This window comes from Lepidochelys kempii, chromosome 11 (assembly GCF_965140265.1).
Source record: "Lepidochelys kempii isolate rLepKem1 chromosome 11, rLepKem1.hap2, whole genome shotgun sequence".
NCBI classification, from domain to species: Eukaryota; Metazoa; Chordata; order Testudines; family Cheloniidae; genus Lepidochelys; species Lepidochelys kempii.
This window is the reverse complement of record NC_133266.1, coordinates 80,311,511-80,382,109: the sequence shown is the minus strand read 5'-3', so window position 1 is coordinate 80,382,109 and position 70,599 is coordinate 80,311,511. Positions and strand designations below refer to the sequence as shown.

Genomic DNA, 70,599 nt, shown 5'->3' with positions numbered 1-70,599 from the left:
TTCAAGCATTTAATAAGGAAACAAGTATAATCTGAGAGTTTACATTGCTATCAGTTAATTAGAGAGAAAAGGGACAAAACTGAGGATACTAAATCAATGATAGATAATTAGAGAGAAAATGGAGCAACATTTTAGGGCATCTTGTGTCAGTATTTGACAATGCTCCATAATATGAAAGAAAAGCAGGAAGATTTGAGGGGATTTTATGTTGATATTCAATATTGGGAGATGTCAGGGTTCCTTCCCCACTCTGAACTCTAGGGTACAGATGTGGGGACCCGCATGAAAGACCCCCTAAGCTTATTCTTACCAGCTTAGGTTAAAAACTTCCCCAAGGTACAAACTTTGCCTTGTCCTTGAACAGTATGCTGCCACCACCAAGCCTTTTAAACAAAGAACAAAGAAAGAGACCACTTGGAGACGTCTTCCCCCAAAATATCCCCCCAAGCCCTACACACACCCTTTCCTGGGGAGGCTTGAGAATAATATCCGAACTAATTGGTTACAAAATCATCAAAGACCCAAACCCCTGGATCTTGGAACAATGGGAAAATCAGAAAACTCAGGTTCTTAAAAGAAGGGTTTTATTAAAAAAAGAAAGGTAAAAATCATCTCTGTAAAATCAGGATGGAAAATACTTTACAGGGTATTCAGATTCAAAACACAGAGCATCCCCCTCTGGGCCAAACTTTAAAGTTACAGAAAACAGGAATAAACCTCCCTCTTAACACAGGGAAAATTCACATAAAACAAAAGAGAAACCAATCCGCCTTGCCCAGCTTACCTATACTGGTTGCAATATTGGAGACTTGGATTAGGATGGGTTGGAGAAGATGGATTTCTGTCTGGCGTCTCTCAGTCCCAAGAGAGAATGAACAAATGTGAACAAAGAGCACAAAACAAGAGCTTCCTTCCCCCAAGATTTGAAAGTATCTTGTCCCCTTATTGGTCCTTTGGGTCAGGTGCCAGCCAGGTTAGCTGAGCTTCTTAACCCTTCACAGGGAAGAGGATGTTGCCTCTGGCCAGGAGGGATTTTCCAGCACTGTATACAAACAGGTGGTTACCCTTCCCCATATATTTATGACAGGAGAGAGAAGGGAAAATCCGAGGGAGTGTTAGATCAACATTCAGTACATAACTGGAACGTGCTTGTTCCCCCAGCCCTGCCATTAACATGGGCAGCAGTGAGCCCTGGGCGATGCTGTGTTAACAGGGGCTGGGGGCCGGAGGGAGGTGTGGAGCCAGGAGGTCCCATGGCAGTTGGGAGGGGGTAGAAGTGGGATGGGGCAGATGATTGGCATCGGTGATTGGGGGGCAGCTGGGCTGTAGGGAGTAGAAGTTGTGACTGGGCAAACTGGGGCTAAGCAATACATTAATGTTCAATAAATTGTATAAAATGGGGTAAAATCTGTAAAGAACTGTACATAAATATTTAATAATTCGTTGGGAATTTAATACCCGTTTCACAGGACAGCTATCCTGTTAGTCATGGGCAGGCACTGTTCCCCCAACCAAGACAAGGCTTCTGGCTTTTATTTTTATTCAGTATATTCTGGGGTGGTGGCAACAGACTGTCTTCTGACCCTCACCTGGGATAGCAACTGAGGGCAACACCAGGGAGACGTCGCCGCAGAGAAAAAGAGGGCAGGGATGCAGCTCAAAATCCTTGGCTATTTTATGTGGGCATTTGAGAAATAGCAAGAAAATTGGGCAAAATCTAAGGGGAAATAAGAGGAAAATGTTCATTAATTGGAGAGAAAAGGGCAAAGATCTGGCTGGATATCCATACTGGAGAATTTGCGTGAAGTGGGGAAGAAATGGAGATAATTTTTAGTTGATTGTTGTGATAGACGTGGCAAAATCTGAGCAGATTTAATTTCAATCCAAGAGGGAAAATGGTGAAATGTGAAGGTGGAGACTAATATGCAGCAATTTAATGTTCAGGAGACTGATCCCTTTTGGGCTTCTCTGGGGGTTCTAGCAGAGGCCTGACAGGGTCTTGGAGTTTCTCCCTCCTAAAAAGCACCTGTTCTGCTTGCTTTCTCCATCAGCAACAGATTCGCCCCAGATAAGGAGAAACTGCCCCAGTTCAAAGGGGAAAACAACTCTGAGGAGATTTCATGTCCATACTTGATAATCAGAGGGGAAAGGGCAAAGATTGGACAGAGCTGACATTAACAGTTAATTAAATAGAGAGAACAGATAAATGTGATGGGATTTTATATCCTTATTCAATAATGAGAAAACAAAAAGATTAACCTAGAACATAAGAACGGCCAGACTGGGTCAGACCAGTGGTCCATCTAGCCCAGTATCCTGTCTGCCGACAGCGGCCTGTGCCAGGTGCCCCAGAGGGAATGAACAGAACAGGTCAGTTTATCCAATGATCCATCCCCTGCCATCCAGTCCCAGCTTCTGGCAGTCAGAGGTTTAGGGACAGCCAGACATCTGACCATCTTGGCTAACAGGCTGGATGGACCTATCCTCCACAAACCCATCTAATTGTTTTTTGAACCTAAGTTACGCCTGAGGGCTAGAAACTCAGATCCCTCCCCCGGGGTGCATTCACAACCAGGGAGCAGATTCCCAGGGGACTGCCAGATCTGGGGGATCCTTTGTGCAGAGAGTCACTTTCCTGCCCAGTCCCAGCCCTGTCCCCATCACCCGGCTGCGGTGCAGGCAGAGCCCGGTGCAGGGGCTGGGTCCAGCCGCCGCAGAAAGTCCCCCCCAGCCGGTCACAGAGGGGGGTTAATGCCGGGCTCTCCCCGCTTTTCCCGTCTCCCACTTCCTTCCTCCCAGCAGCACCACCAGCTGCTGTCAGCTGATTCAGCCCCTTCCCGTGTCCCCCAGTAGCCTCCTGCCTGCAACAACACTTGCTGCTGGGACCTGGGACTTTCCCAGGCTGGCAGTACCGGGTTTACCATGGTGCCGGGCCCAGTGTCAGAAGGGGCCCCAGCCAGCCCGATCCCCCGGCTGGCTGAGCCGGCCAGGAAAGCTGCCCCAGCCCCTGCTCCGCCACGCCTTTTCCCACCCCTACTCTGCCCCTTCCCCCCCAAGCCCCTTCCCCTGAGCTACATCCCAGGGGACTGCAGCAGGGGTCAGGCCCACCCTGCACTCACCGGGCACCAGGAAGTGGAGCGACCTGGCGCCAACCTCCTCCGCTCTGCCAGCTCCTGCTGGGGGGCAGTTTCCCCCCTGCTCCCCAAGCCTGGGGACGAGATGTAGTGGTGGGGAAGGGGCAGGGGATGGGGAAGAGAAGGGGATGGGGGAAGGGGGGCCTAGCATGCAGATCCCCTTGGCAGAAGCTGGGGCTCCCTTGTTCAGCAGGCCGATCAAACCCTCACCCTGACAAACCCTACCTCCCCTGCATCTGTACCACCCTGATGAGTCCCCCAGACTCCCTCCCCACTGAGCCCCAAACACCTTCACCTGGATCCCCTGCAGAGTCCCATTGCGCCCCTGCACTTGGAAACCGCCCCCAATGAGCTTCTGTGTATCCAGATCTCCCACTGAGCCGCCCCCACCCAGACTGCCCCACAGAGAACTCTCTTACCCCCACCTGGATCCCCCCACACTAAGTCCCTCTGCTGAGCCTGCTCACCCACACCTGGTGCGCCGGGCACGGGGGGCAGGGCCCCAGGGTGTTTCTGGGGCAGGCCTGGCCCTTGCACTGTGTCAGGGTCAGGTGCAGCTTCACTGCCAAGTCCCTTTCCCGGCGTGGGGTCGGCGGAGGCTGCAGGGTAAACTCCCACCTCCATGCAGCCAGTGACCTGTGCTCCTCACTGCCATGTTGGAGCCTCCACATTTATTTATTGACAGATAAAATTTGCAGAATTTTATAATATTGTGCAGTTGTGGTGGGAGGCCAGCGGGGGAGGTCTCTGGGCGAGGGGAAGCTGGGCATAAGGGTGGGGCACTAGGCAGGGGGGGCGGTGTGGTGCAGGCCCACCTGTTATACCAATAAAATAAAAACCAGCAGGATCTTATTAAAGGGAAAAAGGCAAAATACCACATTTATTGTGAATACAGAAAGAATCACAGTAAGCAGTTAGTTATAGCTATAACATTCCATTCAATCTCATATTTATTCACACATTCATTCATACAAACACACACACACACAGGTTCTGCAAGGTTGTTATCATAGTTACCAGCCTTAGAGTTGCTCATGCCAAGCCACTGGCCAGGTGGCCTGGACATGAAGAGGGAGCAGGGCCTTGTCAGATGCTCATCTGATGCTCCTGGAAGTTGGTTTGCAGAATCAGACCCCAAAGTTCTCACTTTCTAGAGTCTATTTTTATAGGAATTTCTTCCTATGCCAGTCTGGGAGAATTGCTTCATCATGCTGTTGCTGAATCAATCAGCAGATAGCACATTCCTGACGGCTCCGTGCTCCAAGATGTTATCTTGTTCTTTGGTTCTCCCATTCTTGAAGCTGTTGGGTGGATTCCAGTCTGCCCTCCGGGGGTCCTCTGGTTATTTCCACTTGACGCCTTCTTCAGCCCATGGACACTGGATTCTTAGGCTGGCACCTCCCTGATCATTCAGTTATTATCCACACCAAGCATGCATCCACATACATCCTCTATCTCTATTTGAATCACAATTGTTAATACAACAAAAGGGCGGGGAGTCTCTGGGTGCTGTTTCTGTTGTTACAGAGTATTGCTTTGGGTCTCTCTCTCTGTGAATTGCTTTGAGAACAGACTCTGTCTTAGCATGTACTAACGCAATTAGCAGCTTGCAAGTTTCACACATAGAGGGAGAGAAACAGCACCAAAAACCAAGAGACCTCTTAATTAGTAATACCCTGGAATTTGAACTACGGGGAATCAAACTCATTTGTGATTTTAATACAGAACTTCTTTAATAGGATCCAACACACCCTCAAGGGGAAGGGGTATGCTGGCAGCTCAGGGCTGGGCAGGCCAGCGTGCGTCCGGCAGCTGCAGGTTTGTAAATGGTGCCTCCTGCTGGGCTGCGCGGAGCGGGGCTGTTCCCACCACACTGGGCCTCATTGCCCCCAGCCCGCCCCTCACTCTGGAGACTGACCGTCCCGCCCCCCTGCATCTTGCCCCAGGGGGGCCACAAACATGTTTGGCACTGGGCCCACAGAAAATTAATCCGGCCCTGCAGGCTGGGGCTCGCCTTTGGCTGGAAGAACCCAGGCATCCTGACTCCCAGCTCCCCCGCCCCGTCCTGCTCTCTCACCCCCCACTCCGGTGGGTGTACCCTGTCACAGCCAGCGATCTGCATTTCTTTTCACTTCCATCCAAGCCGAGGAGGGTTCCCCCCGCATCCAGAGTCGCATTCACCGAGCATCCCAAACACCCTAGGAGGGGCTAGGGTGACCAGACAGCAAGTATGAAAAATCAGGACAGAGTGTGGAGGGTAATAGGTGCCCATATAAGAAAAAGCCCTGAATATTGGCACTGTCCCTATAAAATCGGGACATCTGGTCACCCTAGGAGGCCTGGACACCCTGGCACAAGCCTATGAGAAGCTCCTCTGTGGTCGTCGTCCCCCCCCCCCCACCCAAGGGACCCCATCCTGGCTGCGGAGGACCTATGGGGTAACTTACAAACTGCTTCCCTTCTGGCCCAATTAGTTACTTGTCGCAGTTACTGACAAGTAGATATTTTCCTTTGCTGCCCCCCGTCAAACTTTGCTGCCTCTGTCTTCTTTCCCATCCTCTAGGGCGGGGGCAGCAAATTGTGCTGGATGGGGCATTCCTGGACCATTTTGCTACCATTGTGAAATCACTATTTTGAATTTGGACACAAAAAAAGACGGGTTTTTGTGGGGGGGGGGGAACATTCTATAATGTGAAACCTCCAGACAGTTGTATATAAAGCTCTGATGGAAGGCATTGCTATTTCTTTATTAGTCTCTTTTGATTGTAGATTAGGCCATACCATTTCTATAGCAAACAAACATTTAATGCACACAAAACTGTGAAAATAGTGCAAAGCATTGTAAACAGTATTTGAAATACTTACGAAGGCCTTGGAAACACAAGCTGTTAGGCAGAAAATTGACCATTGTTCCTTGTACAGACTTCCCCCCATTGTCTCTGTTACATATATCAGGGGTGCTGGAACAATTTGTGCAGTGGGGGTGCTGAGAGCCATTGAAGCAAACTGTTAACCCTGTCTATGATGGAAACCACTTCAAGCCAGGGGCTATGGCAGCTCCCCTAGTTCCAACACCTAGAACACATATTGAACAAGTTTTCAACACAGAATCTGTAGTTCGGTAGGAAACAAAACAGACACCCCCTTTTTTAACTATGAGGAAAAGACCTAAGGGCTAAATTCACCAAGGGACTTAAGAGTTGTGATGCTGAGTGTTGCAATGCCAAACTTTCAGATGCCTAGAAAGTCACAGGAACAGCGGTGTGACCCACAAAGCCTGAGTCAGGTGCCTAGGATCTCTGTACAATGAATGATGAGAGAGGGGAGCCTTAGAATGGGATCCACAAAAGCCAGCGAGCTCAGTGGGGAGAACCCCAAGCTAGCCAATGGGAGATGCTGATGACAGGGGTCTGTCCTAAGCCCCGTTTGCCTCTTGATACTGAGGGGGCACACTGTAAAGGGGGGGACACACATGACCACCCCACAGGTTGCCTCTGGGAGTAACGTCCAGCCCACCTCCCTGGGCCAGGGCAGCCAATCCTGCCAGCTCTTGGGGGGCTGGTCACAGGATCAGAGAGCACGTGTCTCTGGGCTTCAGCAGGGGAGAGCCGGGATGCAGGCAAAGCCTCTATCTGTGGCTGAGCAGAGACCAGGGAACCAGCTCCTAGTGCGTTTGCTTGTGACACCCCTGCCCTGCGCCCAGCCGTGCTCTCCCCACCCCACCACTGTAACCTGTGGGAGTGAGGGGACTCTGTCCTTCTCCCACGGTGCCTGTCCCCAGCACATTTCCAGCTCCCTTGGCTGTTCTCCCTGGCAGCTGGGTCCAGGCCCGGGCAGGGCGCGGGACTGTTTCACACACAGGCTGCGGGTGACTGCTCCGGGTCACCTCCTCTGGGCAACGCAGCAGGTGTCCGAGAGAGAGCCCAGCTGGGGAGGCAGCGGCGGCCCACCCCCTCTGCTCCCCGGCTACCTGGGATGGGGCCTTGCTTGGCCCCTGGGCACAGGTGGGGAGCAGAAGGGGCAGTCCCACAGCTGGATTCTCACAGGCAGCCTTTGCGCTGCACAGAGCAGCCACCTTCCTTTAGCATAAGCATCTTCCGCATCAGAAGTGGCTCCATCCCATCCTTCCGCTCCCCCTGGGCCCGTCTGCCAGCCAGGGAGAGGGGCCAAATGCGCAGCAGGAGAAGGACAGAGCCTCTCTCCCTACCTCCAACCCCCCGCCAGGCCAAGCAGGACCGAAGTGGGCACTGGACCTCACATTGCCCCCACCCCACGCGTTGCCTATGCTAAGCCCCACCTGTCCGATACAGTTCAGCACCTAAGGGCCCATCTACTGTACACATTGTCGCTGATGCAAGTTACATCAGCATAAAGCCGCTGCAGTTAGCATGGGGCTCATGCACATGCGTACTTGGCTGCTTGGGTCAGCGCTGCACCCACTCAGCTGTTACCAGATGTGCCCGTTGGTACTCTCCTTTATTCCAGCTACTTTTTGGGGGCGGTGGGGGGGAAGGGGGCAGGGTTCTGTAATTCTATCGATGTACTGCTTGTGTTTTCATATGGAGCTCTACTTCTCCTTTCTGCAAGTCCCCCCCCAATGGAGCGATCCTGCAGGACCTAGGTTCCCCAGGGCTGGGTTCCTCCAGCCCCAGAACCAGATGAACACACACACACATTAACAGAGCAAGTCTGAGTGGACCGGGTCAATCAGCACTTTCAAGCCAACCCCTTATATGCCACAGGTACCGCACAGGAATAGAGTAAGCCTGAGCAGGCGGGGTCAAACAGCACTTCCAGGCTGCCGCCCTTGTATGCCCCTGGACTCAATAGTCTGGATCGAGTAGCACTTCCCAGTTGCCACCCTCGTATGTCCCAGGTTCAGCACGTCCCTATCCCCACTTTCACGTTACAATTGTTCTGGTCGTAACCCACTTGATGAGCAAACCCCACAGGATTTTTGGGCGCTACAGAGATCTTTAGCTTAGATAAGAGAAGCGTTGCTGCAGAGTAAATGAGGAAGCTAAAACCACGAAAGAGTAAAGTTCAGAGAGAGAGAGCGAGAGGGAAGCAACCAGCTTAACCATAAAAGTTATTTATTGGATAATAGTGATAACTACACAAGGAGAGCCTAAACAAACAGAGTTTGGATCCAGGCATCAGAACACTTACTTGAATATAGGTAGGAGGTTTTGTAGAGAAACAACAATGGTTCAAGGGAGAACACTAGATTTGTTTATGGGTAAACTGATGACTCAAGGGTTTTCTTTAGGCTAGACAATAGGAGCTGATCACTCTTGGCTATGGGTGGTGTTCCTTCCAGGGAGCTTGCAATGCAATTAGGCTGCTTCAATATTTTGGACATCAGTCGAGGATTCATGACTAGAATTAGTCTGATAACTGCTGAGCTGGATGTGGGCTGGCGTATGTCCATTAACATCTGGAGCAGAGATCCCCCATGATGCCATGCTTCCCTGCTTTTCTGCTCCCAGAGTTCAGTGCGGTTCCTGCCTTGGAATCTCTGTTCTCCATTCTGTGTGCTAATGGAGATGCCTCCTTATCCCATCTTTGATGCAGATGGGGCTACGGGAGTTGCCTTAATTCTATCACCCTTGTCAGGAGGGGTTTAGGTGTCTGCCACCACCCTTCGCTGCTCTCTGCAAGTCTTTTCTCTGATCGGTGTTGGTTCAAGCAGAGGCTGGGGGGGAAGGGCAGGGGTCTGTCCTAAGCCCCGTTTGCCTCCTGATACTGAGGGGGCACACTGTAAAGGGGGGGACACACATGACCACCCCACAGGTTGCCTCTGGGAGTAACGTCCAGCCCCACCTCCCTGGGCCAGGGCAGCCAATCCTGCCAGCTCTTGGGGGGCTGGTCACAGGATCAGAGAGCACGTGTCTCTGGGCTTCAGCAGGGGAGAGCCGGGATGCAGGCAAAGCCTCTATCTGTGGCTGAGCAGAGATCAGGGAACCAGCTCCCAGTGCGTTCGCCTGTGACACCCCCTGCCCCAGCTCACCTCCGCTCCACCATCGCCCCGGAGCGCGCTTTTGGCCGCCCCCAACCACTTGGCGCCCTAGGCGACCGCCCTGGAGGCTCCATTAGTCCTCACGCTGCTCTCCCCCGGTGAGAGCCAGAACCCGCCGCTGCTGGCAGCTTTGCTGGGAGCTGTGGAATAGCTGCCCAGGCGGCATTGCCACGGGAAGGGCTCAGGACAGCGCTCGGGCCAAGCCCAACCGTTCTCAACAAAAGCCAGAACGTCTAATGGGGTTTGCCCTAGTGCTACGACCAGTCCCGTCCAGCCAGTCCCATCCACGAGGCTTGAGAGCTTACAGTCAGTGGGAGTTGGGCTCCGCTGAGAATCCCAGCCCAGATTTCTCACCCGGCAGGCTTCTGGGATTGCTGTCACTTTGTCAGTTAAACCTTCTCCAAAACAGAAAGAAAGAAAGAAAATCCAAGGGTGTGACCCCAGTTTCATGTTGGTGTAAATCAGGGGAGACACGAGGTCAAATATAAAATATTCCCAGGCTCCATGAATAGGACTCCACTTCCTTGGCATCTCTGACATCATAAACCTTCTCCAGCCACCAGCAGAGACAAGTCTGTCTTTAGGTTGGGGAGGTTTTTTTGGTTCACCAATAAAAATAAAAATCAAACCAACCACATCATTTCTGACGATTCAGGAACAAGCCAGATCCATCAGAAGACTCTGAGGGGAGAGAGAAAAACTCCTGGGATTGAAACTGAGTCGAGAGAAGAGAAGCCAGGAGTATCTGGTAGGTTCCTGCCCACGCTGCACCCTCTTCTCCAAGCCAGTGGCAGTCCAGCTCCGGCTGGAGGCCAGCAAGTGGCAGAGGATCAGCCGGTGACCTGGCTGATGCTAAGGCTGGGTGGCCACCCAGTGCTGGGGCCAGCAGGCAACCTGACACTGGGGGCAGCTGGCAGGCAGGCGAGCTGGCCCTGAGGCTGGCCGGTGGCCCGGGGCTGTTCAGATGGGGTCCTCCAGCCATTGGGGAGGAGGGCTCGGGGGGGATGTTGGGGGGGTTTGGGGGTGGGGGGTATGTTGGGGGGGGTCAGGCTCCAATGGGTGTAGGGGGGCTCGGGCAGAAGGGGTGGGGGCTGCATGGCTAGCCTCCCCAAAGGGGGGCTCACACACCGCCTATAAGGGGCATGTGAACTGATGGGGGATGGGTGGAGACAGAACTGATGGGGGGCTGGAGGGGGACAGGATTAATTGCTGGGCAGGAGGTGGGCTGATGTGGGGCCGAGAGCTCCTGCAGCAGGGACCCAAATCACCCTACCCAGCATGTGGGAGAGTGGGCGACATAATTGTCCCATGCGCAGGCCCCAGCTGGGCAGGGGGAGTTCACACATCACACCCTGACCTAAAAACACAATGCAAACGTATATTAAAATGTTACCATTTGGGGGCCCATCCCAAGGCTTGGGGGGGGGGGTCGGACTCACGATTTTTGATCTCCCCAAACTGTAATACTGCACTGCTGGGCAAAGGGGAGGCAGCAAACGGTGAGGGGCAGGCCCCGCATCCATCACGGCTCTGGGGACCGGCGAGAGGCAGCAGGCTGCGGTGAGACCGGCCCGGACCGCGGGACGGAGAAGGGCCGAGGTGGGGACGCCAGGAACCCCGCGCCTCGCAGCTGGGAAGGGGCAGAAGGGCCGGCCGGTGGCGGGCACGGCTCCCCCAGCCCCGGGACTGCCGGGCGGGGAGAGGCAGAAGCGGCGCAGCAAGGAGACCCGGAGCCCGACCCGGACCCGGACCCGGAGCCCGCCCGCGAACCGGGGACGCGGGGGAGGGCCCCGCTCCCTGCAGCCTCCGGCGGGGGCGCGGCTCGGGGGGGGCAGTGCAATTGGGGGGGGGGGCGGTTTGCAGGCCGCCGGAGACCCGAACAAGGCAGCGGAGGACGTGGCCAGCCCGGCCCCACCCGGCCCCGGGCGCGGTGCGGACCCGCCCCGGGCAGACCCGGCACAACCCATCCGGGGTCAGCGCCCGGCGGCAGGAAGCGCAGCGCGGCGGCGGCGGCTCCGGTGCGACTCCGGTGCGACGCGACCCACGGTCCTCGCCAGCCCCCGGCCCTGGCTGCGGGCGGGACATTCCCGCGCCCCCCCCCGGGACCCTCCCCGTGCAGAGACCCCGGCCCCCCCGCGCCCCGCCTGGGACCCCGAGCCCCGCCCCGGCTGTGCCCCACGTGGAGCGAAGGTGAGACCTGCCCCCCCCGGGGCAGCCCGTGCGGGGCGGGGGGGCCCGGCTGCTCTCCCCGGGGGGGCCGGCTCCCTGCCTGGGCCGGGGGGGTGCCCAGGGATGTGGAGGGGGCAGGAATTGGGGGACAGGGATTCACGGGGGGGGGACAGGTACCAGGGGGGACTGGTACACAGGTACCAGGGGGAGAATTCTGGGGCTCAGGGGAGCAGAGCTGGACTAGAGGGAAACTCGGGGGGGGGATAAAGGGAAGGAAATGGGGGTGTGGGGGGAGGGGCTGTGGGGAGGCTGGAGGGAGAATACGGAGCAAGCGGAGACTGGCTGGGGAGGGCAGGGACAGAGGGCAGGAGGCGGATGGGGATGGGGAGGGATACAATGGCAGCTCCCCCAGCCCATGGGGTAGGGAACAATCTCAGTATTTGCGGGTCTGACTCCTGAATCTTAAATGTTGGAGGTTGACGGGACTGAACTGGGCCCTGCTCTGATTTCTGTGCAGGATTCTGTGTGAAACCAGAGTCACTGCTAGCAACAGCAGGCAAGGAACCCAGCTGGGATTTATTTAGGTTTGGTTCAGGTTTGGGTCCAGTTCCATTCAAAGTGTGTTCCCTTTCATTTGTGGTTCAAGCCACCCAAAGAAACAAAAATAGAAGTTCAGTGACAGGTTTAAATTCTATCCCAATCTCAGTGGAGGTAAACCCCAAAAAACAGCTGGAACTTAAAATGCCAACAGTCTTGATTTTTGATTCTTTATTTTGTGACTTTAACTTTACATGAGTTTTCCGAGTGTTTTTCTGTTGTCAAATGTACATGATTATTTTTTCCTAACCAAACTCTTTGAACAACCTCAGATAACCTGTTTAAACAGTTGCTTTGCCATATCGGACCTCTGCAGTGAAAGGACACATCTGAGGCCTGGAAATGTTCTTTCAGCACTCACTTGTCTTGCTGGACCTGCCAGTACAATTTGTGCCGGCCTGGAAATGTTCTTTCAGCACTCACTTGTCTTGCTGGACCTGCCAGTACAATTTGTGCCGGTTGGTACAGCTTGGGCATGCTGACATTTTTCTGATGCTCCCAGCAGTTGGGCAGGTTTTCTTCTTATTTGCAGATGAGCCACATCTCAATGAATCAGAAATTGGCCCAACCCTTTCCTGGGCTTTCCTTTGTCCAGATATCGCTTTCTTTCTGGAGATTTCACAAGCGTTCAGAATTTCCATTTCATCTTTCAATTTCGGACCCGTCTGACATTGATTCTGTGTAATGAAATTTTGCCTTGACTTTGTCCTCTGCTGACAGTGGGGGTTGACATCTCGGATCAAGATATGTGTGTGACATTCTTTACTTTGGGGGAACACCTTCTGACTCCCATATGTCCTCCTCTGGATATAATTGTGATAATGCCTATAAAGCATGCCAGGTGGGGTATCAGGGAAAAGGTTATGGTTGGCTGAAAGTCACTGTTCCATCTGAATACGAATATCTTTAGTGCATATGAAGTTATGAGATTGTCACTAAAATATGCTGTGGGTTTGGGAGGTGCCCAGATACTGGCTTACAGAGATAATGACAAAGGGAGGTAACCAACCCTTGGAAGGGTGCTGTTAAATAGAAATCACCAGCCATTGTCCAGCAACAGAGTTACAATGCAGTGACTCACCCTCATGAGGCTACAGTAGGGAGAATTGCTCAACCTTGCTTAGAAACTCAGCAATACTGGTTTGTACTGTATAGACGTGCCTGGACTTGTATTCTCCAAGCACATGGACCAAGGGTATAAAAACCAAACACGGGGCCATGCTTGGCCTTCCTCCTTCACCCACCTATGCTGCAAGCAACAAGTTACACTCTGAAGACTCCAACTGAGGGGACTGGCCCAGATTTCAAGGTGAAATCTGTATATTGCGGGGGAGGGATAGCTCAGTGGTTTGAGCATTGGCCTGCTAAACCCAGGGTTGTGAGTTCAATCCTTGAGGGGGCCATTTAGGGATCTGGGGCAAAAATTGGGGATTGGTCCTGCTTCAAGCAGGGGGTTGGACTAGATGATCTCCTGAGGTCCCTTCCAACCCTGATATTCTATGATTCTATTAAGGACTGCAATATCCAGTGGGGGCGAGAAAAACAGCCTAGTCAAGTTGTTGCCTAGTTTAATAGGGGGGAAAGTAACTTAAATTTCTTACGGGTACTGTTGTATCGCAACCCCCCCCCTTGGGGAGAGGGGCTCAGGGCAGAGGATTGGGGGCTCAGGATTGGAGGGTGTGGGTTGTGCAGAATTCAGGGCAGGAGGTTGGGGGACGTGGCGGGGGGCTCAGGCAAGCTCAGGGTAGGGGGTTGGGGTGATTGTGGGGAGCTTGGGTCTGGGAGTGCGGCCACCACGCTGCCCGGCCACTGGACCCCCCAGGATGTTGGGGACCGCGCTGCCTGGCCACCCAAGTCCTGTGGCTGGAGCCTGGGGGTGCTGTGGCCGCATCACCCAGGGCCTGGGGCTGCTGGCTCGGGCCCGCTGGGGCTGGGGCCTCACCCCCCCCCCGCCACTAGCCGTCATGCAGTGGGGCTGGGAGTCACGGGGGGGGGGGGGGTGTTGGGATCCTTTGGGGGAGGGTAGAAGGGAAAGGGGGCAGAAGGGGAGGGGTGGGCTGCCCATGCCCAGCACCAGCACTGAAACCTTACTGGTCGGTCGGCAGCATCCAGAGCCCCAGCCGCTCTCTTACCGGGGCGCCGCTCCGGGGTGCACCAGCCTACTTTCACCTTTGCTAATTGGGGTGAGAGTTTAAAAAGCCAGAGTTAGTTACCAATCACATAATATCACCTAAAATCTGTCTTTTATAGTCAGTACATTTGTTTTACTGTTTATCTTCACCAGTGAGTTTGTGCTGGATTTGTGCTGGAAGTGTCCCACCTGTTGATCACTTTAGATAAGCTATTACCAGCAGGACAGTGGGGTGGGAGGAGGTATTGTTTCATGATTTCTGTGTGTATATAAAGTCTGCTGCAGTTTCCACGGTAAACATCTGATGAAGTGAGCTGTAGCTCACGAAAGCTCATGCTCAAATAAATTGGTTAGTCTCTAAGGTGCCACAAGTACTCCTTTTCTTTTTGCGAATACAGACTAACACGGCTGTTCCTCTGAAACCTGTATGAAGTGTGTGGCACATTGCTCAGGTTTTGCAACGGCTGGTGTAGATCCGCTTTCCATTGCTGAAGTGGTGAACCAGTTAATAAATGTGCATTGCTCATCTTGAGCAATCAAAGGCGGCATATTCCTGAGGTACAGTGCTGGGAGCTGGGGGGATTTGGCTGTGGCCTTTCTCTGTGTGATTCAGGAGTGGCCCTGGGAGCTTTCATGCAATCCAGCTGGGCGTTGGGTCTCCCCATGTGGTTGTGCTGAGTGATCACAGCGCCGGGAGGGGTTGCTGCTGGTCACTAGCAGGGCATTGTGAGAGACAGCCCAGGCTGGAGAGACTCTGGGGGCACAGCGGTCCCACAGTCCCAGGCTGCACCCTGGGGATCCCATCACAATATGTATGAGAGAAACATATTTTTCTGGGGTAGGGCTGGGGGATTGGAGGTGGGTATCATAGAATATCAGGGTTGGAAGGAACCTCAGGAGGTTATCTAGGCCCACCCCCTGCTCAAAGCAGGACCAGTCCCCAACTAAATTTATTGGAGAATTGCTAATATAGTTCCTATTTTTAAGAAAGGGAAAAAAAGTGATCCGGGTAACTATAGGCCTGTTAGTTTGACATCTGTAGTGTGCCAGGTCTTGGAAAAAGTTTTGAAGGAGAAAGTAGTTAAGGACATTGAAGTAAATGGGACAAAATACAACATGGTTTTACAAAAGGTAGATCGTGCCAAACCAACCTATCTTCTTTGAGAAAGTAACAGATTTTTTAGACAAAGGAAACGCTGTGGATCTAATTTACCTAGATTTCAGTAAGGCGTTTGATACCGTGCCACATGGGGAATTACTAGTTAAATTGGAAAAGATGGGGATCAATATGAAAATTGAAAGGTGGATAAGGAATTGGTTAAAGGGGAGACTACAACGGGTCCTACTGAAAGGTGAACTGTCAGGCTGGAGGGAGGTTACCAGTGGAGTTCCTCAAGGATCGGTTTTGGGACCAATCTTATTTAATCTTTCTATTACTGACCTCGGCACAAAAAGTGGGAGTTTGCTCATAAAGTTTGCGGATGATACAAAGCTGGGAGGTATTGCCAATTTAGAGAAGGACTGGGATATCATACAGGAGGATCTGGATGACCTTGTAAACTGGAGTAATAGTAATAGGATGAAATTGAATAGTGAGAAGTGTAAGGTCATTCATTTAGGGATTAATAACAAGAATTTTAGTTATAAGCTGGGGACGCATCAATTAGAAATAACGGAGGAGGAGAAGGACCTTGGAGTATTGACAGGTTTCAGAGTAACAGCCGTGTTAGTCTGTATTCGCAAAAAGAAAAGGAGTACTTGTGGCACCTTAGAGACTAACCAATTTATTAGAGCATAAGCTTTCGTGAGCTACAGCTCACTTCCTCAGATGCATATCGTGGAAACTGCAGCAGGCTTTATATATACACAGAGAATATGAAACAATACCTCCTCCCACCCCACTGTCCTGCTGGTAATAGCTTATCTAAAGTGATCATCAGGTGGGCCATTTCCAGCACAAATCCAGGTTTTCTCACCCTCCACCCCCCCCCACAAATTCACTCTCCTGCTGGTGATAGCCCAGTGAGAAAGATAGCTGGTGAGAAAACCTGGATTTGTGCTGGAAATGGCCCACCTGATGATCACTTTAGATAAGCTATTACCAGCAGGACAGTGGGGTGGGAATAGGTATTGTTTCATATTCTCTGTGTATATATAAAGCCTGCTGCAGTTTCCACGATATGCATCTGAGGAAGTGAGCTGTAGCTCACGAAAGCTTATGCTCTAATAAATTGGTTAGTCTCTAAGGTGCCACAAGTACTCCTTTTCTTGGAGTATTGGTTGACCACAGGATGACTATGAGCCGCCAATGTGATATGGCTGTGAAAAAAGCTAATGCAGTCTTGGGATGCATCAGGAGAGGTATTTCCAGTAGGGATAAAGAGGTTTTAGTACCGTTATACAAGGCACGGGTGAGACCTCACCTGGAATACTGTGTGCCGTTCTGGTCTCCCATGTTTAAGAAGGATGAATTCAAACTGGAACAGGTACAGAGAAGGGCTACTCGGATGATCCAACGAATGGAAAACTTGTCTTATGAAAGGAGACTCAAGGAGCTTGGCTTGTTTAGCCTAACCGAAAGAAGATTGAGGGGAGATATGATTGCTCTCTATAAATATATCAGAGGGATAAATACCGGAGGGGGAGAGGAATTATTTAAGCTCAGTACCAATGTGGACACAAGAACAAATGGATATAAACTGACCACCAGGAAGTTTAGACTTGAAATTAGATGAAGATTTCTAACCATCAGAGGAGTGAAGTTTTGTAATAGCCTTCCAAGGGAAGCAGTGGGGGCAAAGGATCTATCTGGCTTTAAGATTAAACTCGATAAGTTTATGGAGGAGATGTTATGATGGGATAACATGATTTTGGTAATTAAATATTCATGGTAAATAGGCCTAATGGCCTGTGATGGGATGTAAGATGGGGTGGGATCTGAGTTACTCAGGAAAGAATTTTCTGTAGTATCTGGCTGATGAATCTTGCCCATATGCTCAGGGTTTAGCTGATCGCCATATTTGGGGTCGGGAAGGAATTTTCCTCCAGGGCAGATTGAAAGAGGCCCTGGAGGTTTTTCGCCTTCCTCTGCAGCATGGGGCATGGGTCACTTGCTGGAGGATTCTCTGCTCCTTGAAGTCTTTAAACCACGATTTGAGGACTTCAATAGCTCAGACATAAGCGAGAGGTTTTTCGCAGGAGTGGGTGGGTGAGATTCTGTAGCCTGCGTTGTGCAGGAGGTCGGACTAGATGATCATAATGGTCCCTTCTGACCTTAATATCTATGAATCTATAAATCATCCCAGCCAGGACTGTGTCAAGCCTGACCTTAAAAACCTCAAAGGAAGGAGATTCCACCACCTCCCTAGGTAACGCATTCCAGTGCTTTACCACCGTCCTAATGAAAAAGTTTTTCCTAATATCCAACCTAAACCTCTCCCACTGCAACTTGAGACCATTACTCCTTGTTCAGTCATCTGCTACCAATGAGAACAGCCTAGAGCCATCCTCTTTGGAACCCCCTTTCAGGTAGTTGAAAGCAGCTATCAAATCCCCCCTCATTCTTCTTTTCTGCAGACTGAATAATCCCCGTTCCCTCAGCCTCTCCTCATAAGTCATGTGTTCCAGTCCCCTAATAATTTTTGTTGCCCTCCGCTGGACGCTTTCCAATTTTTCCACATCCTTCTTGTCATGGGGGGCCCAAAACTGGACACAGTACTCCAGATGAGGCCTCACCAATGTCGAATAGAGGGGAATGATCACATCCCTCGATCTGCTAGCAATGCCCCTTCTTATACAGCCCAAAATGCCATTGGCCTTCTTGGCAACAAGGGCACACCGTTGACTCATATCCAGCTTCTCGTCCACTGTCACCCCTAGGTCCTTTTCTGCAGAACTGCTGCCAAGCCATTCGGTCCCTAGTCTGTAGCGGTGCCTGGGATTCTTGTGTCCCAGTTCAGTGTCATCTGCAAACTTGCTGAGGGTGCAGTCCACGCCATCCTCCAGATCATGAATCATTATCATTAGTAAGTATTAATCAGTCTCCTGAGGGGCGGAGAGCAGGCCCTGCAGGTGGCTTCAGTGGGGAGGGGAGTTTGGAGCATGAGCCCTGCCTCAGCTGGGGCAACTGGAGGGAGGAGCTGCCCCAGAGGTGGGGATGGTGGGAGGAGGCCTGTCTAAGGGGAGAAGGTTGGGGAGCCGTTACCTTTGCCCTTGGGCTTGAAGAGTTGTTACGAACGTCACAGCCCAGGGAACATCCAACCCCTTTTCTCCCCAGGGGTATCTCAGAGATGCGTCATCTACTTCTGGGCCCCCTTCTGCCTCCCATGGTGTGCAGACAGCTCCCAAGCCTGCACTTGTGGGCTGGCCCCCTTCTCATTCTCTTTTCACTATATGTAGTTTTTTGGGTTTTTTTAATAATGAGCTTAAAAAAATGCTGAATCTTTATTTTAACTTTTAACAGCCCCTCCAGCCCCCCCCCTTTTCTTTTTTTTGTTCAGTTCCATTCGGGTTCAGTCGGTAACACAGATTTATGGTTGCGATTCAGTTCCGGTTCATGTGTGAAATACCAGTTTGACGATTCCAGTGTGAGTCCAGATGGGCGAATGAAATCAGCATTGACCTGACTGTCCCTGGGGGCTGCAGGGGCAGCAGAGGGGGGGCTCGGTCATTAGCTGCCCCCAGCAGAGGCTCTGGTCATTGCTCAGGCCAAGGAGGCCGGTGTCAGCCTCTCTCTGAGCCTGGGATACTGGAGCCTGAGAGCTCGCTGGGCCTCCTGGGGCAGATGCTGCTGCTGCCTCCGTTGTGATCTGGGAGGCCGGGCTGAGCAGTCGCTGCTCCCCCAGTGGGGTCTGTGCTGGGACAGACCATCATTAAAGCACCCCCTGTGCCCAGCCGAGGGGGGACGTCCTCCTGGGGCTGGAACCAACCCCGGGCTCTGCTGGTATCAACTCCTGAGCCAGAGACTGCAGGTGATAAGACACCTGGGGGAAGTGCTGGGGGCCCGCAGGAAAGTGACTCTGCATAAATGGCCCCTCTTCACACTATGTCTGTTCCCGGGTGACTGTGAGTCCCAGAGCTGCGGCCCCCGACGCTCCCAGACTCACCCCCTTGTTACCAGTGGCAGTAGCTTTTGGAGAGGAAACACCCCCAGGACAGCGACCAGTTCTTCCGCGCAGTTGGGAAAGTGGAGAGACTGGAAGGGGCAGCAGGAGCAATGGGGGGAGGGAGGTTCCCGGCTCCCAGCCCTGCCCAGCCCCATTCCCTGCAACCCCCCGCCCCGGGGCAGTGACTGTCCTGGGGAGAAGGGGAGGGGCAGGGAGAGAAAAAGCTAGTTCGTGCCTCCGCCTGGTCCCCGCGCTACTGGGGGAATGTGCTGCCCTGGGGACAGTGTCAGGGGTGATACCCCAAAGTGGCTCCTTTGATTCTGCTCTTTTCTAGTATTTGGCTCAGAAGCTCTGTTCCGTGGAGGGTGTAAATGTGTCTCCTGGATTTAGTCCCAGTGGTAGGGGTCAGGTCTGTGTTGTAATGACGTCACTGAGGCTTCTCCCAGCATGGCAGAGTCTAGAGTGTCTGCAGGGAAAGAGCCTGGGGGGAATCGGGGTGTGAAATGGACTAACACTAATTCAGAAATCTCCCGAATTTCCCTTCTCGCCCTGACAGGCTGCAGAATAACGACCCCGTTTTGCTCCAGACCGTCCCATCTTTCTCGGGGCCGGGACAGGGAAATGGCTGTGGTGGATCCAGCTCAGGTAGGGATTTTGGGGGAGCTGCTGGGGAGGGTTGTTGTAGAGGGGGAGGGTCAGGAAACGCTCAGGGTGAGGTGGAGGAAAAAGGGTCTGGTAAACCTGCTGGGTCTTGCTCAGTCTAGGGCCTGATTTATTAACAGGCCCATGGTGGGTGGTGGGGGTGAACATTCCCCCATTTCTAAAACAAGAAACAAGCCCCTGGACAAGGCTGGGAAAACAGAGCAAAGTTCTGGAGCCTCAATCCCCTAGGCAGAGACTGCAGAGAAATACAAAGGGAGGGTGCTGGGATTCCTGTCCCTGTTCCCTGCATGGAGCTCTGCTTCCCACATTCAGCCTGTGGCTAGTAGGTAGGTGGTAAATGAGAAGACCCCGCACTCCTCCATCTCCCCTTCTCTTTGTTCCCTGCAGCCCCCTGGCCACTGGTAGGTGTCAGCCCTTCAAACCCCACAGCTGGGTTTTCTCCATGGCTACAACTCAAATCTGTCTTAGGGCTTGTCTGTACTGGCCCTTTACAACACTGAAACTTCCTCACTCAGAGGTGTGAACCCCCCCCCGCGAGCAATACAAGTTTCAGCGCTCTGAAAAGCCTAAGGGTTTGTCTACGCTTACATTTTGTAGCGCTCTACCTTGCTGGCTCAGGGGTGTGAAAAATCACCACCCCAAGCGCTCAGACTTGCTGCGCTCTAAAGCGCTGGTGTGGGCAGGCTTCAAGCGCTCGGAGCCATTCCCAGCGCTCCTGCATGACCACACTCGCACTTCGATCTTCGCCTTTTGGAGCAGGTGATCCGCAGACAATGGCTCTCCTCAGGGCAGTTTCCAAAAGCTGGGTGTTCGCAAAACCGGACCTGGGTCATTTGCATTAACTTCTCCCCAGGAAATCCACTTTACACTCACTGTCCCAAAAGCCCATATTTGGTTGGCACGTTTTCAACATCGTCTTTTGAACTTCCAAGTCTTGTACCGGTCGCATCTCCCTGCTAGCGAGGGTACATGCCGTCCTAGCCAACAACAACACATACACTGAATACAGTAAAGTTTTTCAAGGATATTGCAGGAAATTGCCACATCAATCACACTGGGAAATCCAGGGTCAGTTCCCCTCTCTGCCCCATAAGAAGGAATTTGAACAGACATTTCCCACCTCTCTAGAGAGTGCCCTAACCACTGGGTTATGGGATATTCTGATGTGAGTCTAACCAGTCTTTCATGTTGAAGCTGTTCCACTTTGTATAAATATTTGAATATAAGGAACGTGCCAAGAAGAGAGCACGAATGACTTGATAGTCCAGTGGTTAGGGAGAGTGCAAATAGTTCTTGGGGGTGATGATACAATAAAAAATAACAATAACAGACAGACACACCCAGGCCACACCCAGTGCAATCCAGCTCGCTAGGACTCAGGAGGCACCGGGCGGAGCAAGCCCGGTCCCAGCCCGGCAGCAGGCGTGAATTGCAGTCTCTGCACGGACTCTGGTGTGGTGCAACCCACGTTCCTTGCCAGCCCCCAAGGCCTCGCTTGCTGCCGCTCGGGCCCCCCGAGTCCTGGCTGTGGGCAGTGGAGGGACATTCCCGCTGCTCCCTCCCGAGACTCTCCCCGTGCAGAGATCCCAGCCCGGCCCCCCGTGACTGGGACCCTGAGCCCCGCCCCCTGGCTGTGCCCCATGTGGAGAGAAGGGGAGACCTCCCCCGGTGCAGCCTGTGCTGGGAGCGGGGGCCCCAGACTGCTCCCAGTGGGGCTGGCTGTGAATCTCTGCCTCGGGCAGAGGGAAGCTGCTGCAGGCCCCAGGGTTTGGAGGGAGTGGGAGTGGGGCAGCGATATGTAGGGAGTCAGAGGGGGGGTTGGAGTCAGAAGGGGGCTGTAGAGGGGCAGGGGGCTCTGAGCCAGGGGTGGGAGGGAATGGGGATGTGTGTGTGTGGGGAAACAGCGATGTGAAAGGGGGCAAGAGGGGGGCAAGGGGCAGGATGGAGGGGAACCATGGGAATGTGGGGCTGCTGAAGGGAGGCTGGGGGAACACACAGGTATTGGGGCAGGGGGAGAATTCTGAAGCTCAGGGGAGCAGAGCTGGACTAGAGGGAAACTCTGAGAGGGGGGATTAAGGAAAGGGGGGCTGTGGGGAGGCTGGAGGGAGAATATGGAGCAAGCGGAGACTGGCTGGAAAGGGCAGGGCCAGAGGGCAGGAGAGGGATGGGGAGAGATACAATGGCAGCTCCCCTAGCCCATGAGGTAGGGAACAATCTCATTATTTTGAGGGTCTGACTCCTGAATGTTAAATGTTGGAGGTTGATGGGACTGAACAGGGTCCTGCTCTGATTTCTGTGCAGGATTCTGTGTGAAACCAGAGTCACTGCTAGCAACAGCAGGCAAGGAGCCCAGTTGGGATTTAGGTTTGGTTCAGGTTTGGGTTCAGTTCCATTCAATATGTTCAGTTTCATTTCTGGTTCTAGCCACTCGAAACAAAAGTAAAAGTTCAGTTACTGGTTCAAATCTTGTTTCAATCTTGGTGGAGGTAAATTCAAAAAAGAGGACTGCAACTTAAAATGGAAACTGTTTTGGTTTTTGACTGTTTATTTTTTAACTTTACATGAATTGTCCTGTTGTTTTTGTGTTGTCAAATAACCACGATTATTTTTGAAGAACAATTTGTTTGAGCAACCTAATATAACATCTTTAAAGGTTTGCTTTGTCATGTTGGGCCTCTGCAGTGAAAGGACACATCTGAGGCCTGGAAATGTTCTTTCAACACACACTTGTGTTGCTGGAACTGCCAGTACAAGCTTTGCTAGTTGATACAGCTTAGGCATGCTGACGTTTTTCTGATGCTCCCAGTAGTTTGGCAGGTTTTCTTATTGAGATGTGGCTCAGATGCAAATGAATAGCAGATGGTAGCAGATGACAGAACGAGGAGTAATGGTCTCAAGTTGCAGTGGGGGAGGTTTAGATTGGATATTAGGAAAAACTTTTTCACTAAGAGGGTGGTGAAACACTGGAATGAGTTACCTAGGGAGGTGGTAGAATCTCCTTCCTTAGAGGTTTTTAAGGTCAGGCTTGACAAAGCCCTGGCTGGGATGATTTAACTGGGAATTGGTCCTGCTTTGAGCAGGGGGTTGGACTAGATGACCTTCTGGGGTCCCTTCCAACCCTGATATTCTATGATTCTATGAATCAGAAATTGGCCCAATCCTTTCCTGGGCTTTCCTTTGTCCAGATATCACTTTCTTTTTGGAGATTTGACAAGAGTTCAGAATTTCCCTTTCATTTTTCAATTTCAGACCTGTCTGACATTGATTCTATGACATCATTATTTCTGACTTCTGATTCAAGCATTTCCATCTTCATCCATGTTTTGGTGAAATTAAATTTTGCCTTGAGTTTGTCCTCTTCGGACAGTGGGAATGGCTCTCTAGGATCAGGGTATTTATATATGAGAGAAAAATGTCAGTTCCAACAGATTTCTTTCTAATTGTTTTCATTGACTGTAGTAAGAATTCAGGAAATGGAGAAGAGATTTTTGATATTTCCACTTGGCATTTTAACCATGCACCAGAAAGTTACCCATGGTCAGTCATTCATATGGAAAAAATTCTTTGTTGTCACTCTCAGGCGTCAGTGCAATTGTGACATGTTTGTGACAGGCTGGGTCAAAAAAAACCCCTTTGGGACTGCCACCTGATGTGATGAGACTACCTCTAAGCCCATTTTCCCTGGCAGCCTGGGACTGCACTACCCTGCCTTGTGCCAGACACGCCAGCCTGCTCCAGCACAGACCCAGGTCTAAACCACGTCCCCCACAAGCTGCAGACTTAACTGAAAAGAGCTTAAGAAGTGCTCCTGTTTCTAGCACCCAGACACCCAGTTCCCAATGGGATCCAAACAGCAAATAAATCCATTTTACTCTGTATAAAGCTTATACAGGGTAAACTCATAAATTGTTCGCCCTCTATAACACTGATAGAGAGAGAGGCACAGCTGTTTGCTCCCCCAGGAATTAATTACTTGCTCTGGGTCAATTAATAAGCAAAAAGTGATTTTATTAAATATAAAAAATAGGATTTAAGTGGCTCCAAGTATTAACAGACAGAACGAAGTAAATTACCAAGCAAAATAAAACAAAAACACGCAAGTCCAAGCCTAATACAGTAGGAAACTCAATGCAGGTAAATCTCACCCTCAGAGATGTTCCAGTAAGTTTCTTTAGCAGACTAGACTCCTTCCTAGTCTGGGTCCAGCAATCACTCTCACCCCTGTAGTTACTGTCCTTTGTTCCAGTTTCTTTCAGGTATTCTTTGGGGGTGGAGAGGCTATCTTTTGAGCCAGCTGAAGACAAAATGGAGGGGTTTCCAGGTCCTTTTATATTCTCTCTCTTGTGCAACATCACAGTCACAAGACGGGGTCTCTAGCCACCTGGGCAAGTCACGTGTCTCTGAATGATTAGGCTTTTGGCAGGCCAATGCCATTGTTTACGTGTTAGTATGAACCTTCCCAGGAAAGCTCAGATTTGGATTGGCGTCTCCCAAAGTCCATTGTTAGTTAAGTGCTCCCAATTACTTGAATAACCCCTTCACACTACGTTGACCAAATCTGCCTGATGTGCTTCCTACAGCAAACATTTTAAATACAAGCACAGAGTCAATGCTCGTAACTTCAGATATACAAATGATCCATGCATACGAATAGGAGGAATACATTCAGTAGATCAGAACCTTTGCAAATATAGGTTACATGGCGTATCTAGCATAAAACATATTCCAGTTATGTCACATGTACACTCATAAGCATATTTCCATAAAGTATTATGGGGTGCAACGTCCCAGTGTTCCTTCGCCTTCCATTCCGACCCTGTCAGGTGAAGCTCATGGCCTGAGGTGGTCAGGTCTTGGCAGAACTCCCGGAGCTCCAAGAGTTGCTCAGACCCCGGCCCGGGACTCTCTGCTGCAGCAGGGTTGGGTCAGCGGCATCAGCAGGAACACACGGTGCTGCAGGTAGACTGGCCTGCCCCCCAGGCAGAAAGTGGCTCTGGATGTGAGCCTGCTATAGCCAGGATGGGTGAAAAGAGAGAACAGCTCCGGGGAGAGGGAGGGGGGGCATGAAGGTGGGTATCAGACAGTGCCCCAAGCAGGGGCTGGGAGTTGGCCCTGCAGGCAGTTTCAGTGGGAGTTTGCAGCACGAACCCTGCCTCAAGTGGGGCAACTGGAGGGAGGAGCTGCCCCAGGGGCTGGTGATGGTGGGAGGAGGCCTGTTGAAGTGGGGAAGTTTGGGGAGCTGTTACCTCTACCCTTGCTCTTGACGAGTTATTGTGAACTTCACGGCCCAGGGAGCATCCAACCCCTTCTCTCCCCGGGGGGCATCTCAGAGATGGGTCATCTACCTTTGGGCCCCCCCTTCTGACTCCCATAGTGTGCAGGCAGCTCCCAAGTTTCCCCTCTCCCTCCCTGGTCTTGTGGGCTGGCCCCCTTCTCTTCTCACTGTCCTAGGGCAGGCCGTTCTGGGGTCATCACCAGCCCACTGGCTAGTCTGTTGTCCTCTCTTAAATGAAAATAAGATCGCTGTACATGGTTTTTTTAAAAATTTATTTATTTTAAAGATTGAGCTTAAAAAAGGCTGGTGTCAGAGTAGCAGCCATGTTAGTCTGTGTCCGCAAAAAGAAAAGGAGGACTTGTGGCACCTAAGAGACTAACAAATTTATTTGAGCATAAGCTTTCATGAGCTACAGCTCACTTCATCGGATGCATGCAGTGGAAAATACAGTGGGGAGATTTATATACACAGAGAACATGAAACAATGGGTGTTATCATATATACTGTAATGAGAGTGATCAAGTAAGGTGAGCTATTACTAGCAGGAGAGAAAAAAAACCTTTTGTAGCGATAATCAAGATGGGCCATTTCCAGCAGTTGACAAGAACATCTGAGGAACAGTGGGGGGTGGGCGGGGAGGATAAACATGGGGAAATAGTTTTACTTTGTGTAATGACCCATCCACTCCCAGTTTCTATTCAAGCCTAAGTTAATTGTATCCAGTTTGCAAATTAATTCCAATTCAGCAGTCTCTCGTTGGAGTCTGTTTCTGAAGATTTTTTGTTGAAGAATTGTCACCTTTAGGTCTCTAATCGAGTGACCAGAGAGATTGAAGTGTTCTCCGACTGGTTTTTGAATGTTGTTATTCTTGACATCTGATTTGTGTCCATTTATTCTTTTGCGTAGAGACTGTCCAGTTTGGCCAATGTACATGGCAGAGGGGCATTGCTGGCACATGATGGCATATATCACATTGGTGGATGTGCAGGTGAACGAGCCTCTGATAGTGTGGCTGATGTGGTTAGGCCCTATGATGGTGTCTCCTGAATAGAGCCAGAAGAGTACCCAGAAGTCACCGACTACAGGACAGGCCCAACAAAGAAAATAACAGAACGCCACTAGCCGTTACGTTCAGCCCCCAACTAAAACCTCTCCAGCGCATCATCCAGGATCGACAACCTATCCTGAAGGATGACCCATCACTCTCACAGATCTTGGGAGACAGGCCTGTCCTTGCTTACAGACAGCCCCCCAACCTGAAGCAAATACTCACCAGCAACCACACAACAGAACCACTAACCCAGGAACCTATCCTTGCAACAAAGCCCGTTGCCAACTCTGTCCACATATCTATTCAGGGGACACCATCACAGGGCCTAATCACATCAGCCACACGATCAGAGGCTCGTTCACCGGCACATCCACCAATGTGATATATGCCATCATGTGCCAGCAATGCCCGTCTGCCATGTACATTGGTCAAACTGGACAGTCTCTACGTAAAAGAATAAATGGACACAAATCAGATGTCAAGAATTATAACATTCAAAAACCAGACGGAGAACACTTCCATCTCTTTGGTCACTCGATTAGAGGCCTAAAAGTGACAATTCTTCAACAAAAAAACTTCAAAAACAGACTCCAACGAGAGACTGCTGAATTGGAATTAATTTGCAAACTGGATACAATTAACTTAGGCTTGAATAGAGACTGGGAGTGGATGGGTCATTACACAAAGTAAAACTATTTCCCCATGTTTATCCCCCCCCCCACACACACACACACACACTGTTCCTCAGATGTTCTTGTCAACTGCTGGAAATGGCCCACCTTGATTATCACTACAAAAGGTCCCTGTGTCCCCCCCGTTCTCCTGCTGGTTATAGCTCACCTTAAGCGATCACTCTGGTTACAGTGTGTATGGTAACACCCATTGTTTCATGTTCTGTGTGTATATAAAATCTCCCCACTGTATTTTCCACTGCATGCATCCGATGAAGTGAGCTGTAGCTCACGAAAGCTCATGCTCAAATAAATTTGTTAGTCTCTAAGGTGCCACAAGTCCTCCTCGTTCTTTTTAAAAAAAGGCTGAATCTTTATTTTAATTGATGTCCCTCCCTCCCCCGTCTTTCCCTTCCCTTCCCCAGTCGGTTCAGTCAATAAAAGAAAATTATGGCTCGGGTTCGGTTCTGGTTCATGTATGAAACTCCGGTTTGATCTGGGTCTCCGGTTCCACTGTGGGTCCAGATGGGTGAATGAGATCAGCATCGGCCTGACTGTCCCTGGGGGCTGCGGGGGCAGCACAGGGGGACTCAGTCATTAGCTGCTCCCAGCAGAGGGTCTGGTCATTGCTCAGGCCGAGGAGGCCGGTGTCAGCCTCTCTCTGAGCTCAGGATACTGAAGCCCTGGAGCTCGCTGGGCCTCCTGGGGCAGATGCTGCGGCTGCCTCCGTTGTGATCTGGGAGGCCGGGCTGAGCAGTCGCTGCTCCCGCAGTGGGGTCTGTGCTGGGACAGACCATCACTAAACCTCCCTCTATGGCCAGACGACGGGGGACGTCCTCCTGGGGCTGGAACAAGCCCAGTAGGGCATCCCCAAACTCCCGGCATCAACTCCTGAGCCAGAGTCTGCAGGTGATGGGAAAGACCTCTGGGGTAAGGGCTAGGGAGGGGTAGGATGGTGACTCTGCATAAACGGCCCCTGCTCACCCAGTCTTTGCTGCTCCGTTGATTCTGCTCTTTTCTAGCATTTGGCTGGAGCCTGAACCCCCTGGGCAGAGACTGTGATGAAATACAAAGGGAAGGTGCTGAAGGTCCTGTCCCTGTTCCTTGCCCAGAGCTCTGCTTCCCACCTCCACCTGTGCCTAGTCGGTGGGTGGTAAATGAGAAGACCCTGCCCTCCTCTGTCTGCTGGGAGGGACAAGGAGCTCTCCCCTTCTCTCTGTTCCCTGCAGCCTCCTGGCTACTTTGATCAGGGTGGGGTGGGATTCTGCTCCTCTGGCCTCCCAGACCTGTCCTAGTGTTGTGTTTCTTCCCCCATGAATAGTGGGATTGTGCCAGGGGCAGCAGGCACTGAGTGGGGGGCACCTGTTGTTTCAGATGCTGGTGACCTTCGAGGAGGTGGCTGTGTATTTCACCGTGGGGCAGGGGGCTCTGCTGGACCCCTCTCAGAGAGCCCTCTACAGAGACGTCATGCAGGAGAACTATGAGACTGTGACCACGCTGGGTAAGGATTCCTGTCCCCTCAGCTATGTGAAGCCATGGGGCCTGGATTTCTGCCTCTGGTCAGGTTCTTCCCTGGTCACTTAGATTATAGGGGAGTGGGTCACGTAGCCCATAGGAGGGAGTATTCACCTCCAAACCCTGTCCAATGGGATAGGGGAGTCATGGACCTAATGGACATGCTAATTCATCCCCATCCCTTCAGCTATCATGGGGGCAGGAGCAGTGTATTATCCCCTCTGCATTAATTCTCGCTCAAACGCAGGATCTCTGTGTACCTCCCTTCATGGGATTAGCTCCATCTCTGGGGAGGGCTCTGGCCTCTCGGGATTCAGACATAGGCAGGTGTTTAACACCGGAGCTGTATGGTGCCTCAGCAAGTCCCCCAGAGGACAAAGATCCTGAAAATTCCTAGTGAGGGTATGATAACTCCTCCTCCACCAGACATCGGCCTCTCCCACGGGGACTCAGTGACCATGTTTCCATCTCTTCACATCCCGCAACCCCCCAGGAAAGCATGGGGTCATTTGAAACTTCAGATGTGCGCCCTTTGTGAAAAATACGCCACCAATCCTCAGTGCATTCTGCTCATGCCTGATTTCACTTTCTGAGCAGGACTCCCCTTTCCCAAACCTGACCTGATAGCCCAGCTGGAAGCAGGGGAAGAGCCATGGGTCCCAGATCTCCAGGTCTTCGAGGAAAGGAAGATCCCAAGAGGCACCCGCACAGGTGAGGAGTCAGTGACACTGACTCAGAAACTATATGGAAAAAGCTGAAAACCGCAAAAATCTTGTGTGAGCCCCCCTCAGTTCTGCCTCATCTCACCCAGGTCAGGCTCTGGTCGGCAGGTGTCATCTCATGGCAGGTATCGCTCATGGCTTCCCACCCAGCCTGTTCGCTGTCAGGAGTTTTCTCCCTGACTTCACTTCCCTGGGAGTGTTTGGATGGGATGTGGAGGCAGCATCCAATTTCTCAGTCTCCCCCACTGTTACTGTGTTGTGTTTTCCCTCTTTGCTACTCCCCTTTGTGTCCTTTCTGCCAGCCCAGGCACTGACTCGTGCCTGGATTCTCTCTCTCCCCCAGATGGTGACGAGACAAGTGAGAACGAGGAGGGGAATCCACAACAGGAAGGTCCTGAGCAAGTGGAGCTGCAGGGAAACTTTTTGAGAAGAGCAGATGGGAATTTTCCCCAGTGCTTGGAACAGAGAAAAGTCTGGAGTAATTGGGACAGGTCAGAGAGAAAGCTGGGAAACCATCCAAGAAAGCAAGTGCACGAATCCTTTGAATGTGAGGGAGGAGACAAGGATTCCAAAGAAACCACAGCCCCACAGTCAAATCCCAGGGAAAAGAAACCCTATAAATGCTTGGACTGTGGAAAAAGCTTCAGCTGGATCTCAAACCTTACTACCCATCGGAGACTGCACACGGGAGAGAAACCGTATAAATGCCTTGAGTGTGGGAAAAGCTTCAGTCAGTGCTCAGGCCTTATTAGCCATGGGAGAACCCACACGGGAGAGGGACCATACAAATGCCTTGAATGTGGGAAAAGTTTCAGTACATCATCAGTCCTTATTATACATCAGAGAACCCACACGGGAGAGAGACCATTTAAATGCCTGCACTGTGGGAAAACTTTCAGTCAGCGCTCACATCTTACAAGCCATGGGAGAATCCACACAGGAGACGGCCCACATAAATGCTTATACTGTGGGAAAAGTTTCAGCGGACCGTCAGCCCTTACTGCACATCAGAGGATCCACACAGGAGAGAAACCCTATAAGTGCTTGGAGTGTGGGAAAAGCTTCAGTCAGAGCTCAAGCCTTATTAGCCATAGGAGAATTCATACAGGAGAGAAACCCTATAAATGCCTTGCATGTGGGAAAGGTTTCAGTGTATCATCGGCCCTTATTGTGCATCAGAGAACTCACACGGGGGAGAAACCCTATAAATGCTTGGATTGTGGGAAAAGCTTCAGTCTGCACTCAAGACTGATAAACCATAGGAGAATCCACACAGGAGAGAGACCCTATACATGCCTGGACTGTGGGAAAAGTTTCAGCCAGCGTTCACATCTTAATAGCCATGGGAGAATCCACACAGGAGAGGGAACACATAAATGCTTGTACTGTGGGAAAAGTTTCAGCGGCCCATCAGCCCTTACTGCACATCAGAGGATCCACACAGGGGAGAAACCCTATAAATGCTTGTACTGTGAGAAAAGTTTCAGTCAACACTCAGGCCTTATTAGCCATGGCAGAATCCACACGGGAGAGGGACCATATAAATGCCTTGAGTGTGGGAAAAGTTGCAATGCACCATCAGCCCTCATTACACATCAGAGAACTCACACGGGAGAGAAACCCTATAAATGCTTATACTGTGAGAAAAGTTTCAGTCAGCGCTCACATCTTACTAGCCATGGGAGGATCCACACAGGAGAGGGACCACATAAATGTCTTGAGTGTGGGAAAAGTTGCAATGCACCGTCAGCCCTCATTACACATCAGAGAACTCACACGGGAGAGAAACCCTATAAATGCCTTGAGTGTGGGACAAGTTTCAGTGCACCATCAGCCCTCATTACACATCAGAGGACCCACACAGGGGAGAAACCCTATAAATGCTTGGACTGTGGGAAAAGCTTCAGTCAGAGCTCAAATCTTACTGCCCATCGGAGACTGCACACGGGAGAGAAACCCTGTAAATGCTTGGTCTGTGGGAAAAGCTTCAATGCACCATCCGCCCTTATTGTACATCAGAAAACCCACATAGGAGAGAAACCCCATAAATGCCTCCACTGTGAGGAAGGCTTCTGTCAGCACTCACACCTTATTCGACAATCCACACAAGAGAAAAACCCCATAAATGCTTAGATGATTGGAAAAGTTTCAGTCCCCGCTCATAACTTCATAAAAATTGAAGAATTCACATGGGACAGAATCTATAAATGCCTCAACTGTGGAAAAATTTTCATTTGAAGATCAAACCTTGCTTCACATCAGACAACCCACACAAGAGAGAGAACCCATAAATGCTTGGATTATGGGAAAAGCTTCAATAACTGCAAGAAGAGATTGTCTGAGCTCACACATTATTCCTCATCGCATAATTCACAGAAGAAGGAGCTTGAATGTGGGGGAAGCTTTATCTGGTGCTCACACGGCATCAAGCCTCAGTAAATCCACATAGAGAAGAGCCCTTTTATGTGTCCTTAGCATGGAAAATGCTTCTGTTGGAGGTAACACCACACTGAACATCAGAGACTCCTCCACACAGGAGAGAAATTCCCTCAGTGCCCTGACTAGAGCTGGCCATAGTAAAAACTCCATTTCCTAATTCCCACATGCATTGGTGGCATTTGGCTCCCAGGTATCTGTTAGAGGGCTTTTCCCTTCACCTGCCTCCCTGGTTCTTGTCTCACAGACAGAGAGCAGACCAGAAGGCCGAAGGGCAGACAATTCAATGTTTATTGGGGTTAGTTTCCAAGCAAGCATATTTTGCACCCTTCACACCAGTCAGGCTTATCCCTATACGCCGATAGAGCCTTTACCCCGCGTCCCCCCCTTTCCGGCCCTGACGCCGCAGAGCTTTGCCTGTGTCCCAATTCCCCATTCTCATTTTCCATTCCCTGTTCCCAGTCCCCCAGTTTCCCATTCCCCAATTACCATTCCCCTTCCCCTTCCTCCTTCTTAGCAGGCCCAAATAGATCTGCAGTGCACGCCCCTAGTCATATCCCTTACAACTTATGGTTGTGTTTTGTTCTCGAGGGTCATGAGTTGGGGTCTTCATGTCCCCTCTTTTGTACCCCATGGGAGGAGTGAGGTTGTTCTCCAGTTAGGGACAGGTATTTCTTTGGTCTTTTAGTCTTTTACCTCTCCCCCATCCCTCCTTTCCCCTCCTGACTTGTTGCTTGACCTTGCTTTGAGAGAAAGAGTTGAGGCAGTTGTCAGGTGTGTGCTCATATATTCCATTCCAGCTATGCCCAGTAACACTTTAGTTCCAGCTCTTCTCTCTTTTCACCCCATCTGCTTGTGGGCAAATGTAAAACATGGGGTCCTTGTCCTTTGTGTACACATATTAGTATAAAATGTAAGAGTATCAAAAAGTCAACCCCCAAATTCTGTCTCAGGCTGACGAACAGGCTTATATGCTAACTGTATCCATCTGCCCGTCTCTGGGGGCAGGTTCTGGCAGCAGCTGACCCTAAGCTGATCAGTGACCCTCTGGCTTTGCCTGGTCTAAGCTAGCCCCAGGCAGAGGAGGAGCAGCCCCGATCAGCCCTCCGACGGGTTGCCCTGCCGGTCTGGGTATGCCACCTGAGGTACTGGGGTTCCACTGAGCCTGCCCATTCAGCCAGGGCCCCTGCCCTGCCAAGCCAGGCTCTCCAGCCTGCTCTGTCACACTTACAGGAAGGGCCACATCCTGCGGCAGACAGACACAGACGCGGAGATTAGGTCTGCACCGTGAGACCCAGCTCAGGAAGTGCCCCGCACGCGTGTGCACGCCACTGTAGGAGTGCACTGTCCTCCCAGCATGGCACTTACCACGATGTTCTGTGCTCTCCATGCTTAGGAATCACACTCTGATTTCTTTGATCCTGACTCAGACTCCTTAGGGCTAGAGATGAAAGTGTCCCCGACCTGGAGGGGGAATTCAAATGAACCCCAAACCTCTGGCTGATCTTTCTGAGCTAAAATCCCCGCTTTCATCTATTGCAGAGGTCAGCAATCTTTGGCTCCTGGTCCGTCATAGTAAGCGCGGGCCGAGAGACATGCTGGCCGCGCTTCCTGCAGCCCCCACTGGCCGGGAACGGTGAACCGCAGCCACTGGGAGCTGCGAGCGGCTCTGCCAGTGGGCACTCAGGTAAACAAAGCGTCTCGCGGCCCGCCAGCGGCTTACCCTGGCAGGCTGGGAGCCAAAGGTTGCCAATCCCTCATCTATTGTTAAAGTAGCTTCTGGGCTTTGTAGATGTTCAGGTTTGGGGTCTGGGTTTTTTTATTGTTATTTTTGCATTAGGACGATGTTAAAACTTTTGTAAATGACCCAACAAAATAATGAGGAGGTGCTGAGTACAGCAGGTTTAGCCAGTTCAGAAGAAAATGAATAAACTGGGTTTCCTTCTTTGGGGAGTTTAGAGTTCTGTGGGATTTCACTTTATGAACCTGCAAGTATTTTGTAGTGCACCTTGTCGTGTTGGTTTCTGTCTCTTCCTGAAGGCCGTTTGGTCACATATCTGGATATTAGTTTACTTTGACAGGATGTAGCAGGTTTATTGAGGACTTTATGAGACAAAGGATCAATTGCCAGAAGAGTCCTTTCTTTGTTTTATTTTAACCATTCTTTCCCATTGTCATAAGATTTTTGTGTGTTTGAACAATGAAAAGTCTCAATATCTGTCAGCAGGAACACTGAGGGTGAGTGCTAGATTCACACTCCGAGAGGCCGAGACCAAGCGGGACATGGATTTACTGCCTGATCCCTGCAGAGATGTGAGATGCACCGGGAGAGGGCAGGGAAACAGAGTTGGGAAACTGCAGATTTTTCTCTTGACATCCAGAGAGTGGAGGCTGAGGACTGTGAACTTGCTGCACCAATGCCAGAGAGAGACAGGAACTGCCCTGTGAGTGCTGGGTGAGGCCATCCCTCAAATCTAAAGGCTACAAATGATGCCCCGAGATGAATGATCGGGGAGGGGGCAGCATCTCCTGAGACAAGAAAGAAGCTGGGGAAACCAACAGGCCTGGGCCCATGTTGAAGCCAGATTGACCCCCATCATTGAGGCCAGAGGTAGATGAGGAGCCTGACAGCCCAGCTCATCGCCCCTCCCCATCTACCAGTGTGGGGATGACAGCAGCTCTCTCTGCCCCCCATAAACCCCACACTGCATCCGTCTAACCTCTGCTTCATGGATTCCCTGCCCTCGGAGTGTTTGCTTTGTGACTGGTCCCAGCATCTCTCCTGGATTCTCTGCCCTTTTCCACCAGTCGGTAAATGTTGCTCTGTTGCGGGTGCGTGGGGGATTTGGGCGCAGCCGTGTGCTGGGCTGGGATGCAAAGTCCCGTGCTGAGCTGGGCTGGGGGACAGGAGTCTGTTTCTCCTCGGTCATAATAAACTAGAATTTAGTTTCTCACAGTGTGTCCTTGTTTTCCATTAACTACCCACCGGATTCGGAGGGGAGGTTACCAGGAAATGCAGAGCGAGCCTGGTCTGCTACGGAAATGCACAGTGAGGTCACTCATACAGTCTCAGCTCTGCCTTGTCATAGACTCAGTTACAGGCTGTATACTGACAGATTTCTATACGGAGAATATGGCTACAGTGGTTCTGCTCTGAGCTGGTTTCATCCCCAAACCCCGGCTCGCACAGCCTTCCCACTGGCCATTCTAGCTCAGACCCGTTTAAAGCACTGGGGCTATGGGCAGTGGTACAATTAAGCATGTGATTAAGGTTTGGCAGGACGGGGAGGTTAGATGTGTGGGTTTGGGAGAATGCATCCGATGAAGGGAGCTGTAGCTCACGAAAGCTCATGCTCAAATAAATTTGTTAGTCTCTAAGGTGCCACAAGTCCTCCTTTTCTTTCTCCCTGTTGAAACTCGGCCTGGTCCTCAAAGCAAAACTTTCCTCAAATTCCTTCTTGTCTGGTTTCAAAATAATTTTGTCTCAGTTAATACCATGATAATTTGTAACACAGCAGCAGCTAGAGGCTCTACAGAAGACTAAGGCTGTGTTGTGCTAGGTGCTGTATCTACACATCATGAGAGACAGCTCCTAAGGGAAAGAGCTTAGAGTCTAAATACGCAGAACAGCCAACGCAAGGATTTTGCAAGTGTCAGGAGCGACCCTGAAATCTAACGGGCTACGAGTGACGCCCCAGGGGGAATGATGAGGGGAGGGGGCAGCATCTCCCGGTGGCTGAGAGACCGAGGCTCTGCCCTTGAAGCAGGAATTCAACTTCTGTTATGTATGAAACACAGATTGTTCTTCCCCAGAATTACAGCTCTTACCCCTAGAGCACGGAACACATTTTCTGAGAAAAGTCAATCTCTTTCTGGCTTATCAATAATCATTAACGATGGGTCTGATCAGACATTCTGCACTGACTGTCAGACCCTGCCATGGAGTGATACCCTTTAAAGCCCCGTATGGTTCTGATTAAGGTATTTGAGTGCTTGGGGACCCAGATTATATTAAACTGATGTTTAAATCCCATTAGATTTTCAGTAAGTCTTTCAAAAGTATTGTTTAAAAAATGACTTTGGGTTAGATTTTTAAGGTATTAGGCACCTGAGGGTGCAGATAGGGGTTGGCAAAGCAGGTTAGGCGTTAGGGGCTAGATGCACAAAAAGATTTAGATGCCCAGCTGCTAATTTCACTTTAGATACCTGAATCTGACTCGTAGATGCCAACAATCCTAAAACACACACACTTAACTGTTGCCTAACTCTGCTCGGGAGTGGAGAGGGCAGGAGTTTGGGGGAAGGGGTGGCGGGGGGTGGAGTGGAGCAGGGGCAGAAAGAGGTGGAACAGGGCCTTGCAGGAAGTGGTGGAATGGGGGCGGGGAAGGAGGAGAATGGGGGGCAGGGGTGGAGCAGGAAGAGGAGGGGTGGGGTGGGCCCTGGGGCGGGGTAAATTGTCTCTTCCCCCAGGCCCCGCCCTCTTCACTCCGCCTCTTCACTCCCCAACTCCCACCAGCGCTCTGCCTCTTCCACCGGACCCCGGCCTCACTCCGCTTCTTCCCACCTCCGCTCCGCCTCTTCCACCGGACCCCGGCCTCACTCCGCTTCTTCCCACCTCCGCTCCGCCTCTTCCCCTAGGCCCCGCCCTGACTCCACCTCTTCCCACCTCCGCTCCGCCTCTTCCCCCAGGCCTCGCCCTGACTCCGCCTCTTCCCACCTCCGCTCCGCCTCTTCCACCGGACCCCGGCCTCACTCCGCTTCTTCCCACCTCCGCTCCGCCTCTTCCACCGGACCCCGGCCTCACTCCGCTTCTTCCCACCTCCGCTCCGCCTCTTCCCCCAGGCCCCACCCTGACTCCGCCTCTTCCCACCTCCGCTCCGCCTCTTCCCCCAGGCCCCGCCCTGACTCCGCCTCTTCCCACCTCCGCTCCGCCTCTTCCACCGGACCCCGGCCTCACTCCGCTTCTTCCCACCTCCGCTCCGCCTCTTCCCCCAGGCCCCACCCTGACTCCGCCTCTTCCCACCTCCGCTCCGCCTCTTCCCCCAGGCCCCGCCCTGACTCCGCCTCTTCCCACCTCCGCTCCGCCTCTTCCACCGGACCCCGGCCTCACTCCGCTTCTTCCCACCTCCGCTCCGCCTCTTCCCCCAGGCCCCGCCCTGACTCCGCCTCTTCCCACCAGCGCTCTGCCTCTTCCACCGGACCCCGGCCTCACTCCACCTCTTCCCACCTCCGCTCCGCCTCTTCCCCCAGGCCCCGCCCTGACTCCACCTCTTCCCACCTCCGCTCCGCCTCTTCCCCCAGGCCCCGCCCTGACTCCGCCTCTTCCCACCAGCGCTCTGCCTCTTCCACCGGACCCCGGCCTCACTCCGCTTCTTCCCACCTCCGCTCCGCCTCTTCCCCCAGGCCCCGCCCTGACTCCACCTCTTCCCACCTCCGCTCCGCCTCTTCCACCGGACCCCGGCCTCACTCCACCTCTTCCCACCTCCGCTCCGCCTCTTCCCCCAGGCCCCGCCCTGACTCCGCCTCTTCCCACCAGCGCTCTGCCTCTTCCACCGGACCCCGGCCTCACTCCACCTCTTCCCACCTCCGCTCCGCCTCTTCCCCCAGGCCCCGCCCTGACTCCACCTCTTCCCACCTCCGCTCCGCCTCTTCCACCGGACCCCGGCCTCACTCCGCTTCTTCCCACCTCCGCTCCGCCTCTTCCCCTAGGCCCCGCCCTGACTTCACCTCTTCCCACCTCTGCTCCGCCTCTTCCACCGGACCCCGCCCTGACTCCGCCTCTTCCCACCTCCGCTCTGCCTCTTCCACCGGACCCCGGCCTCACTCCGCCTCTTCCCACCTCCGCTCCGCCTCTTCCCCTGGGCCCCACCCTGACTCCGCCTCTTCCCACATCCGCTCCGCCTCTTCCCCCAGGCCCCGCCCTGACTCCGCCTCTTCCCACCTCCGCTCCGCCTCTTCCACCGGACCCCGGCCTCACTCCACCTCTTCCCACCTCCGCTCCGCCTCTTCCCCCAGGCCCCGCCCTGACTCCGCCTCTTCCCACCAGCGCTCTGCCTCTTCCACCGGACCCCGGCCTCACTCCGCTTCTTCCCACCTCCGCTCCGCCTCTTCCCCTAGGCCCCGCCCTGACTCCACCTCTTCCCACCTCCGCTCCGCCTCTTCCCCCAGGCCCCGCCCTGACTCCGCCTCTTCCCACCTCCGCTCCGCCTCTTCCACCGGACCCCGGCCTCACTCCGCTTCTTCCCACCTCCGCTCCGCCTCTTCCCCCAGGCCCCGCCCTGACTCCACCTCTTCCCACCTCTGCTCCGCCTCTTCCACCGGACCCCGCCCTGACTCCACCTCTTCCCACCTCCGCTCCGCCTCTTCCACCGTACCCCGGCCTCACTCCACCTCTTCCCACCTCCGCTCCGCCTCTTCCCCCAGGCCCCGCCCTGACTCCGCCTCTTCCCACTTCCGCTCTGCCTCTTCCACCGGACCCCGGCCTCACTCCACCTCTTCCCACCTCCGCTCCGCCTCTTCCCCCAGGCCCCGCCCTGACTCCACCTCTTCCCACCTCTGCTCCGCCTCTTCCACCGGACCCCGCCCTGACTCCACCTCTTCCCACCTCCGCTCCGCCTCTTCCACCGGACCCCGGCCTCACTCCGCTTCTTCCCACCTCCGCTCCGCCTCTTCCCCTAGGCCCCGCCCTGACTCCACCTCTTCCCACCTCCGCTCCGCCTCTTCCACCGGACCCCGGCCTCACTCCACCTCTTCCCACCTCCGCTCCGCCTCTTCCCCCAGGCCCCGCCCTGACTCCGCCTCTTCCCACTTCCGCTCTGCCTCTTCCACCGGACCCCGGCCTCACTCCACCTCTTCCCACCTCCGCTCCGCCTCTTCCCCCAGGCCCCGCCCTGACTCCACCTCTTCCCACCTCTGCTCCGCCTCTTCCACCGGACCCCGCCCTGACTCCACCTCTTCCCACCTCCGCTCCGCCTCTTCCACCGGACCCCGGCCTCACTCCGCTTCTTCCCACCTCCGCTCCGCCTCTTCCCCTAGGCCCTGCCCTGACTCCACCTCTTCCCACCTCTGCTCCGCCTCTTCCACCGGACCCCGCCCTGACTCCGCCTCTTCCCACCTCCGCTCCGCCTCTTCCACCGGACCCTGGCCTCACTCCGCCTCTTCCCACCTCCGCTCCGCCTCTTCCCCTAGGCCCCGCCCTGACTCCGCCTCTTCCCACCTCCGCTCTGCCTCTTCCACCGGACCCCGGCCTCACTCCTCTTCCCACCTCCGCTCCGCCTCTTCCCCTAGGCCCCGCCCTGACTCCACCTCTTCCCACCTCCGCTCCGCCTCTTCCACCGGACCCCGCCCTGACTCCGCCTCTTCCCACCTCCGGTCCGCCTCTTCCCCTAGGCCCCGCCCTGACTCCACCTCTTCCCACCTCCGCTCCGCCTCTTCCACCGGACCCCGCCCTGACTCCGCCTCTTCCCACCTCCGGTCTGCCTCTTCCCCTAGGCCCCGCCCTGACTCCGCCTCTTCCCACCTCCGCTCCGCCTCTTCCCCTAGGCCCCGCCCTGACTCCACCTCTTCCCACCTCCGCTCCGCCTCTTCCCCCAGGCCCCGCCCTGACTCCACCTCTTCCCACCTCCGCTCCGCCTCTTCCCCCAGGCCTCGCCCTGACTCCGCCTCTTCCCACCTCCGCTCCGCCTCTTCCCCTAGGCCCCGCCCTGACTCCGCCTCTGCCCTGACTCCACCTCCACTCCTTCCCCCAGGCCCCACCCTGACTCCACCTCTTCCCACCTCCGCTCCGCCTCTTCCCCCAGGCCCCGGCCTCACTCCACCTCTTCCCACCACCGCTCCGCCCTGACTCCAACTCCACTCCTTCCCCCAGGCCCCACCCTGACTCCACCTCTTCCCACCTCGCTCTGCCTCTTCCTCTAGGCCCCGCCCTGACTCTGCCTCTTCCCACCTCCGCTCCGCCTCTTCCCCTAGGCCCCGCCCTGACTCCACCTCTTCCCACCACCGCTCCGCCCTGACTCCAACTCCACTCCTTCCCCCAGGCCCCACCCTGACTCCACCTCTTCCCACCTCGCTCTGCCTCTTCCTCTAGGCCCCGCCCTGACTCTGCCTCTTCCCACCTCCACGCCGCCTCTCCCCCAGGCCTCTTCCTCACGCCCCCTCTTCCCACCTCCTCTCCGCCTCTTCCCCCAGGCCCCACCCTGACTCCGCCTCTTCCCACCTCCGCTCCACCTCTTCCCCCAGGCCCTGCCCTGACTCCGCCTCTTCCCACTTCCGCTCCGCCTCTCCCCCCAGATGCTGCTCTCAGTCTGCATGGGCACTGCCAGCTGGACTGTGATATGGGGCAGCAGCTGCTCTCAGGCACCCCAGTTCCCCACCCAGGGCAGGTGGAGGCTCCTGGGCTCCCCACGACTGCCTGGGCTCCCCAAATTGCTTTTACCACAGTCCAGAACAGTGATCCCCACACTGTGGGGTGTCCCAGCCATACGGCTGTCCCCACTCCCAATGCAACCCCACTCCTGGCCCCTGACTGCAACCTCTGGACCCACCACAACCCCTGGCTCTTCCTCCTGGCTCTGGCCTTGGCTCCCAGGGTGGGGTGGAGACCAGGTAAGGGTTGGGGCCCCTGGCCTTGGGTGGCCATCCAATCTGTTTTGGCCTCGGGTCCCAACTTTTTTGACAAAACTGGACATTTGTTCCATTTGCTTTTGCCAACTGATTATCAGTTGCCAAGAGAAAACTTTATGAATACCCAGTTTTGCCAAAAAGGGATGGGGGGGCAGCAGGGGGCCTGGGTGGGGCTGAGGGAAGGAAGGGCAAGGGGGCTCAGCCAGCTCGACATGGAGGGCTGGGGGGAAAGAGAGAGGGGGCTCGGCCACCTGCACGGAGGTTTGGGGGGAAGGGAGACAGGGCTCAGCTGGCTCCGCACTGGGGTTTGGGGGGGGAAGGGTGGGGGGCTCGGCCGGCTCCTCGCGGGGGGCTGGGGGGGGAAGGGAGGGGGGCTCGGCCGGCTCCGCGCTGGGGTTTGGGGGTGAGGGGAGGAGGCTCGGCCGGCTCCCCGGTGAGGGGCGGAGGAGTTCACTCATTCTCTACGCAGGCTCCCGCACTCTTCCGGCCTGGCGTGGGACCTCAGAAGAAAGAGGGGGAGCAGGGCTGGGAGCAGCAGGGGGCGGGGCCAGAATGCCAGCCCTCCTGTGGGGCTGGGGCCCCGAGACACAGGGCCCTTCGGCCCGTGCAGTAATCCGCCCCGGGCAGGGGGGTGAAGGGGGATGCAGGGGCCAGGCTGGGATGGGGATGCGGGGCAGTGGGTCCACGGGAGGGCAGTGGGTGGCGGGTCTGAAGTGCTTGAGGAGGCGAAGCCTCCCCGAACTGGGCAAGTCACGCTGGACGGGGCGCACCTCCCTTCGGAGCCAGCCACCTTTGAAGGGTTGGAGTTGGGAGGGCCCCAGACAGGCGTGGCACCAGCACCTGGACCGTGGCCCCGCGCCAGACGGAGACCCTGCTCCCTCGCGGCTTCTGCCCCTGTGGCCCCGCCCTGACTGTGCCTTTTCCCCAAGGCCTTGCCGGCCACGGCTTGCTCCTCTCTGTCCTGTTCCCCATGGCCCTCACACCTCTCCTTGCTCTGAGAAGCCCCAGACTGCTTCCGGCCTCCAGCACCGGTGCCATGAAATCGGTCATGAAGACGGGACTATTGCAAGGCATTTTCAGCGCACGGCGAGCAGGCAGATGCGGTTTTCTGCTTTCCTGGCAAACGGGTTCCAGTGATTTGACAGCAGCGTCCCTGGTCAGCAGCAGCCGGCAGTCAGCGGGAACTGGGGGCAGCGAATCCCCCCCCCAAGTGTTTGTACTTGCTCAAGTCCCAGAACGGGCCAGGGGAGCGCTTGGCTCGGGCGGAGGGTGTGAGCAGCAGGAAACGTGGTGTTCTGGGGGTGGAGGAAAGGAGGGACTCAGTGAGCAGCAGACGGGGGGGGGGCCCAGGGAGGGGTGGAGGAAAGGAGGGACTCAGTGAGCAGCAGACGGGGGGGGCACAGGCAGGGGTGGAGAAAAGGAGGGACTCAGTGAGCAGCAGACGGGGGGGGCACAGGGAGGGGTGGAGGAAAGGAGGGACTCAGTGAGCAGCAGACGGGGGGGCACAGGGAGGGGGTGGAGGAAAGGAGGGACTCAGTGAGCAGCAGACGGGGGGGGCACAGGGAGGGGTGGAGGAAAGGAGGGACTCAGTGAGCAGCAGACGGGGGGGGCACAGGGAGGGGTGGAGGAAAGGAGGGACTCAGTGAGCAGCAGACGGGGGGGGCACAGGGAGGGGTGGAGGAAAGGAGGGACTCAGTGAGCAGCAGACAGGGGGGGCACAGGGAGGGGTGGAGGAAAGGAGGGACTCAGTGAGCAGCAGACGGGGGGGCACAGGGAGGGGGTGGAGGAAAGGAGGGACTCAGTGAGCAGCAGACGGGGGGGGCACAGGGAGGGGGTGGAGGAAAGGAGGGACTCAGTGAGCAGCAGACGGGGGGGGCACAGGGAGGGGTGGAGGAAAGGAGGGACTCAGTGAGCAGCAGACGGGGGGGCACAGGGAGGGGTGGAGGAAAGGAGGGACTCAGTGAGCAGCAGACGGGGGGGGCACAGGGAGGGGTGGAGGAAAGGAGGGACTCAGTGAGCAGCAGACGGGGGGGGGCACAGGGAGGGGTGGAGGAAAGGAGGGACTCAGTGAGCAGCAGACAGGGGGGGCACAGGGAGGGGTGGAGGAAAGGAGGGAGACAGGACTCAGAAAGCGCCAAAGCGGGCAGGGGAGTGGGGTGGAGGAACTCAGCAAGGAGCAGGTGGTGGGGGTCTCAGAGGGGTCTTGCGGTTCGGTGGCCTGCGAACGGTAGTGTCTCAAGGAAGGGGGTGGAGGGACGTGCGGGGTGGGTGGGCCTTGGGGGACGGGGCTCAGGAGGCTGGGGCCTTGGGCTGACCCAAGGGACGTGGTGGGGAGAGGGGAGTGGCGAGGAGGCCAAGCAGGGGCTGGGCAGAGCCGCGGTCAGGCCTCGGGGAGCTTCCGGCACTGCTCAGCCTCCCCAAAAGCCAGAGCGCCGTGACGCCACCCCAGCCGTGCGGGCAGTAGCACACCTTTGCCGAGACGCCACCTCTTACAAGCGACCACTTTTGCCAACTTCCATGAGTGGTCGCTCTGGGCACGTGTTACCCTAATTTCTTAAACGGTCAAGGGCTGGGGCCCCTCCTTTGGTGTTCTCTGGAGCCCCTTCCTCTGCTTTGCCTTCTCCACGCTTGGACACGTTCTTGCTTAGGGGAGAGCAGGGAATGGGGCTGTCCGAGCCATGCCTGGCGTGGCTGCCCGCTCCGGTCCCCAGCAGTGACCCGAGAGCCTCCAGCACCGGTGCCATGTTTACAGGGCTCAGTGCAGGGAGGGAGGCCCGGCCCAGCCTGCATCCCAACTTCAGGGAGACTCAGTGCAGCCAACTGCTCCAAAGAGATACGCTGCACCACTCGCTGGTGCCTGCTTGGTGCTCCCACTTGCCTATCACAGCTCCCCGGCCTCTGCTTGGCGTGCAAGGCAACTCCCCGCCTCTCCCTATTGCGCTTGAGCCATCCAAGTCAGAGCGGCTTCGTCCCAGGAAGGGTGTTTAAATGTGCATTTGCTAGTCGCTGACTGGCCCATGCAAAGAGCACCTGGGGCTGTAATTGGAGGCCGGACCAGGAGCTCCCCTCCTTGCTAGGCTGTGCCACAGGGGTGAGTCTTGCCACACTCTCAGAAACTCCCCAGCCCCTGTGTGGGGGATTGAAGTAGGTGGTACATACCAGCCCCATACCCACCGCCCGCAGCCATCGCTCTCTCCCCTCTGCCTTCAGAGCTGGGTGGCCGGAAAGCAGTGGCTGCTTTGACCTTTGTGTTTATAGGGGTGGCTATGGCCCCCACAAGCCCTCCCCCCCAGCACTGCTCCCTGGGTGTGTTCGTTCAGTGTGCTGCCCAGCTCTGCGCAGATAGCGGGTCCCGCAGACATCGACAGCACGACCCAGTGTCGCTAAGTGCTGAAGGCTGGAACGTCCTCTCCTTCCTGACGCTGCCAGGAACGGCTCAGTCGGTGGCGGGACTGCCCACTGCCCCCTCGGCTGAACAAAGAATTAAGGCAAAGTGCCCTGACATTTATAGACTGAAACAAACATGTAGAATACACAACTAACACCCCACCTTACGTGTGTCCTGACAGCGGTTTGTCACCTCCCCTTCCTCCTGATATCTTGGACGCAACATTCCTCTCCATTGATTTATCAAACCAGCTTGTACTAGCCTGGGCTGTATCTCTATGAGCTGGGCTATAGTTATGTAGATCTCTAGTGCCCGGTACACTAGCAACAACTTTACCAAATTCATGTACTGGGCAGTGAACTTGTGAGCATCTGCTTTAATACATGGCCTGGCTTGGTTTCACAGCCTCTGGTTCAGGACTCAGATCTTGCGCCAGGCCCACTGCTCCAGGCTTCTTCTCTCTACTATCCCCCAATCTATGGTGATTACTGAGGGCGGCAGTTCTCCTCCCAAACTGAGGGAATCCTACATTAGTCAGTAATTAGAGACAGAACAAATCTGTGAACATTGAGGAGAGTTTATAGCCATATTTGACAATTAAGAGAAAGTGAGGAAAAATCGAAGAAGATTTACACACATTAGCTAAGCAGACAGGAAAAAAGAAAAATCTGAAAGGTTTCATAGCAAACGGGTCTTTAAAGCAAAACCACACAATCTTTATGCAGAGATTACATCAGTAACCCATCAAGAGAGGGAAAGTGATCAGCATGGGGCGGGAGGGGTGCAGTAGAATTCAGTAAGTGAAGAAAGGGGGGAATCTGTGCAGCAATATTTGATGATTGGAGAGAAAAGCGGCAAGATTGCAGGGTAGAATATCTGCAGGTTAAATTATTCCATGGTGGAGCAGGAAAAGTGAATGGGAGGTATGTCAACTTTAGCCTCAAAATATTATAGTAAAAGCATGTTCTTAACGGTGCACAGTTGAGCAGTCTCAGTTACCATTGCCAGAATCAAGGATGTCTGGGCTCTGTTAATTCAGCCCCCATGTGTCTGTGCCTTGCCATATAATCTCCAGTGACAGGACCACACACTGCAGCGCTCATTAACGCAGGACCCTGCCTCATTCAGGGTACATCTACCCTGCAAAGCCCCCCAAAACAACACAAAAAAACCACTGCAGTGAGTCTCAGGGTCTGGGGCAGGCGACTCAGGGTTGTGGGGCTCCGTCCGCAGGGCTAAAATAGCCGTGTCAAGGCTCGGGCTGGAGCCTGAGGTCTGAGATCCTCCCTCCTTGCCAGGTTTCAAAGCCCAGGGTCCCACCTGAACCCAAACACCCACATTGCTATTTTAGCTCCAAAGCCAAGTCAAATGGCCTGTGCTCTGAGATTCCCTGACTCGGGTCTTTATTTGCAATGTAGACGAACCCTGAGGGAATTTTAAGCTCTGAAGTCTCTGAGGGAGCCAACATGTCCCTGACCCATCTCTGGAATTCAGTGGCTCCCCTTGACTTGCCCCAGGGCCGTAATGGAGCTGTGTGTGTAAATGGCAAATCACCCCCAAACAAACATCTCCCCTCTCTCTGTGTCACCCTCTCTGCTCTGTCTTAATTACTCTGGGCAAAACACCCTGATTCCCTCCGACAACCCATGTGTGGGCTTAATTACATTTTCTCTGTCTGTGTCCCAAATTGTTCCTTTTCCTTCTCTGTTTGTGGTGCTGGAAACTTTAAAATTGAAATCCATGTTCTGGGGCTTCTCTGCAGACCTTATCTGGGCTGAGCTGTGACCTGCAGACTCGGAAATAACAACACTTAGATGCCCCATGAAAGATAAAATCCGTCTTCGGTTTGAGGCTCTGCCACATCCTGGGTGCAATCCAGACCGGGCAGAGCAGACATGCCAGCTCTCGTGAACTGATCCCAAGAGTCACCATTTCTGAGTCAAATTAAGCCTCACACAGAGATCTCCTGGTAGAACGCTCAAATGTCAGGGTTTTTTTTTCCACCTGAGGCTCATTCTTAAAATGGGTTTCCAGCCAAACAGGAGTGACCTGCCCTAAACAAAGGAATGTGCTTCCTCCATAAGGCAGTTACTTCTACAGCACTTGGAAAGACCATGAGAAATCTCTTACATAGCAGGTAAACAAAGCTAACAAGTGGGAGGGAAGGGAGAACTTCAGCTGAGATAGAAAGAAGTGGGGAGGGGCCAACCCTCAAACAAGCAATTTAATCAGCTGGGAAAAAAAAAACCCTGACATGTGAGAGCTCTAAAAGTGAGGCTTCAATGTTACTTTGAAATTCTGTCAGCTGCCCCAGATGCGGCAGGGCTCCAGCTGTCAGCCCCAGGTGGCTGCTCCCCTGCTATCCTGGGACGTGGGAGAGGGAACCCCACTGCAGCCCCCCCTTTCTGGGAAGGGTGAAGGACCCTAAGGAGCAGAGATGAGGCTGGGGGCTGTAGGAGACTGAAGTGAGGTGGATGGGGGCTGATGGGGGGGGGCTGCATGGACGGTGGGTTCTGAGCTGGGATGGGATGAGTGCTGGGAGGGTGCACTGAGTGCAGTGGGGGTCAGTGGGGTGGGGAGACTGGAGTGATGGCGTGGTCACGATGGCGGCTGGGGGGTTGAACTGGGGGGCTGAATTGAGGGGTTGGGTGGGGACAGAAGTGATGGGGGGTTGGGGAGACAGGATTAATTGCTGGGCAGGAGACGGGCACTTGTGGGCCGAGAGCTCCTGTAGCAGGGACCAAAATCACCTTATCCAGTATGTGAGAGAGTGCGGGACACTGATTCTCACATGCGCACACACTAAGCTCTGATGGGCAGGGGAGGGGAGGTCAAACAAGACTGACCTACAAACATAGTACAAACTTTTATTAAAATCTCATGACTTCTGGGCAATTTCATGATTTTGGGAGGTCAGACTCATGGTTTTTGATCTCCCCAAACTGGCAATACTGCACTGATGGGCAAAGAGAGAGGTAGCAAATTATGACAGGACCCTGTTGCCTGATTTTAGGAGGTTAATATTATGAGTTAGCTCATATGGATTATAGGCTCAGATCAGAAGATAAGAAGTTTCTTGTCCCAGAATCAGGCTACACAGAGTTTGCGAGGACCCTTGGGATGTACAACAAGGACACTCACACTGAGACAAATGTAGCCTTAAAGACTTTTATAGAGATACATGGAATAGTAACCAAACAGCAATCAAGTGGTAAAATGATCAGAGTTGCAAAGGCAATAATGTTGGTCTAGAGATACATGTGATATTATGCACTATCAAGCTTTGGATTAATACACTCACAGTCTTGCATTATAATCAGGGCTGACGACAGAATTGCCGGGCTCCTGGGCAAAGGGGGAGCATGACTTTGGGCCCCTGGAAGGGGCAGGGCCTCATGCAGAAGGGGCGGGGCTTCAGGCTTCCTGTAGCCTCCCTTTTGCCCCCTCTCCCCATCAGCAGCATTGGGTGCCCCCTACTGCTGCTGCCTGGCCAACGATTTAAAAGCGGCCAGGAGCCCCGAGCTGCCAGAGGCACTGCTACTGCTCTTTAAAAGCAGCAAGGAGCTTCCTGCTGCTGCTTCCCTGGCCGCCCGGGGAGTCCCGGGCCCTTTTCAGTCACCCGGGCCCCTGGGCAATTGCCCCCCCTTTGCCCCACGCCCTGCCGTCAGCAGCCCTGTTTATAACCCGGAGGTAAGAGACCAAGGACCGGCCTTGCCTCTGGCATGCCACGAGAGTTCAGGTCGAGGTCCCTCAATTCTTGAGTGAGAAGGACAGAGCTTACGAGAAGCTAGAGAGCTAAGAGCTATAGAAGACTGACAAAGCTAACTTAAGAGTTTTACTTATCTGACTGACTTAACACTTACAGTTCAGAACTAACAGAGTAATAAACCAAAGGGCAATAAAGAGAGAACTAAGAAGCCTCTTAGGCATGGTGGGTCACCCTTGTCACAGAGCTTTAACACCTGAGCCCTCTTTCTATGTCCAAACTTCATTTCCTCTCCCACAGAAATGTTGGGGTACACTTACTTCGTAGGCTGGTACGTTTGTATATATTGATAACATATATACACATATTAATGACATTAGCTCATTCTCTTATTTCTGCCCTACCTGGTTATTTCGGTTCTTTTCCAAGTTCCAAGTTGAGGCATGCCTGTTAAGTTTAAAGAGGGTATGCAGTTAGGTAGCCCCCCAGACACATCCTTTACCTATCTGGGTTAAAGGTTGCAACCACATATGGACCTTATGCTTTTACTCATCAGCACCTATCTAGGTGAAAGGTCCTAAACTGACATACACTAACTTTGCCTTAAAACAACATACAGGGTGTGGCCTGTAGGTCCCTTGCATTGCAGCCAAAAATACTCTAATATAAATCTCTACACATTTTATAACCTATTATAATAAAACAAATAGTCAAACCCATAAGAAAATAAGAATCCCATAAGAAAAGATATATAGGCAAGTAAGCAAGCTAGCCCTATAGGCTTCAATATCCTCAATCTATCACAACTTTCTACCCCGGTCTAGGAGATGGGGAAAGGTAGAGAATGGGGAAAGGTAATCGTGTTGGGAATGTCCCCAGCCATCAGAATTTACCAGCCCCGGACCACAGGATGGAGAAAGAGTGAGATGGGAAAACGATGATAGAGGAACCCCATTCATCACAGTCTGTTACCGCGGGAGCAGAAAGTGGGGAAAGGTGAGAAGTATCAAACTGTGGTGGGAATGTCTCCATCCATCACAACTTACTGGCCTGGAACTGCAGGGTGGGGAAAGGCAGAAGCAGCAAATTGTGACAGGGCAGCAAAGGAGGGATGCACCCATGTACCAGAGCAACTTGTGCAGGCAGAGTTACACTGGCAGGGGAGGAGCAGGGAGCCCTGCGGGGGCAGGAGGGAGAACTGGAGGGTTTTCCCTACAGCCCAGGGGCAGGGTAATTGAACCCTACAGCTAACACCAGAAGAAGCTGGTGGCAGGGCGCTGACAGCTCCATGGCCCGAACTAGGGGACCAGCCCTTGCAGCTCAGCCCAGGGCTCGCAGACGGTGACATGCTGTGGGGAAAAGAGACCCAGTGATCCAGCACGCGAGGACCCCGGAGGCACTGAGCAGAGGAAGCCTGGGGCCCAGCCTGGCAGCAAAAGGGAATTGCGGTCGCGGCCTCACCAGCCCCCCGGGCCTCGGCTGCAGCCGCTGGGGCCCCTCGAGCCCTGGCTGCAGGCGGGGAAGGGACATTCCCGCTGCCCCCCCACCCCAAGAGACTCTCCCTGTGCAGAGATCCCAGCTCGGCCCCCGTGACTGGGATCCTGAGCCCTGCCCCCCAGCAGTGCCCCATGGGGAGAGAAGGGGAGACCTGCCCCCCCAGGGAGATGCTCCTGGTGCAGCCTGTGCGGGGCAAAGGCGCCCTGGGCTGCTCCCAGCGGGGTGGCTGCAAGTTCCTGCCTCGGGCAGAGGGAAGCTGCTGCAGCTCCCAGGGTTTGCAGGGGATGAGGGGGGGCAGCGAGATGTGGGGAGCCGAAAGGGGGGCAGGGGGCTGTGATAGTTAGAGGGCATTGAGAGGCAAAGGGGAATGTGGCAGGGGGCAGGAGGGGGTTGAATAGGGATGTGGAAGCAGGGATGCAGGGGATGGGAGGGGGCCATGGAGATGTGGGAGGGGGGAATAAGAATGCAGGGGGCAGGGCTGCTGGAGGGAGGCTGGGGGAACACACAGGTATCAGGGGGAGAATTCTGGGGTTCAGGGGAGCAGAGCTGGACTAGAGGGAAACTCTGAGTGTCTGATAAAGGGAAGGAAAGGGGGGGGCTGTGGGGAGGCTGGAGGGAGAACATGGAGCAAGCGCAGACTGGCTGGGAAGGGCAGGGCCAGAGGGCAGGAGGCGGGAGGGGGATGGGGAGAGATACAATGGCAGCTCCCCCAGGCCAAGGGGTAGGAGAGGGGGGAGGAGCCCAATCCTTTCCCCTAGAAATGGTGAAACAAACACTGGGGGAGGGTGGACACTGGCAGGGGACTTCCGCCTAAGGGCTCAGCATTTACAAGGCAAATATCCGCCCACACAGCCACCCTGCTCCCCACCACACACACACCCTGCTCAGTGCTCACAATTTAGTCTGGTTTCAGAGTAACAGCCGTGTTAGTCTGTATTCGCAAAAAGAAAAGGAGGACTTGTGGCACCTTAGAGACTAACCAATTTATTTGAGCATGAGCTTTCGTGAGCTACAGCTCACTTCATCGGATGCATACTGTGGAAACTGCAGCAGACATTATATACACAGAGATCATGAAACAATACCTCCTCCCACCCCACTCTCCTGCTGGTAATAGCTTATCTAAAGTGATCATCAAGTTGGGTCATTTCTAGCACAAATCCAGGTTTTCTCACCCTCCACCCCCCTCTCCAAAAACCACGCACACAAACTCACTCTCCTGCTGGTAATAGCTTATCCAAAGTGACTACTCTCCTTACAATGTGTATGAAAATCAAGGTGGGCCATTTACAGCACAAATCCAGGTTTTCTCCCCCCCAAAAAAACCACACACACACACAAACTCACTCTCCTGCTGGTAATAGCTTATCCAAAGTGACCACTCTCCCTACAATGTGCATGATAATCAAGGTGGACCATTTCCAGCATAAATCCAAGTTTAACCAGAACGTCAGGGGTGGGTGGGTAGGAAAAAACAAGGGGAAATAGGCTACCTTGCATAATGACTTAGCCACTCCCAGTCTCTATTTAAGCCTAAATTAATAGTATCCAATTTGCAAATGAATTCCAATTCAGCAGTTTCTCGCTGGAGTCTGGATTTGAAGTTTTTTTGTTGTAAGATAGCGACCTTCATATCTGTAATCGCGTGACCAGAGAGATTGAAGTGTTCTCCGACTGGTTTATGAATGTTATAATTCTTGACATCTGATTTGTGTCCATTTATTCTTTTACGTAGAGACTGTCCAGTTTGACCAATGTACATGGCAGAGGGGCATTGCTGGCACATGATGGCATAGATCACATTGGTGGATGTGCAGGTGAACGAGCCTCTGATAGTGTGGCTGATGTGATTAGGCCCTGTGATGGTGTCCCCTGAATAGATATGTGGGCACAGTTGGCAACGGGCTTTGTTGCAAGGATAGGTTCCTGGGTTAGTGGTTCTGTTGTGTGGTATGTGGTTGTTGGTGAGTACTTGCTTCAGGTTGGGGGGCTGTCTGTAGGCAAGGACTGGCCTGTCTCCCAAGATTTGTGAGAGTGTTGGGTCATCCTGCAGGATAGGTTGTAGGGCCTCTCCTTCTGCCCCTCCACCCTCACGAACTTGATACAGTTCTGTGGTGACCTAGAATCCTATTTTTGACGTCTCCGACTCAAGGAATATTTCCAACACACCTCTGAACAACATACTAATCCACAGAGGCCTCCCTACCAACATTACAAAAAGAAGGATTCTAGGTGGACTCCTCCTGAAGGTCCAAACAGCAGACTGGACTTCTACATAGAGTGCTTCCACCGATGTGCACGGGCTGAAATTGTGGAAAAGCAGCATCACTTGCCCCATAACCTCAGCCGTGCAGAACACAATGCCATCCACAGCCTCAGAAACAACTCTGACATCATAATCAAAAAGGCTGACAAAGGAGGTGCTGTTGTCATCATGAATAGGTCGGAATATGAACAAGAGGCTGCTCGGCAGCTCTCCAACACCACTTCCTACAAGCCATTACCCTCTGATCCCACTGAGAGTTACCAAAAGCAACTACAGGATTTGCTCAAGAAACTTCCTGAAAAAGCACAAGATCAAATCCGCACAGACACAACCGTGGAACCTCGACCTGGGATATTCTATCTACTACCCAAGATCCATAAACCTGGAAATCCTGGGCGCCCCATCATCTCAGGCATTGGCACCCTGACAGCAGGATTGTCTGGCTATGTAGACTCCCTCCTCAGGCCCTACGCTACCAGCACTCCCAGCTACCTTCGAGACACCACTGACCTCCTGAGGAAACTACAATCCATTGGTGATCTTCCTGATAACACCATCCTGGCCACTATGGATGTAGAAGCCCTCTACACCAACATTCCACACAAAGATGGACTACAAGCCGTCAAGAACACTATCCCCGATAATGTCATGGCTAACCTAACCTGGTGGCTGAACTTTGTGACTTTGTCTTTACCCATAACTATTTTACATTTGGGGACAACGTATACCTTCAGATCAGCGGCACTGCTATGGGTACCCGCATGGCCCCACAGTATGCCAACATTTTTATGGCTGATTTAGAACAACGCTTCCTCAGCTCTCGTCCCCTAAAGCCCCTACTCTACTTGTGCTATATTGATGACATCTTCATCATCTGGACCCATGGAAAAGAAGCCCTTGAGGAATTCCACCATGATTTCAACAATTTCCATCCCACCATCAACCTCAGCCTGGTCCAGTCCACACGAGAGATCCACTTCCTGGACACTACAGTACTAATAAACAATGGTCACATAAAGACCACCCTATACCGGAAACCTACTGACCGCTATTCCTACCTACATGCCTCCAGCTTTCACCCTGGACACACCACATGATCCATTGTCTATAGCAAAGCTGTGCGATACAACCACATTTGCTCCAACCCCTCAGACAGAGACAAACACCTACAAGATCTCTATCAAGCATTCTTACAACTACAATACCCACCTGCGGAAGTGAAGAAACAGATTGATAGAGCCAGAAGAGTTCCCAGAAGTCACCTACTACAGGACAGGCCTAACAAAGAAAATAACAGAACGCCACTAGCCATCACCTTCAGCCCCCAACTAAAACCCCTCCAACGCATTATTAAGGATCTACAACCTATCCTGAAGGATGACCCAACACTCTCACAAATCTTGGGAGACAGGCCAGTCCTTGCCTACAGACAGCCCCGCAACCTGAAGCAAATACTCACCAACAACCACATACCACACAACAGAACCACTAACCCGGGAACCTATCCTTGCAACAAAGCCCGTTGCCAACTGTGCCCACATATCTATTCAGGGGACACCATCACAGGGCCTAATCACATCAGCCACACTATCAGAGGCTCGTTCACCTGCACATCTACCAATGTGATATATGCCATCATGTGCCAGCAATGCCCCTCTGCCATGTACATTGGTCAAACTGGACAGTCTCTACGTAAAAGAATAAATGGACACAAATCAGATGTCAAGAACTATAACATTCATAAACCAGTCGGAGAACACTTCAATCTCTCACGCAATTACAGATATGAAGGTCGCTGTCTTACAACAAAAAACTTCAAATCCAGACTCCAGGGAGAAACTGCTGAATTGGAATTCATTTGCAAATTGGATACTATTAATTTAGGCTTAAATAGAGACTGGGAGTGGCTAAGTCATTATGCAAGGTAGCCTATTTCCCCTTGTTTTTTCCTACCCATCCCCCCCCGACGTTCTGGTTAAACTTGGATTTATGCTGGAAATGGCCCACCTTGATTATCATACACATTGTGAGGAGAGTGGTCACTTTGGATAAGCTATTACCAGCAGGAGAGTGAGTTTGTGTGTGTGTGGTTTGTTTTTTTTTTTTGGGGGGGGGGGGAGAAAACCTGGGTTTGTGCTGGAAATGGCCCACCTTGATTTTCATACACATTGTAAGGAGAATGGTCACTTTGGATAAGCTATTACCAGCAGGAGAGTGAGTTTGTGTGTGTGGTTTTTGGAGGGTGGGGGGTGAGAAAACTTGGATTTGTGCTGGAAATGGCCCACCTTGATTATCATACACATTGTAAAGAGAGTGGTCACTTTGGATGGGCTATTACCAGCAGGAGAGTGAGTTTGTGGGGGGGGGGGGGGCAGCGGAGGGTGAGAAAACCAAGTTGGGCCATTTCCAGCACAAATCCAGATTATCATACACATTGTAAGGAGAGTGATCACTTTAGATAAGCTATTACCAGCAGAGAGTGGGATGGGAGGAGGTATTGTTTCATGGTCTCTGTATATAATGTCTTCTGCAGTTTCCACAGTATGCATCCGATGAAGTGAGCTGTAGCCCACGAAAGCTTATGCTCAAATAAATTGGTTAGTCTCTAAGGTGCCACAAGTACTCCTTTTCTTTTTACAATTTAGTCTTTGATTTACATGATTTGGGGGTCTGACTCCTGATGTTAAATGTTTTAGGTTGAGAGAACTGAAGAGGGCCCTGCTTTGATTTCTGTGCAGGATTCTGTGTCCAACCAGAGTCTCGAGAGCAACAGCAGGCAGAGTCCGACTGATACTTACTTTGGTTTGTTTTTCTGTTCAGTTCAGGCTCAGTCAGTTCAACAAAATTATGGCTGAGGGTCCGTTCTCATTCATGTATGAAATACCTGTGTGAGTCCAGAGGGGAAATGAGATCAGCATCAACCTGACTGTCCCTGGGGGCTGCAGGGGCAGCAGAGGGGGGCTCAGTCGTTAGCTGCCCCCAGCAGAGGTTCTGGTCATTGCTCAGGCCGAGGAGGCCGGTGTCAGCCTCTCTCTGAACTCGGGATACTGAAGCCCTAGAGCTCGCTGGGCCTCCTGGGGCAGATGCTGCTGCTGCCTCCGTTGTGATCTGGGAGGCCGGGCTGAGCAGTCGCTGCTCCCCCAGTGGGGTCTGTGCTGGGACAGACCATCACTAAACCTCCCTCTATGGCCAGGCAACGGGGGACGTCCTCCTGGGGCTGGAACCAACCCCGGGGGCGGCCCTATGTGGTCATCGTGGACTTTGAGTGTGGGCCCAGTGTGGCAGTGCCCTAGTGTACCCAGAACTGAATCTCAGAGACATTTTTCATTTTGATCACATACCTCTACATGACTAGCTGCATTGCCATACGCAGCTCCCTCAGCCCCAGTTCTTCTCACTGAGCTGTACACCCATGTGGGTTTACCAGTGTCCACAGGGAGCGGAACTTTCAGAGTGATCAGGGGAACCACCCCACAGATTTATCTCCTTCCTCATTCAGACCTTCTATAGCCATGTCTCCAGTCCCACCCCATGTCACCAGTCACAGTGTGTCCTCCTAGTCTCAGCTCAAAGTTCCAAAGCCAGCAGGTACCTGATCAATTCTGACAAATCCCTCCCTCAGCACCCATCCTGCAATTTGAGCAAGCCACTTGCAAACACCATTTCCCCAAAGTGAGGACTTAGCCCTCGGGAAGCTGAAGACACCAACCTTTCTCCCTCTGCTCCCATCTACATGCTAGTCTATTACCTGATCATCACCACCACCTCTCCCCATGTTTGTTTCCTTTCTACTTTGGACATGCTCCTCAACCAGCTGGGGCTATTCTCCCACTGCAAACCTGACCTGCTTCCTCCTTTCCGGCTTCCCTTGACATTCCTTTCTTATGGGTGATCTCTGTTCCTTGAGTTTCTTTATCTGCTCTAGCTTAATGGCCCACAGTAGTCACAGAGCCACCTCCAGCATCTCTGGCTACAGCCATGGGGCCAATTTCCAGAGGCCAACCTTAGATAGCTGCAGCTGGTAGCAAGGGAAGGGTGGCAATTACAAGGCTGAGCATGCTTGAACCTTGCAACAGTGGCACTAGGGACTCTAAATCCTCAGTGCCAGCCCTAGGCAGCTGCAGACTCTGCAGTTAAGTGCTTCCCTCCTCCAGGCCATGGCTTTAAGTACCTGAGATGCCCATCACCTGCAGCAGGGGCACTAATTCCCATACACCCCTCAGCTAGCACGTAGTCATGCAGAAAGTGAATGATTTTGAAGGCTGGGGTGCAGGAGGTTCCCATCCCTGAGCAGCAGCTCTGCAACAAGCTCACATGGCCCCCTGCCACTGTGGGACCAGGACCCTGTGAAGACAGTGGAGTTACCCTATGTATAACCAGTTCTGTCCAAAGCCTGTTGAAGTGACTGGGAGTCTTTTCATGGTCTTTAATGGGTTGTGTATAGAAGCAAAGGACCCCATTCTCGACCCTGGGAGCAAAGCGCATTCTGTGCTGCACTGGTTTACTATGGTAACAGTATAAGGCCTCACATTACCCAGTGAATAAGCAACACCTCCCACAGCACCTAACTTTTTCTGAGAGGCCTCCTGCCCGATTAAGAACTGTAAACCTGCTTTGCTTACCAAGGCTGAAAATATCTGGTAGTGTGGTCACAAAAGCAAGGCTCTTCTGAATTCAGGAGGGATTTTGGATGTGCACAGAACACAGACAGGACTGGTTCCCGCACGGTTACAGAACTGTGGTAAAGTGGAACAATTTTCAGCTTGTGTGATTGGAGGATATCTGGATCCATATGATAAGACTGTCCTAGATAAATGAGGAAAAGTTGAGGAGCCTTTGTTATTCTTTTCTTCCGCTCTTCGTTTCTGTGGGGAATTTCCCAGTGCAATATTACTGTCTTCCTTTTAAACAAAAAAAACCTAAAGAAAAAATGGTAATGGCTGTTGAAAATAGCAATTCCAGTCCGAGTTAGCACTGGGAAGACCCCAGCATTTGTCTCTCAATTTTATCCAGTTTTTCTACAGCAAGTTACAGCGGATCAGCATTTTTGATTTGGGAGAAATGAAGTAACAGCAGCCTAAACTGAGCTTGAGCACCCCTGAATGTTGAGTGTGTTCAAATCGGGAAGGCAGGTGCTAGATTCCCCTTTCTGAATACTGGATAAATCTGGAAAGGAAAAGCCAATTTCTGCTTCCACAGCTCAGACCTGGAAATCCTCCTGCGGGCCTGGTACTGCACCTAAAGGTGCCCAGGCCCTCTAGCCTCCCCTCCCTTACTTTTCATTTTAACTTCTCCTGGTGGGGTCCCCAGGACCCCCCTTGCTAGGCGTCAGACAGAGAGGGGCACTGCTCACTCAGCCCACCCAGTTCCTTCCTTGGGGGCTGCCAGGCGAGGTCACCCCGGCGCCCCTAAGCCAGCCTGGGGACGCCTCGGAGGGCGACAGCGGGGCCAAAGCCTCGGGCGGGCCCGCTCCCCATTCACAGCGCCCGCTCCCCCTGCCCGGCCAGCTGCGGCCTCGCGCCCCATGCAGAGCGGCCCGGGGAATGCTGGGAAATGTAGTTCCCGAGCGGCCCAGGGAATGCTGGGAAATGTAGTTCCTGAGCGGCCCAGGGAATGCTGGGAAATGTAGTTCCCGCCCGGCCCCGCGGCCGGCTCTCCGGGGGGGGGCAGCGGGCCAGGGAACTACAGCTCCCAGCGCCCCGCGGTTCTCGGCTCCCGGGCCGGCGGGGGCGCGGCGCGGCGAGGGGAGGCGGCGGAAGCGGGGCAGCCCGGTACGTCCGGGGCCGGCGGGGGGAGCCCGCGGGGGCAGCGAGTGGGGCGGGAGCTGGGGAGAACGGACCCAGAGAGCGGGGGGAGGTCCGTGGGGGCCGGACTGTCTGTGCAGCCGGGAGATATACGGGGGGGGGGGTTAATTTCATCCCGTCCCTGTTTGTGCCCCCCCCGGTCCCTCGCTCGCTCGCTGCCCCCTCGGGAGGTGGCGTCCGGGGAGCCCCCGCCTTTCCCGGCACGGGCTCGCTGGCCTCTCCTTTTTGCCCTGTTTTCCCCCAGAAGTCTCACGTGGCCATTTAAAGCCTCTGATTGGGGGGGTCCCGCCCCCCCCCCCCGGGGGTTTCCCCGCGTTTCCCACCCATTTGATCAGCAGCGATTTGTCCTGGTTTAGGTGGGAAATTGTTGCCCTGGGCCATTCCCCAAGAGGGGTCGGGGTCGGGGTTCCTGGGGGCTGTTCGGGGGAGCCCTGAGACAGCTGCCTCGGGGATGGGGTGACCGTTCCCTGCTAGCAAGGGGGCACGGCGGGGCGCGGGAGGGGAAGGAAGGAAGGAGCGAGCGAGTCCCCCATGGAGCCCGCCCAGCCCCCTTGCTTCTGCTGTCCCCTAGCATGTTGTTCAGAGACTTTGTTACTGGGAGGCTTGAAAATCTCCCTGTGGGCTTAGCTGGCAGGGGGGGCCAGGTCTACGCTGGAATAAAGAGATCAAACGTTTCCCCAGCCTGGCAAATCGAGGGTGTCTGTCTGCTGGGAAAGAACCTGGGGGAATTGTGGTGTGAGATTAACTGAAGCCTGTTCTGAAACCTCCCCCATTTCCCTTCTCGCCCGGCCAGGCTGCAGAACGACTCCACGTTTCGCTCCAGCTCATCCTGTCCTCCCACGGCACAGGGCAGAGAAATGGCTGCAGCCGATCCAGTTCAGGTAGGGATTACTGGGGGATGGCTGGGGGGTTCCTGCAGGGGGGAGAGAGGAAGTGGGAAAGTTTGGGTCGTCTGTTTTGGAGGTTGGAGTGGTCAGGAAATTCACGGGGTGGAGAAAGGGAGGAGGCCAGGGTGTGGTAAACCTGCTGGAACTTGTTTAATATGTGGCCTAGATTCTAGTACCAGAGCCATGAGGTCCGGAGGTGGAAATGCCCTAATTTATAGAAGAGGGCACAACCCGCCTAGTTGGGGCTAGGAAAACGGACCAGACTAACCAGCAGCTGCTGTGAGATATGAAGGTGGCACCCAGCAGTGAGGCTTAGGGAGGTGACTTGGCCCCTCATATCCAGCTCCTCACAATGAGGAGGGTGTTGGGCTTCCTACCAAGGAGCTCTCCCTGGACCCTGCTAGGGCTCCACCTCCTGTATCCGTCTCTGGCTAGTAGGTGTGTGATGGCTCTGCTGGGAGAGACAAGGGGCTCTCTCTTCATCCCCTCACCCTGGTGTTTCCTGGATGCTCTGAGTGGGGTGGGGGTGGGACTGTGGTGACTGCGAGCTACTCAGAGCTTCCGTTTGATTGGCTTCTCTCCCCCGTGAATAGTGGGGTGTGACTGGGCAGCAGTTCCCGAGGGTTTGATTCTTGCTCTTTCAGGGGCCGGTGACCTTCGAGGAGGTGGCTGTGTATTTCACCAGGGCAGAGTGGGCTCTGTTGGACCCTGCTCAAAGAGCCCTCTATGGAGATGTCATGCAGGAGAACTATGAGGATGTGACCTTCCTGGGTAAGGGTTCCTATCCCCTCGGTTCTTAGATGGGGAAATCTGAGTTAAGGTTCACGTCATCCCCACAATGCAATCTCTACTCTGCACTGTTTCAGCATTACCTGACTTTTGGTTTTACTAGTTGGTGCCCCAACCTGGCCCCGCCCCTAAAACCCCACCACTGAGCCCCCACCCCAACTCCATTTCTCTCTGCTCCTCCCATCCTGGTGGCTCTGTCTAGCAACCACCCACACCCACATACTCAAAGTGGCCCAGGAGGCTCTCCCTCCTCAGGGTAGGAAGGGTGGTCTAGTGGTTAAGGCACAGGCCTAGGGCTCAGATGTTCTGGTTTTGATTCTCTGCTTTGCCACAGACTTCCCGCTTAGCTTTGAGAAAGTCACTTCACCTCTGGGTGCCCTAGATCCCACCTGCCCAATGGGGCTAATGCTGACCCAGCTTCCTAGGCTAAATCCATTCATGCCTGTGTGGTGATACAGGCAATGGAGGTATCAAGGTTTTGGCATTCACAGCACCCCTGGCAAGGAGTTCCGCAAGCTGACTGTATGTTGTGTATAGAAATACTTCCTTTTGTTTGTATCCCATCAGCTCTAAGACACCTGAAGGTGTATTTCCAGAACATACAAATGTTTTCACCTTTCTCCAGTGACAGTGCCTTCTTTTCCTATAAAATACTCAGGAATTAGAAATCAGCTCTTAAACATTGCAATCCATTTATACAATGCATTTGATATTTCTCCAGCACAAGTGAAAACACACTTCAGTTCAAGGTATAGTAAAGATTCAAAACATAAAAACAAATTTAAAAAATTGAACTCACACTTACAAATGACCGATCGAAAAGCCTGTTTTAGCCTCTGGAGACTGTTCACTTTTATAATGTGATATAGAAATCCTGAGTATGTATCTACAGTGACCCAACTGGATGAGTCTTAACTATGCCTTAATGAAAATACAATATGACGCTCTACATCTTAAATGTTAAGAAAATTTGCCCTCTAAACAATGTCATTTCAAGGGCATACTCAAATATTATGGAAGCTAGTAAAGGGACCTGTTCTAAGGCTGTAAAAACAGGTAGAACTAAGAGCACTCCAGGAATTGTTTTAAAAAAAATATCCCCAGGATCCATAGACCAATTGAAGAAAGCAAACATTGTTATTTTGGGATTGAGAAGCAGAGCTCTGTACAATAACTTCCTCTGATTTCCATCGGGAACAATTGAAATGTCTATTTCACCAAAATAGGACTGAATTATTCTATTATAGACTAAATAGAACTGAAATAGACTCTTAAACTGACAATAAAACTGACTAGCTTTGTGGGAGAGCCTTAAGGAGATCAGCATCATCAGATCCCTTCTCTCGGCCAAGGCTTGCCGGAACCTGCTCCCTCCTGACTCATCCTATCAGCTGGGTGACAAGGAGCTCTTTCTCCAGACAGTGATTTGAGTGCCCCTCTGGACCCCGGGCTGCTTGTGTTGTTGCTGGCTGTGGGGGCTGGCAGGGGGGTTTCTAAGTGGCACAGGCTCTCAGCTGCTCAGCTGGAGGGGGCATTTGAGAACCTCATTAAAGACCCTCTGTGTGCGAAGGGGTGGGAGTGGACAGAACGGTACAGCTGTCCCCTCCCGCTCCCAGCCACAGAGCTGCAGCAGCCTGCACAAGGGGGAATTTACATCTCCCAGCTGCTGCTCTGGGGGACAGCCCTACCAGCAAAGCAACTTCTAGCTCCTCTCGCAGCTAAGGGCTTCCGGATCCTCCGGTGCCAGCGGGGACAGGGAGCAGCAGTTCATTTTCTGGCTGTGCTAGGAAACTCAGGGAGGAGCAGAAGCCCTCTCTGCCCGCCCTAAATGGTGCCCAGCTCCCTCTGCCCTGGAAAGGGATCACCTTTCCCTGCTGGGGGAGCCGGGCAAGGAATTACAGCCACATACTGCTGCAGCAGATCTCATCTGCGGGCTCCGTGGTCAGTGGGTGAACAGCTGGCGTGGGGAGGCTAGCTCCCCTGCCCCTTCCATGCCCACCAAACTGATTGGTTGTAAACAGTTAATCCTGCTGCCCTGGGACAGGTTGAGGGGGCCCCGCTGCATGCTCAAAGGCTGATTTGTGCACTTCTCTTCCTGCCACAGTCACAGCTCTGCCGAGCTGCTCCAGCTGATCCTCGCACCAGTCGGTTACCACTGACACAGTGCACACGGCTGTGGGGCATGCAGATAAATCTGGTTTCCCATCTGTGGAACACAACAGAAACAATGACAAGTTCTCTTAGTCCTCTCTCATGTCTATTGTAGAGTCATAGATTTTATGGCCAGAAAGTACTATTCATCCATCAAATGGGGAGTCCTGTATAAGACAGGCTATAGAATTTCATCCAGCTGTTGCTGTATTCAGCTGAACACCTTGTGTTTGAATAAATCATCTTCCAGAAAGGCAGCCAGTCTTGACGTGGAGACTTCCTGAAATGGAGAAGTTTGTAGTTTGTAAATCTTTACACCAGCCTTACTGAACTATTTCCCATTGTTAGTGCCAGCTCAAGGGTTAAGGAAGGGGAGAGTTAAGGTTGTGTTGCAGGTGTGGCATGTATTTAAATGTATCATTTCCTAGTTTTCAAAGGTTTGTTTTTACCTACCATCCACATGCTGGGAGGACATGAAACAGCACTGGGCAATGTTAATGACATGAATGTACTTCATGGGTATTTAATTACCTTGATTTTTTAGGTTTCAGAGTAACAGCCGTGTTAGTCTGTATTCGCAAAAAGAAAAGGAGTACTTCTGGCACCTTAGAGACTAACCAATTTATTTGAGCGGCCAAGGATGTTTGGTGAGGTGCCAGCTATGCCCGTTTATACCATCCGTGACTTTAACTGCTAGGACGCACTGTCCCTTCGCGGCGGGCAGCCCGGGCTAGGCTGACGGATGCCCCAAGGTCCTAACCACCCGTGACTTTAACTGCTAGAGCTCAGAGCTCCTTCGCAGCGGGCAGTCAATACTGACTGACAGGTGCCCCAAGAGTTTGCCCCGTGGAGGCGGCACAACTCAACGCTAGGCTCTTAGTACTCTCACCTAATGGCCAGGCTTTAGAGCCAAAACGGCTGAGGTTCTTTAATTGTGTTGGCTGCTTTACAGTAAACCAGAGAAAACAAGTCAGGCTTATGCACAAATGGTTACCAAAATTTATTAAGCTAGATTCTAATCATGTGGTTACGAAAGCTCATGCTCAAATAAATTGGTTAGTCTCTAAGGTGCCACAAGTACTCCTTTTCTTTTCTTGATTTTTTTAGTGGATTTTTTGCCAGTATAACTGTATCTACCTTAGAGCTTTTCCTGACACAGCTATGATAGTTAGCGGTGTGATTTTTCACATCCCCATCTGACAGAGCTATGCTGGCAAAACTTTTAAGTGTAGACTGGGAAGACTGTGTGTGTGGATTTTAGAGCACTTTAAAATATGATTGAACCCAAATATTTTGTAATCAGAGGGCAAAACTTTCAAGGCCGAACTTCTGCTGAATGCAAGAAAAATGGACAACATGCGTTGTCTGAAAGGTAGCAAATGTGGGGCTCAGTCTCACATTCATGGGTATAGCTCAGGTTCAAAGACCAGACCCAATCCAAAGCAACATCCAACCCTTGAGCCAACTCAAAGAAACAATGGGGGCCACCTACTAACCGAGATCAACGCCAAGTGATTGAGATCAATCGGGGGAAATCAGAACCGTAGTTTCAGCTCCAGCTGTGTGCAAGCAAATGTTACCAGAGCAAGATGATTTTGTAAAATGCTACCTTAGGTGTGGGGACTGTATCTTAGGAAGCTCTTTAACAAATCACCCCATAATTGGACCACAAACTCTTCCCTGAGTGCCCATGAAAAATTTGTCCAGCAAATTTCAAGGCATTCCGAAGAAACCTGTGGAATTTAGGGTAGTTAGAATAGTTGGTCTTTAAACAAAAAATAATATTTCTATTGACCTAGCTCTTGCCTCTGGGGGAGGTGGATGGCCTACCCTGACAGGAAAGCCCAGTGTCTACCCTAACGCCCTACAGTTTCAGTGTCTCAAGTGTAGACAAGCTCTGAGATGCGACATTCAATGATGCCCCTCCCACCCCCGGCAGTCCCTCCTATTCCTTACTGCACTGAACCCCACCAGCCCCTGCTCAATGGTCCCTGCTGTCCTACAACTCTCCCATTCTCTCTGGGTTTCCCTCTGTCATGAAGAAGCAGGTCCAAGGTAACTTCCCTTCTGGCTGGAGCCTTAACTTCCTGGAACATGGAGTTACTGCCTATGTGTTTTAGGAGCCTCTTTGCTGAGCAGTGTCTGGCTGTGTGTGTTCCCAGCAGAGACGGGGATAGTTAAATCCCTCATAAGCAGAGTCTCTTGCACCTAGGGAGCTGCCCCCAGGATTTCACTGCTGTAAAATGGGCTGGGGTTAAAGTAATAGAAACTTCTTTGCAGCAAACATCCGTGAATTCCTCTGATCTCCCTTGTTTTCTTTCCCCTGAGCAGGGTTTCCAGTTTCCAAACCTGATGTGATCTCCCAGCTGGAACGAGGGGAGGAGCCGTGGGTCCCAGATCTCCAGGGCTGTGAGGAAGGAAAGATCCTGAGAGGTGCCTGCGCAGGTGAGGGATCATTAAACCAACTCGAAGCTCTCAGTGCCTGAAAGGAAACAGCTGGGATGCCCTAAAAGCCTTGTAAGCTCTTGGGGTTCAGGAGTATCCCCAGGAGGTCTTGTATCCTCAGGGCAGCTGTCACTCATGACTTCTTACGCATCCTGACTGACACCTGGCAGCAGCTCCCTCCCTGAGGGGATGTGAAGGCAGAATTGTTCCCCTCCTCTATCCCCTATGGGAGTAAATTTACAAGAATCCAGCTACTAGGTTGCTTTTCTGTCTCTCCAGCTCTAATTTTGGTTTGTTTCCCCCTTTTCCATCCAGTTTCTGAGGTTTCTCTCTCTGTCCCAATAGGTTCTGGGATGGTGAGTGAGGAGAAGAAGCAGAATCCTCAGCAGGAAGATTCTGAGGAAGTGGAACCATGTGGGGGATTATTGCAAGGCTCCAGAGGGAATGTGTCCAGGCATCTTGTGCAGGGGAAAGCCTGTGAGAGTCAGCAGAGAGCAGAGAGGGAGCAGAGAAACAAGCCAGTGGAGAAAGTGGGTAAATTCATTAATTGTCAGGGAACTCACCAGGACCTCATGGAAACCGCAGCCCAGCAGCGAATACCTACAGGAGAGAGAAAAAACACATGCAGTGAATGTGGAAAACATTTCACTAGCCATTCAGGCCTTATAAAACATAAGAGAATCCACACTGGAGAGAGGCCCTATGGATGCAGTATGTGTGGGAAAACCTTCAGTCAGAGCATTCACCTTATTCGACATCACAGGATCCACACAGGAGAGAGACCCCATGAATGCAGTGAGTGCGGGAAAACCTTCACTCTGAGCTCCACCCTTATTAATCATCAGAGGATCCACACAGGAGAACGACCCTTTAAATGCAGTGAGTGTGGGAAAAAGTTCACTCAGAGCTCAGGTCTTGTTAAACATCAGAGAATCCACACAGGAGAGAAACCTTATGAATGCTGTGAGTGTGGGAAAAGCTTCACTGACAGATCAGATCTTATTAATCATCAGAGGATCCACACAGGAGAGCGACCCTATAAATGTAGTGAGTGTGGGAAAAAGTTCACTCGGAGCTCAGGTCTTATTACACATCAGAAGATCCACACAGGAGAGAAACCCTATAAATGCTGTGAATGTGGGAAAAGCTTCATTCAGAGCTCAGCCCTCAATAAACATCAGAGGATCCACACAGGGGAGAGAACCTACAAATGCTGTGAGTGTGGGAAAAGCTTCAGTCAGAGCTGTCACCTTATTCGACATCACAGGTTGCACACAGGAGAGAAACCCTACGAATGCAGTGAGTGTGGGAAAAGCTTCACTCAGAGTTCAGCCCTTAATAAACACCAGAGGATCCACGCAAGGGAGAGACCCTACGAATGCTGTGAGTGTGGGGAAAGCTTCTCTGTAAAGTCAGACCTTATTGAACATCAGAATATCCACATGGGAAGGATACTTCATCAATGCTCTGAGTGTGGAAAAACTTTCACACAGAGTTCATCCCTTAATACACATCAGAGGATCCACACAGGAGAGCGCCCCTATGAGTGCTGTGAGTGTGGGAAACAGTTCAGTCAGAAATCAACCCTAATTACACATCAAGCAAGGCATACAGGAGAGAGACCCTATCAGTGCTGTGATTGCGGGAAAGGCTTCAGTGTGAGCTCAGACCTCATTGTACATCAGAGAATTCACACGGGAGAGAGACCTTATAGATGCTGTGAGTGTGGGAAAAGTTTCACCCGGAGCTCACCCCTTAAAAGACATCAGAGTATTCACAGGAGAGAGACACAGCATAGAAACTCTGTGTAGGGCAGAGAAAAGATTTTAAAAAAACCAGAACACATTTGCTAATTCCCACATAGTGACCTTTTGGTTTGTTTGCACTATTTGTGTCACTCTGTTCTCTCAGATCCCTCGTGTGTTGCCCACTTGTGCCTTTTACAGGTCGCCCTTCTCTAGGGTGAATCCTGTGGTCCTTTCTACCAACTCCTTTCTCCTGTGAGTCATTGGAATGTGTGTCCTTCCAGCAAGGAGTTTCCATCAGCCCCAGGTGGGGGACCACAAGTAGCCTCACTGAGTGAAAATGGACTAGGGTTTTCTCTCTTACTGTAGGATTTCCTTGGAGTTGGTGTGCTCGAGGAGCTATCCTGATGTAAACACACCGCTACATTTGCAGTGCTGACATAGCCCAGGCACAGAGGTTGGGGTTAGCTAGCATCTTCCCCTTTGGCCTGTCCTAATGGACACCAATTTTCCTGGTCTGGACAATCCCTGAGCATCACGTTTATGCTGTCACCCCACTAGCAGAGTTAGTCACCAAGCTCCCCCTTTGCTGACAAAATGTCTCCTTCCCAGCTGTGCTGGGCAGCAGGTATTTTTACTTTTATCCGTTTCCTTATTGACAATATATTTCGATATAGCAAAGAGGAGAAGCAGGAGTAGGACGAATGTATCATTTTAGCCTCTGCGACGCTGTAAGGAAAGGGGGTGAGCCAGAGGGATTCCCTCCTTCCCCATCACCGTGCCCACTCAGTGCTGGCACCTGTGAGGCACAGTGAAGTTTCTCCACCTATATTCTACCCCTCCAGCTCCCAAAGAGTCTCTGCAATTAGTATCAATTTGATCCTAAATCTGACTCATTAGAGCTGGAAATGAAAGTGTCCCAGACCTGGACGGGGAATTCCAATGGATCCCAAACACAGTGACATCATTCCGAGTTTAAATCCCAGTTGCTGTCTATTGACAAAGCCACTTCTGGACTTTTTCCTGCCGATATGAGATTCTTTGCAGATGAGAAAGGTCGGCAGTTTTTCCCTATTACGATGATGATTCCCCCCGCCCCTCCCAATAACAACTCCATAATAAGGAAGTGCTGTTGATGAAGCAGGTTTGAATGGATCAGAGGAGAAAGCAATGGGGGAATCTGCTCTCCTGATTTCCGAGTTATCAGATGTAAGCTGATCTGGAATTTCATTTTTCATGAAAGAGAAACTGACTTACACCGCTCTGTGTTGAAGCTTTTTCTCTCTCTCCTGAAGACCATTTAGTCACATAATCGAATATCAGTTTTGTTCTCCAGGACATAGCTTGGATTTATCGAGGACTTTGGGAGAAATGACTGTTTGCTAAAAGAGTCCTTCCTTTATTTTTGTCTTTCCCCCCACTGCTGCATAATGACATTGCAGAAACTTTAGTGCAGTTCATGCACCTGGAGAGGCTGCTCCAAGCCATTGGGCATGCTACCAAGGAAACAAGAGTGGGTTTAGGCCTCCATCCACTCTGAAATGGTAAACAACAGCAAACCCCCGATTGCACAAATAACTGAACTAACTGGGTGCGTGTGGCCTATTTGGGAAATGCTGTCCCTGCCTGTGTTGATGTGGAGAAAAGAGAAGTACATTTGTGAACTTGCCTGTGATAGATGCTCAAATGTGGACTGAAATGAACTCAGTGTTGAAAGTGAGATAACTGCAGAATATCTATTTTTAATAAGTTTCCCAAGTTTCCCCTCCTTTGGTGGCTTTTGGGGATTCTGAGGCAGGAGAGTTTCTAGTCTCTAACTTACACCCTGTGCCACCAGATTAAAGAAACAAACTGGGCATGTTTGTAGAAGCCATTCCTCACTAACTCAGCTCAGATGTTGGGTTTGGTAAAGGACTCTGTTCCAGAGAAATGGAAATGTATCCTGACCAAGGCCAAAGATTTGGAAGAACTCAGGCTGATATAGCAGACACTCAGTAGTTGATTGTTGCCCTAGAGAAGGATGCTGCGGTGAACTACGGTCCAGGTAAAATTGTTTGTTTCTAACACCACTCCCTAGTTCAGTGTCACTGATTACAGTCCCAGCAGATGCCAGGGCTACATTAAAAGGTCCTTCACTATTGGGATCCAAAGTTCCATGATGCAAAGTGAAAAATAGTTGATGCCTTTAGCGGGGACTTCCCTTCCCTAGCCTGATGGAGCACCAAGGACTTCCATGCTGTTAGAACAATGGTAATGGAGGAGGGACTCAATGTGTCAGGCTCCAATTTCAGACGGCTGGAAGTACAAATTCTGATTCTGTGCTCTTGTCACTTGGTTTAGCTCTTGTGTTTGTTGTAGTTGTACCCACTTCGCCTCCACTTCCTGCTACTATGAACGATCAGAAGGAGTGAATATAGAGCCGAGGTCCTTTTTCTCATGATGCAAACCTTCCTGCATAGCATGAGCCCCCTTCCACCAACACTTCTGTCAGAAGAATCAGAAATAAATGAACTCACAGATGTGGAAAGCTCCTATGCTGGTGTAGCCCACATTTACACAGTGCTCGCTTGCTTGAAATGCGGCTTAAAATGAAACAAACCGGTATGATCAGATTTTATAATCTTTGACTATGTTCTCATTCCCAGTGAAAATGAAGTTAAACATGAAGTTCATTATTGCTTAAAGCCTAACTTAGTGATTACCTGAATTATATTGGAACCCTGCAACGCCCATTGGTTTGCTTTTTGTTAGTACTGTACGAAGTGATGGCTAATCCTGACAAGTTTATTTGATGTCATATATCCCCTTTGACTAGGGAGTTCTGACATAAAACATCACTCCAAGGCTGAGGTGGGGGAATGTCTGAGAGAAATAGCGTATAGGAGAACACAGACCCCATCTAGAAGACAGTTATTTCTATTTCAAATGGAATTTTTTCTGACAAGCTCTAAAGTAAAATTAATAAGGAGACAAGTTGTGTACCCAATTTTACCCAGTGAGACAGTGTGGGTCACTGAGTTCCTCTCATCTCTGCAAAGTGAAGATGTAGAACATCTGTCAGGAGGTGGCCACGGTTCTTTTTATGAATGGCAATGGATGCATGAGGGAGGCAGTAGGTAGTTTGTTCGGGTTTTTTGTTTATTTTGGCTACCCATTATATTTATGGCAGCTGAGACCCCTTTTTCTTTTTTAAGGAAGCCCACCGTCACAGTTCAGCCTTTTAACCCCCAGGCCAGGCTAATGTAACTTCTAAACGGTCTTTCATTTTGGAGATCTTTGGGGTTCAAACCTCCACAATGCTTGTGGTTCGCAACAACCGATATTTTAAGAATACTGGTGGCTTTAATGGGACTTTTCCAAACTGACGATAACCCAAAGTCTGCCTCGCTTGAAATGGATCAGGCGACGGTGTCTGTAAACGAGGCGTCCTTCGCTCCTCATATGCCCGGAGACTTCAGGGGAGTGACCGTAGTGTGGGGTGAGCTGGAATCCTCAACCATAAAGACCAAGGTGAAGGCAGAAGCCCTTTTGCACCAGCAACCTGTCACATAAAGATGGACATTCCAGGACACCGAGACTGATCTCCTCTGGGGAAGGAAGTCATAATATTAGCAACAGGCTGTGCCAGCCTTGACCTCTCTCCTCGTACCTGAGAAAGCTTATGAATGTGGAGTACTGAGCCTGTGACCCCGTCACCTAGACTGCAGCTTTAGCTCCTACTCCATGGGAGTCCAAAAAGCTGCAGAGTTTCCATCACTTGTCAATTTCAATGTCTTATTGTTACTTTTTCTCATTTTTGGTGTTTGATTTTTACAAACTGGGTGTCATCCCAGCCTTTCTTTCCACTGCAGTGGTACAGTGGGGCTCTGCACGTACCTGTGTGTATGAAACCTGTCACATCCACACAGGGAAGGAGCTAGAAACAAATTCCCAAACCTAAATAACTCTAAAATACTGCCCATCAAAATGATTGAATATGTGCTCCTCATTCTGTGAAAGTGTTTGAAGAAACTAAGCTGTCTGATATCATCAAAATTCTATGTATTAAGGTCTGTCTCTATTAAGTTTTTTATCTTTGGAAGCCATCAGGAGAAGGTTAGCCACATACTGGTGAAGTCGAAGAGGGAAACTCTGAGGTCATGGCTTAAATGTGAACAACCAATTGAAATATTTGAGCGGCTTAGCGTAGATCACAGTGCCTGGGTGAAGTTCAGTAGCTGAGATGAATGGGCAGAGGGCTCCTTTGTTCCTGTTTCAGGATTTTGAAGGGTTGTTTTTCTGCTGTATTATTCTGATGATTTGGCTGAACAGATGATTTGATTCCAAAGCAGGATCCTTGCTGACTGACTGATTTCCTGGTCTGACCTGTACTGTGTACCCCAGAGCGAGCTGATGGTGCTGGTAGTAGTTTAGGTTCTTCATTTTATTTGTTTTATGTATTTCATTAAAATGAACAAAGATAGCACATCATGTTTTCCAGTAAGCTCTCTTGGTCAGAACTGTAGAGAATCGGGGTGGAGATCAGCTGGTCCAACTTGGAGCCTTATCAGCTTTCTCTCTATTAACTCTTAGGTTCTCATATGGGAGAAGCTGGGCAGGGGGCTCCCATCTAAGGTCTGACTGCATCCTAGGGAACTCAGAGCATCACAAGGGAAAATGAACTCCCCTATGCAGGCTTTCAGGAGTGGGGAATGGGTGGAGAGGAGGTGGGCCGGGGCAGTGTGTCTGCCTGATGAGGGGATGATTAAAGGGGGCGGGGTATCTCTCAGTAGGGTTGGGGTGATAGTGGAGTTCTCTGCAGTCACTGTCAGGGCCAGGCCCAGCCGGCACACCCATCTGGCTTGCCCTGGGGTTGTGTCTGGTCAGGCCCAAATGAGTTTGGGGGTCTGGTTTGAAAGCTTATAAACGGAGGCGGTTCTGGCTTGCTTAGCCCTATCCCCAGCATCCAGGCCTGGGCGAGGAGCGGAGGGGGCAGGTGGCAACTGCCCCCTCCCCAGACGGGTTCTCTCAGGCAATTGCTGCATGACTCTGAATGGCCACCGTCAACCAGCGTGAGAACCGGAAGCAGGGACCCTCTGCTCAGCCCGTGATAGGGGCACTGCCCACACCCCTCCCCCTGCTGAGGTGCTCATGAGGGGGCCGGAGCTCCGAGCAGACATTGCGGTGATCTGAGTCTGCCTGCCAGCCAAGGGGCATGTGATCCCTGCTCCTGTGGCTTCAGCCCCCCAGGAACCAGCAGTGATGTTCCCTCTGCTTTTCCCATCCGTGTGCGGAATGTATTTTGTTATGTGCACCAATACGGAGGTGAAGTGTGGCGGGGCTGGGGCCGAGGTATATGGGGTGTGGGAGGGGGCTCAGGGCTAGGGAGACTTTGGAGTGTTGGGGATGAGGGTTCTGACTGGGGTTGCAGGCTCTGGGGTGGGGTCAGGGATGAGGGGTTTGGGGTGTGGAAGGGGGCTCAGGGCTGGGGCAGCAGATTGGAGTGCAGGGATGAGGGTATCGGCTGTGGGTGCGGGCTGTGGGGTGGGGCTGGGGACAAGGGCTTTGGGGTTCAGGTTTCCTTGGGGCTGCAACAGGGAGAGGACTTCCCCCCCACAGCAGCTCTGGGACTGGGAAGAGGTGCCTCTTCCTGCTAGAGCAGCTCCAGGACTGGGGAGAGAGGCATGTCTCCTCACCACACCCCTGCACCGGGGGTGGGAGATTCGCTGCAGCCCTGCATGCCCAAGCTCCCGCATCACCTCTCCCCACCTCACCCCACTGCCATCTTCCAGGCCCTCCTGTGGCCACACCCCTGAGTGCAGGGTGCACACC

At 52.5% G+C, this 70,599-nt stretch overlaps 1 protein-coding gene and 1 long non-coding RNA gene across 2 annotated transcripts; one reads left to right on the top strand and one right to left on the bottom strand.

Annotated features, from left to right (window-relative positions):
* The first annotated feature begins 11,046 nt into the window (after window positions 1-11,046).
* LOC140895278 (uncharacterized) lies at window positions 11,047-69,255 on the top strand. Its single transcript, XM_073304723.1, has 12 exons — window positions 11,047-11,343; window positions 19,712-19,800; window positions 28,190-28,316; window positions 28,928-29,041; window positions 29,396-31,179; window positions 31,315-31,444; window positions 46,956-47,188; window positions 56,880-57,127; window positions 57,565-57,652; window positions 58,303-58,429; window positions 62,930-63,043; window positions 63,389-69,255. Exons 2-12 carry the CDS (start codon window positions 19,777-19,779, stop codon window positions 64,852-64,854), a joined length of 4,455 nt encoding a protein of 1,484 aa, XP_073160824.1. The 5' UTR covers window positions 11,047-11,343; window positions 19,712-19,776; the 3' UTR covers window positions 64,855-69,255.
* LOC140895996 (uncharacterized) lies at window positions 47,438-56,461 on the bottom strand. The gene is made up of 3 exons (XR_012154416.1): window positions 55,590-56,461; window positions 53,766-53,851; window positions 47,438-47,651 (listed from the first exon to the last, which is right to left on the bottom strand). It is a non-coding gene; the product is annotated as an uncharacterized lncRNA (long non-coding RNA).
* Window positions 69,256-70,599: the final 1,344 nt, after the last annotated feature.

Excerpts from the sequence above, each read along its gene's own strand:
- LOC140895278 (XM_073304723.1), top strand. The coding sequence starts at position 19,777 with ATGGCTGTGGTGGATCCAGCTCAG. Across the intron at positions 31,180-31,314 it reads AAGAGAAAAACCCCATAAAT|ACAACCCACACAAGAGAGAG; the intron begins GCTTAGATGATT and ends GCTTCACATCAG. Across the intron at positions 58,430-62,929 it reads TGAGGATGTGACCTTCCTGG|GGTTTCCAGTTTCCAAACCT; the intron begins GTAAGGGTTCCT and ends TCCCCTGAGCAG.